At 50.6% G+C, this 67,257-nt stretch overlaps 1 protein-coding gene across 1 annotated transcript; it reads left to right on the top strand.

Annotated features, from left to right (window-relative positions):
• The first annotated feature begins 20,074 nt into the window (after nucleotides 1-20,074).
• CTCFL (CCCTC-binding factor like) lies at nucleotides 20,075-40,853 on the top strand. Its single transcript, XM_087853934.1, has 10 exons — nucleotides 20,075-20,611; nucleotides 21,067-21,292; nucleotides 25,094-25,264; nucleotides 25,575-25,708; nucleotides 28,201-28,321; nucleotides 29,593-29,742; nucleotides 31,613-31,773; nucleotides 34,139-34,321; nucleotides 40,450-40,570; nucleotides 40,780-40,853. The coding sequence occupies exons 1-10, from the start codon at nucleotides 20,075-20,077 to the stop codon at nucleotides 40,851-40,853; spliced, it is 1,878 nt and encodes a 625-aa protein (XP_087710060.1).
• Nucleotides 40,854-67,257: the final 26,404 nt, after the last annotated feature.

A 67,257-nucleotide genomic window follows, 5' to 3' on the forward strand; every position in this document is an offset into this window, starting at 1 on the left:
GAGAGAGTGACAGCCTCCTCTGCTCTCCCCCTCTGTGTTGGCTTTTAGCCTTTCTCCCTCTGGTTTTCCATCTCGCCTGCTCTCCTCTGTTGCTCAGCCCCCGCTGTATTCAGTTGTCACTTCAGTATTAGCCCACTGTCTGCCTGGCAACCGCTATTATGCACTTATTTTATTACTTGGTTTCCTACCCTGATCTTGTGATTCATTTCTAACCTTTACTGACTGTAACGTAACTCCTTTGCTGCTCTTTCTTTCCTCCTCACCAGCCCCCTCAACCTTTAACTTTCAGATGACAGCTTCAGTGAAGGCCTGAAAACAGGCTTATCTGCAGCTCCCAGATGACAGTCTTGTTTTTCACTGAGCAATCAGTTTAATCAAATGAAGTGCTGTTCTTAATGCTTTCAAGTCCTTTTGAATAAGATCGGAAGAGATAAACAGGAATCCAGAAGGAAAATAAGGTGATCAGTTGGTCCCACAAGCACATATCGGACCCAAGACAAAAGTCAAGACACTCCTGCGTTTAGCCTAAACTTGCTCAACGATGCATCCAGAAGGTCACAAATGTAGGGGAACGGTCACCATCCCCATGATCCACACGAGGGGTTTCTAACTATTTTTAGAATCCTATGCAACAGTTTAGGAAGGAAAAAGAATTTTGTTGTTTTGTGGATGCCCCACCCAAAGGAGACCCAAAATATAAACCATCACAGTTGCGTGAGGCAGTGGGTTCTCTTCCTGTGGGTGGCAGCAACAAGGTGACAGGTGGGATTTTCTGGGAGGGGTGCTGAGGAAGAAAGAGGACAGCAAGAGATCCTTGGAAGTCAACGGGTAGCAAGGGCTGGAAAGGAGCACATGAATCATCTTCCCTAACTCCCCAATATTCAGATGAGGAAACAGGTCCCGGGAGGTTGAGAAGCTTGCGTGAAGACTGGAGCCAGGTGTCCTGGCTCCAAAACCCAGACTCTCCCCAGCCAGTCAGCTCCTGGAAGCAGAAATTGTATTGATTTTCTTTCATTCCCGTCTCACCTTTTTGTGATCGTGACGTGCTAAGATACTCGCTCGCTTTGCTTTCTCTCATTTATTTGTCCGTGGGTTGCCTCTCTCCTCCCCGCCCCCTGCCGTGTGTAACAGCTTTGTTGAGATAAAATTCACACACCCTTCATTAAAAGTATACAATTTGGTGGTTTTTACTATAGCCATAGAATTGTGCCACCATCACCCCAATCATTTTTAGAACATTGCATCCCCCAAGAAGAAACCACTTCCCCATTAGCAGTCACTCTCCAGTCCCACCCTCCCCCAGGTCCCTGGCAACCAGCAATCCACTTCCCGTCTCTATGGATTTGCCTATGCTGGAGATACCGCGTCAATGGAATCCTGCAATATGTGGTCTTTCGTGATTGGCTTCTTTCCCTTGGGATCATACTTTCCAGGAGCATTCATGTGGTCACGTTAGCAGGGTGTCATGCTTTTCTATGACCGGATCGTACTCCGTTGTATGGATACGCCACATTGTGTTTATCTATTCCTCTGCTGATGGGCCCTTGGGTAACTTCCATTTGGGGGCTACTAGGGACCATGCTGCTGACTGCTGCCTTTTTATCTTTTAAGGATACTCCATAAACTTAGTAACTGCAGCTGGCCCAGGCTTCTCCTAATCTTGTCTGTCCAGCCCTAAGTCATGATTTGATCAGACACCAAATGTCACGGGGCTGACCGCCCCCCTCCCCGCATCCTCCTTCGCAGACGCCGCTTCTCCCATCTTCAACTTGACATTATCTCTAAATGGCAACGTGTTTTGTGAAATGTCCCTTGTGACATTTCTGTTTTTCTCTACAGCTCCCTTTCTGTACACTCACTTCAAGATCTTTTTAAAATTCTGATATGCCAACCCATCCATTTTCATTTTGCAGATCTGTGAGACCCTGTTGACAGGGTTTTGTATGGAACATTTCTGCTTTCCGTCGTTGGATCCGCTCGCTTCCGAATCCAATCTTCACAACTGTGAGAGGTAGGAAAATCAAAGATGGTGCGAAAATAATGAAGTTGAATATCGAAGACATTCGCATAGCTTGTTAGAGACAAAACCTGAATCTGGCCCGGCTCTGTTGGTGTCTGCTCTGGCAAGTTCTCCAGTAGACCTCACAGTGACAAATTCAATCCACTGGGAACAGAGGGAGGGCAGTACATGTGAAGGAAATTAAAATTTCCTTTTAAAATCATTTCTTTTCCAGGGACGCCTGGGAGGCACAGTCAGTGAAGCATCCGACTCCTGGTTTCAGTACGGGTCATGATCTCAGGATTCTGAGATCGAGCCCCGTGTGGGGCTCAGAGTCTGCTTGAGTTTCTGTCTCTCCCTCTCCCTCTGCCCCTCCCACTCACTCTCTCTCTCTTTCTCTCTCTCTCTCGATCTCTCTCCCTCCAAAATAAATTAATAAATCTTAAAAAAAATTCATTTCTTTTCCAATGAAAAATCAATCGATAAAACAGGACAGAATTAACACTGGGTACCCCGAACTAAATGATGTGAAGCGTCTATAAAGACGGTGTCACGATCCGAACATTGCAGGGCTCAAAAATGTGCCAAACCACGTCAGTGCTGGACCTCTACTAGTAATTCTGACAGACGCTGGGTTCAAGTTTACTTCTTAAGATCTTTTAAGAAAGGCTTTGCTAAGCAAATTAACAGTGTCAACAAGATTTCTGTGGACTGTTGAAGCCACTTAAGAGCCCCTGGCTGTTTCCAAACACATTAAGCAGAGTAGGAATGACATAGCGCTTATCTCTTGGTGGGTATTGTAGCTGGACATAAAATGAGCAAAGGATACAGAGCTCACAGAGTGAAGTTCTGAGTCATTCTTATCTGTTTACTTAATATTTCCCTACAGAGTTTTATTGTCATGGCTTCCTAGGCCAATTCTTGCTTGGTTTGAAAGTAATAAAATATCTTCCTTTAATTGGTAAATAATTTAAAATTTTACTCATGGAGCCGGGCCTTCTCAGACATTAATCCAAATTAGGATGGGACAAACTATTTCAGGCATGATATAGAGATTTACAAACCACTGAGTTCCTCTGGTAAGGAACATTTTAAATTGGACAGTAATGCAGACAAATACAGGCATCGGGGTAATAGAACAAAAAACCGAAGCTTAGACCCATTAAGTTAAACTCTGTCCTTAAAAAAAACATTTTGCGGTAAATATCAAGAGGCCAGACGAAGTGCCGCTGCAATTTAGAATAAGATTATCAGTGGAAAGGAGAGAAAAGAGGTAAGAACCCACGGAATCTCAGTTAATCTTCTGGCAAGCACCCAACTTGGGGATCAATCACTGTCCCCATTTTGCACAGGCATCCGTGCTGCGGCATGGTGAACTCACGTCCCCGAGGTTGCAACGCTAGGACCTATGCTGGGCATCTACCCAAGGAAAAGGACGAGCCCTCCAAAGAGCACATCCGTGCGGAGGTTTGCCGCCATGGGGCGCGGGGGTGTCCCGCTCAGGCTGCAGGGAGGCGGGGACAGCTGTGGTCTCGTCTGTGGTGGCATCCTGCGCGTGAGCGGGGGCAGCGCCGATGGAAGCCGGTGGGGGTTGAAGGTCTGCGGGCATGTCCCTGAGGGCGGACGCTGAGCTTGGGTCCTGGTAGTCGATCCCCCAGGTCCTTGGCTCATCATAGCCATTTTGAATTTGCCAGAAAGTGGAGGACAAGGGAGAGGACGGGAGAACAGGAGAAACGAAGCAAAACAGCGGGCAGGTGGGAGTCGGGACAGGCGTGGGCGACGCAGCATGCCGTGGGGGACCACAGGCTTCTCCGGGCTCTGGCGGAAGTGGTCGCCCAGCCCGGTGCTTTTCAGGCAGGTGACATCTGGCAGTGTCCAGAGACATCTTTGGTTGTCACAGCTGGGTGGTGCCGCTGGCTTCGTGTGGGCAGAGGTCAGGGACGCTGCTAAGCCGTCTGTAAGGTGCAGGACAGCATCCCCCCAAGAGAGTCAGCCAGCCCGAATGTCAGTAGTGCCAGGGTTGGGAAGCTCTGCCCTAGACGGTCTAACTCTCCATTCTGTTTTGTTCTCACTGCTTTTGTGGCTGGTGGTATTCCATAGCTGTTATGATTTCTATCACCACAGCTACTAACGTGCCCGCTAACCCTGGCCACCCTTCAACTGAGCCCTCACCAGGTCCGGGCACCACCGTCACCGTGCTCCGTGCTTTCCACATGGTGTCTCATTCAACCCAACAGCAGGTGTACGAGATAGATCGCATTCTGATCCCAACATCTCGATGAGGACACGGAATCTCAGAAGTAGGAAGCAGCTGACTTCAGGTGGCCGTAGCTGGGCTAGGAATCCCCACACGGGCTCCAGAGTCTGCTCGTCGCCACTGCGTCTGGCTGTCTCATTAAAACCATTCCGGGCTTCTTGCTGGACCCAAACTTGAGCACGTATTCTCCCTGGATCTCCCTTCCACCTGCTCACAAAGGTTCTGGCTCTTCCGGGACCCTTAGTGGAGCTGGGATTCTGCACCAGGTCCGTCCCCCACCCCATCACGGCTGTCCCTGCTCACAGTAGCTGTGAGGACAGCAGACATGGGGTCTGTCCCCCTAGAAAGGGAGCGTTTATTGTAAATAAAGACCTTGGCACCCTGGTCCACACACCAATACCTTCTGAGTCTGGGTGATTCCATGGAATCCTGACAATCAAATTTCTGTACATTCAAGGCTAGACGTCTAGCCCTGAGCCTGCATGACAGCTCTGGGGTGACCCCCCCATCACCCTGTGCCATCAGTCACCCCGGGACGTCAACCCACACAACAAAACGCAGCAATTAACAAAGCCAAATGTCCCACAAACAACTGCAGAGAAAACACAAATGCCAGCTTATGAGTATTCGTGTGTCTACGTTTGACACTTTGGAGGACGGCAACTGTACGGAAAACCTCCCCTCGCAGATGAAAGCCCCATGGTGTCTTCAGGCGCGATGACCTAGAACGAGTCCTTAACGTCTGTCCTGACGATTCCCACTCAGGAGTGTTCCATCAAATGAGATGAACATTTCGAGGCTACTCGGAGCACGGATGTCCTTGAAACCTGCTCCTTTCATCAGTTCTGCTAGCTTAACTTCCACGCCTGGCCCTGTTTGAACTCTGCTCTCAAGCAGCCAAACCCTGCCCAGCACTGTCCCGCATGAGTGGAAGAAGCAGCAAGCTAATTGGTTTTTAAGCTGCTGATTCCCTGCATTCATCACTAAGACACAACACCCAGCTCCTGCTGGCGCGAGGGCCCGTTCGTGCCAAGGCAACGACTCAGCAGTCTTTTGTCTCCGTTGCTTTGACCACTGCTGGTGATTGGAAAATCACCTCAGAATTCATCTTGCAAAAACAACTGAAGTCCAGTCTCATTGCTGAAGGGCGCTCAGTCTATACCTTCCTGGCAGATTGCTGGAGATAGGCCAGAGACAACTCTCGGGAAGAAAGCAGGCCTCGGGCGCTGAAGCAGTAGGACAAAAGGGGTGTAGGTCCACCTTAACCACGGGCCTTCCACCCCGAGTCTCTGAAACGCTGCATGTCAGAGAGGGCCCGTTCGCAAGAGCTAAAGGCAAGCACAGGGATAACTGTGGGGAAGAGTGAGCTGGGCGAGTTAGACTGTTGTCAAGGTCAAGGTCAAGATCATCAGCTGTGCCTTCACTCCAGCTCACCGCAGGAACTCGGGGCTTAAGAGCATGTTGGAATCTGGACTCTTCCAGCTCATTCAGCAGAGGAACGCCAGGCATTGTTCAAGGCTCTGGGGGACCGAGCTGAGTGAGAAGGCCCTGCTCTCCTGGGGTTACATCCCAAAGGGAAACCAACGGTAAACAGGCAAACACAGAAACAAGGATTCAGATGAAAGAGATTTAAAAACACAGGGTGCACGAGAAATCAAGCGTGGGGAGGGAGTGTTCTGGTCAGCAGCTACCCTGGGGAAAGTACAGTTGTGATAACACTTTCCTCCTAGGGAGGAGCCACCACACTTTCCTCCCAGGGAGGAGGCCTCCAAAATGGGCACAGCATGGCACTGACGAGGAAGCACGAGGCCGGAGCGTGGCCACGCTGGGGCCGAGGGAGAGCTGGCGTGAGGTCGAAGCTGCCAGCAGGGGCTGGGGCAGGGAGACGCTGCAAGCCAGGGTGGAACATGCAGTCCGAAAAGAAGGAGCCAACATCTTGGCCTCCTTCTAGATCAAATGTTCAAGGTCAACGCACCCAAGATGAATTTCCCCACACTTCAGCCCAGGCTGTTTAAAATAGTCAAGACTAAATAGGTCCCCAGGAAGCATCTTCATAAATAGTAACCCGACGGGAAAGCAATCACGGCTCCCTCAGACCTGCAGAGGCAGACGGCGGCCAGTCCAGCTGTCACCCTCCACAGAGAGGCCCTTCGCCATCCGCTGTCCCCCAAAGCAGATGGAGGTACAACAGACGTCCCCATCGGCGAGGATCGCAGATTCAACGAAGAAGTCTAAAGCACTGTCCTGGGCTCTCTAGAGGGGACAAAGAGCCATGGGACAAGAATTGAAGGGAGGAAAGGACTTTCTAAAATGTAAATTGGATCGTGTCACCCCCTGGCTTGAACCCCCTATGGCTTCCTAGGGAACCCAAATAGAGCCCAACTCTTGCCTGTGGCCTATGCACGCAGCCCAGCCACCTCCCTGCCCGCTCAAGGGTTCTGACAACCAGGAGGAGGAGGAGGATAGACTCAGAGGGGCCTGGTGGCCCCGGGGCAGACTGGGAAGAAGGCTGCTTCAGAGCTGGGCTCGCCAAGAGACGGGGCACGTGAGCAAACATGCAGGGAGCGCGTGTGCGTGCCTGTGGGTGCGTGTGTGCGTGAGTTGGGGGGAATGGCTACTACGAGGTTGGTTTGCGGGTGCTGAGAAAAATTGGCTACGGGGGAGCCATGGGGCTTGGGCTCTGCACACAGTCCAAATGGTCGAGTCTAAATTCCGTACGGAAGTCCCTCAAGAAACTACCATAGCCTCTCAATCTCCAGTCGAGAGGGCAGCGTCGCCCGCTCTTCCTCCCGAGGGGGGAAAGTGCACGGTGCCTTCGGGTAGCCCCGCGAAGTAGCTGTCGTGCAGCTGCGGGCTCTGGCGGGAGCCCCTGGGCGCCCCGCACTGCCCTGGCTCCAGCCTCCCAGGCCCGCGCCCTTGGACAAGCTGTCCACACCCCCGGCCTCCAGGACGTGATTCCAAGACATGGCTTTGGTGAGCCGAAAAGCACGATACAAACGTTCATTATTGTCATTTCAGAGCTTTCGTTTGAGAAAAACAATGACTCAATGAGTTAATCAAGTGCTTACGACTGCTACCAACGTGCCAGCCACCCAAGTCCTCCTTCTGTGTTTTCTCCTTCTGTGACTGAATACTGAGAACCAGTGGGAAAATGTCCCAGAGTCGGGGGCACCAGCTGGCTTGGGCCAAATCTGGCTCCAGCATCTATTTTGTTTGGTTGACAAGAGGACTTCACATTTCTTCTAATTAGTTCCCACTGTTGAAAACTCAGGAGAATTTACTTATCACTCCAGGTCCCGGCTTCTCTAGAAAAATCAGCCAAGTGTGCACCTGTTCCTGGCTGCAGGTTGCTGGGAGTGCTATCCCCTTGGGGGAGGACATCCATCCCGCCTCCAGTTGTCAAGAGCCAGTGACTTGCTTGGTCAACCCTCTCCCAACATTTAAAAATACATGATTGACCTGTACTGTACCCCTAACCTTGGGGCGCCTCAAGGAAGCAGTTGCTTCCCCGGGGGCACCAAGTAGGGTCCCGGGCCTCTGTGGGTCTCAGCAACCCGAGGTCTTGGTTCGTAGGGCTCTCAGACCCTAGCCCCTGTGCGCCATCCCCGCCCCCTCTGGGTCGGAGGCCGCTCCCGGCACAGAGGGGGGCGGCGCCCCGCTGACTCTGCGAGCCCAGAGGCCTTTGGAGCCTGAGTTACTGGGGCTCCAAATCAGCTACGGTTCAGTAACATCCGCATAGTTCCTGGTTGTGAAGCCGGAGCCCAGGTGGCCTCCTAGCGAGAGGAGACGGGCGGGAGCCTCCGGGGCGTCCTGTGGAAAAGTCCAGGGCCCGTCCCCAGGAGGCTGGGCGCGGCCAGGAGGGGAGCACGAGGGAGCCCCGTGGCGAGGGGATTGTGGGTGTCCTGACTGTGCTGCCGGTTACGCAGGTCTACACGCGGGATGGGAGTGCTCACCTTGTGTGTAATGGTGAAACTCTGAAACACCGGAGCTGTCCCAGCGTCATTTTGCTGCGGCGGATAGCGTGCGGCGGGCACGTGAGAGTCACCCTTGGGAGAGAGAGGGTAAGGGGGACACTTCTTTGCAACAAGCTGTGAATCTACGATTATTTTCAACACAAAAAATTTAAAAACAAAACCAAAATCCTGACGTGGTCTCTGTGTCCGAGCTCCCAGTTCTGGTTCATTCCACGTGTGGATCGTTCCCCCAAACCTGCACATGTGCGCCCTGTGCTCACGCAGGTGTGGAGCCCAGCCTTCTCTGTGACTTCTGCACACATGCGCACACACACACCACACACCACATACACTCACACTCAGCATACACACAGACCACACAAACACACAACACACACCACACACCACACACAACACACACACACACAACACACAACACACTATGCCACACACATACACACACATACCACACACACACACTACACATAACACACACACACCACATACACTCACACTCAGCATACACACAGACCACACACACACAAACACACAACACATACCATACCACACACAACACCCACACATGTACATACACACACACAACACCCACACACACCACATACAACACACACAACACGCACACACTACACATAACACACACACCACGCCCCAAGGTCTGTGTGTGCTCAGAGCTCGCTGGAGGCTGCGAGGAGACACACAGGACTTGTCGTTGACTAAGACAGCCCTGTGAGCGATGTTCGAGCCATTTCGCAGTATTGCCTGGCCATCTCTTTGCCCCCTTCCTTTCTGCTCTTTTCCTTCCATGCCCCACTCCTTCAAAAACAAACAAACAGCAAAAAGCAAAAAGCAAGCAGGTGCATTCTTCCCTTCTGCCCCATGCAGTCCCCTTACAGCGTGGAGGGGGCCGCCCCCCCACCCGCAGGAAGCGTGGCAAGGGGACTGCCCGCGTCAGCACCGTTCTGCTGTCAGGAGCAGTGCGACGGAGCTGCTCCCCACAGAGTCCCCTCCCCTCGGGTCAGAGGCGGTAGCCTGGTCTACAGGGCAGCCTCTGGGAACCCCGGTTTATCCACCAGCCCCCCAGTCATTCATCCAGAGCTCCCAGTCTCCTTTTCAAGCTGCTTGGTCCCTCCCTCCCTCCCTCCTCCCTTCTTCCCACAAGTACTTGGTTGGCCCCTCCCCAGCACAACCCTGAGGACCCCAAAGCAGAGGGGGGACCGTGCACCCTTCAAGAACAGCATCTCCGCGGGCGGCCCACAGACAGGAAGGGCCAAGCCCCCTCTCCTGCGTCTTCTGTCACCCTAAATGGAGAACTTGTTCCAGATGAAAACTGTCCCTTCCCCTTTCCAGAGTCATGGTTCTGACTTTTCATTCTGTAGAAGATGAATCTGGGGACATGTGTCAATCAAAGCCAGAGCTTCTCTGAGCAGGAAAGGTGACCTCCCAACATAACTCTCAGCTCAGTGTGGGGATTCGATTTTACGCTGTTTTATAAACGCCGTTCCTGTATCATTTCTATAAACGGAGAATCTGAAGAAACGTCAGATGCCCATTACGTCAAACAATAGAGACAACCAAACGTAAGGGTAAGCCGAACCCACTACGCATTTATTCTGAACACTCAGCTCCTAGAACCAGGGAAAACTATTGTGTAAAATGATTGCACAACAAGTCGTTCACGTCCATTCATTCGGAAGACATGGGCTGAGCGCCTCACAGGGGGCAGGCATTGATCTAGTCCCGGGGAGGGAGCAAAGAGCAGAAGGTGACACAGGGAGAACCCTTGCCCTAAGGGAGCCTGCCTTCTAGTGACACTTGCTGTTGACCATGAGCGGTCAGTGTGGGAAGGAGGGGCCGGCAGCTTTCAAATGCTGAGGAAGATTAAGTTGACAAGGGACTTTGGGGTTTCGGTTTTCAACAGGGAAGTCAGGAAGGCCTCAGAAAAGGGAGGGTTGAACAACGATCTGCCCTGGCGTGGGGGGGGGGGGTGAAGAACGGTCATCCTACTGTGCAGGGCGAGAACATTCCATGGGAAGAGAACGTCGAGGCGCAGGGGAGGCGACACTCTTCCTTGCCCTCTGAGGGTCTCCAGCGGGGCCTATGAAGCTGCTCTGAGATGGAACAGGAGGCTCGCATGCAGCTTGTTACACGAGCCCGGCCCCCGAGGGGACATGGGGACCTGGCCCGAGCGTCTCCACGCCCAGCTGAGCAAAGTGGAAAAGCCACTATCAAATTTGGGGAGACTGAGGGCAGGCAGAAGTTATTTTAACAAGGCCTGTGTGTAAGGATTTCTCTTGGCCTTGACGAGTCGTCCCTGGTGATAAGAACGTTTCTCTCTTCCTGGTACCTGGAGCCCATCGTCCCTGCGGGGCTTTCACCTCCTGCTTTCAGGCAGAAAGGGGGAGATCAGACTGCCCTACCCGCACCTGCTGTTTTTCAAGTGCCTTCGGCTCCAAAGAATCCTCGTGCCGAAGTCCTGAGGCACCAACCTGCGTGGGGGTGAGGGGCAGCGGGGGCCATGTGGTGGGAGCAGGGTAGAAGAGACGGTGGTGGCCTGAAGCCGGAGAGGAGGAAGCAGGGCGGGGGCCCCAGACCTCCTGGCGCCTGGAGGGGCCTGCATGGGGCCTGGTGGCATTTTGAGCTGAGGTATGCAGCAGCGGAGGCCTGGGTTGGGGTGGGGGCTGGGCAGGAAAGAAGGAGGCCGGTTCTGGGAATATTTTGAGGTACAGCCAACAGGATCTGCTGACATATGCATGCAGGTGTGAGAGAAAGAGGACCCCTAAGGTCTGTGGCTGGAGCATCGAGAAGGATCCCATTAACTGCAATGGCAAGACGAGGTGAAATGGGATTTGGGTGAAGGGGCTCGAGAGTTCTGCTTTGGACAAGTGAGGTTTGCCCATCAGGTGCCTTGACGGGGACAGAGCGAGCAGGCAGATGGGTGAAGGAGTCTCCCATCTGGAGACGGACATTTGGGAGTCATCTTGCACTCGCGGTGCACTGAAAATGGGGAGACACCCCCCCCACCCGGGGGCAGAAGCCGTAGAGAGAAGAAAAGACCAAGGACTGTGCCCTGGGACCCGCCTCTTGCTAAGACGTCAGGAGGAGGTGGGAGCAGCGCAGGAGGCCAAGGGGTAGCCGAGAGACAAGAGGACCAGAGGGGTGGGGTATCCCGGGTACAAGGGGTACCAGTGTCTTGCTACTGCTGGAACACATTGTCACAAACCCAGTGGCCTAGGGCAACACCCGTTTGTTCCCATATGGTTCTGGAGGTCGGAAGTCTAAAATGAGTCAGCAGAGCTGCCCTCCTGGAGGTTCCAGAGCAGTCTGTCTCCTTGCCTCTTCCAGCTTGCAGAGGGGCCGGCCTCCCTTAGCTCGGGGCACCTTCCTCCTCCTAAAAAGCCAGCAGTGCCCGCCCACCTCTCTCGGCTCCCGTCACCATGTGTCCTTCCTCTGGCTCTGTCCCTCCTGCCTTGTTCTTACAAGGATCCTTGTGACGACACGGACCCAGAGATGAGGAACGTCTCCCCATCTCGACATCCTCACCTTCACCACGTCTACCAAGTCCCCTTTGCCCTATAACCTAACATATTCGCACAAGCGAAGGAAGTGTATGAAAGAGGAGTGAGTGGAGCGCCTGGGTGGCTGGGTGGGTGAAGCGTCTGACTCTTGATTTCAGCTCAGGTCATGCTCTCAGGGTCGTGAGATCGAGCCCCATGTTGGACTCAGGGCTGGGCAAGGAGTCTGCTGGAGATTCTCTCTCTCCCTCTCCCCCTGCACCTCCCCACCTCATGTGCACACGGGTGCGTGCTCCCTCTCTCTCTCTCTCTCTCTCTCTTTCTTTCCAAAAAAAAAAAAAAGAGGAGTGAGTGGCCAATAGCATCAAATGCCCTGCAAGGTTGAGTAAGGTGAGTCCTGGGAACCGAGCATGGGCCCATGAGTCCAGAGTCACCTTTGACCTTGGCAAGAGCAAGAAGGGAACAGCTTCTGCAGAAAAGCAGGACATCCCCAAACTGTCCATGGCACCAGACGATGTCAAGCGTCATCCCTCTCAAGTTCTCAACGTATGGGCCTCTGGTTAGCATACAATTGGTGTGATCTAACTATGCCCCTGAATCCAGACCTCTCTCTAATGCTAAACCCATTTGAGAAATTCACAAATGTAATCTCATACCTCTCTAGCTACCTATGCCAGAAGATCAAGGGATGCTTCTTTTTTGAAAGGTCGATTTAATGTCAGAGCCGGCAAAAGAAATCTGGAAAGTGAGGTTCAGAAGGCTTGCAGAATTCCAGGGATGCCAAATAATCTTATTATGTGTAACAATTGCTCCATAAGTGAGTGAAAATAATAATAAAAAGGTTAATATTTATTTTGCATCTACAATATCCCAAGCACTGTGTTATTTTTAGGCACTGGACATGGATTACGGCATTTATTCCTCACGATAATAAAATTAGGAAGGTACTATGATTAGGCTCAAATGACAGAGGAGAAAATTGAGACTCAGAGAGGGTGAGTAACCCATTGAAGGCCACACAGATGGGAAGCCGAGTACCATTTTTATGACCTGGCAGGCTGCCTCCTGGTGCCAAATGGCAGCTTCAAGCTTGGGAGGTAGAGACAAACGGAACACAGTCCATAAACCGTCAGAATTTATCATAGATATTTGATCCTCCAAGACTTTTTTCCAACAACATAAAAGTGTATCACCTTTTCTTTCGCACTCGCTGTATGTACTACTGAAAGAAATTATGCAGAGAAAAGAAAATCCTTCACATTGGCCCCTTCAGCACCCCAGCCCCCAAACTGACCACCGTTCATGGGTTGAAGTACACATACCCAGATTTCTCCCCCAAGATGCCTTTTTCCGACTCCATGTAACCAGACTAAATGTAATAAAGCTTTTATTTATGATCTATTTATCTCCCAAATTCTTCTTCTTGTAAAAGCAGGACAAGGCAGAGATTATAATGATAAAGTTCTGGAGAGTTCCGGAACACCCAGTCCATTTTTGCTTAATAGTCAAATTCCCATGCTTGGACCCTGCCTCTTACCTTCTCATAAACATTCTAAATGGTTTTAAGAATTCTTTCCTGTGCCTCCTTTGTCCCCAAACTCCTCACCCCCGTGGCCAAGTCCATGAGCAATTCTGAATTGCTCAGTAAATAAAAGTACACATTCTCTGTGTTCATACCAAAGTTCAAAGTATAATGATCCGTATAAAAAACAACGTTTACCCAACAGGTTAACTGGCGTGTTTGAAAATGGACACTCCTTTGCAACCCATTGGTTGAAATCAGTGACAGCAATAACGCTTTAGGCAAAAGAGCTGGGCTGTTTACGTACTTTTTTGGTACAAGTTATCTTTATGACACTTGGGGAAGCCAAACTAATCATTAAGAGTGGATTAAATCACAGTTTATGTGCCAGTTGTTATCGGCAGAGCAATATAAATAAATAAATACAGAACCATCAGCCATGCAGAAGGAAAACCTGGTGCTTCCTCTCCAGTCCTGATATTGGACAAAGTTGTGTTAACTTTCAGGTCTTTTCCTTAGGATTGAGCTGATGATAGCAGCCCACACAGCTGGGGCAGGTCCCCCATATCCCAGTAACTGCCTTCTAGTCTGTTCATGTTCAATACTCTTTAGTTTAAAGCAGGCCCCTAGTCTGTCCCGGGAAAGGCCACGTCCAGTGTCCAAGCTGGAAATTCTGGGCACTGGACTACCTTTAGAAAGGCCCTCTGAGCACCCTATTTCCCGACAGGGGAGACCGCTGAGTTAGTTACAGATACCCGCAGCATGAATGAACAACTGTTGCATGGAGTAAAAAGTTACCGGAAGGTTCCTTAAAATGAAGAGGTCAAAGATACCGTTTGGGTAAATATTGCTGTGGGGCAGCAAGAGAAAAGCACCATGACATTTACTTAAGACTCTAGGCTATAAAAACCAGCTTCACCCTTCCTGCACGCTAGAGAGGCATTGATAAGGAATAGTTAAGGGGCGTCTGGGTGCCTCAGTCAGTTAAGCGTCTGACTCTTGATTTCGGCTAGGGACATGATCTCAGGGTCATGAGATGGAGCCCCGTGTTGGGCTCTGCAGTGAGCGTGGAGCCTGCTTAAGATTCTCTCTCTTTCTCCCTCTCCCTCTGCCCATCCCTATTCTCTCTCTCTCTCACTAAAAAAATAAAAATTTTTAAAAATTAAAAAGGAAAAGAATAGTTAAGGGCTATGGACCCCACCATCCAGCTAGGCCACAAGGAGTTGTCAAGGGCCCTCCCTGTCCCAGGCAGTTGGGTACAACGGTCAGCAAAACAAAGATCTCCTGTCTTGGAACTACGTCATAGGTAGATAGACAGACAGATGAAAGATAGATAGATTGATAGATAGATGAAGCGATCAGCCCCCATGTGGCAATAAATAATACACTAAGGAGACAATGACACAGTATTTAAGGTAGAGACGCTCTGAATCACAGTCCCCACCACCTGAGCAGGCCTCTTAGACTTTCTGTTTCTTTCAGCGTGGAAGGGGGATTACGACACTGCCCCTTCTGCAGGCTTTCTGGATGATTCGAGAGATAACACGTCAAGTGCTTAGCATACTCAGCTCACACCCACTCCCTGGTGTGGACTTGCTGACAATTTCAGTCTTCTCGCCCCATTTCACTACTGAACTCCTTTCCCACTTGGGAGTTTCAAACATTTATGCGCTTACTGTGTGCCTCGGACAGATTCTGCACCCAAGTTAGGGGCGCGGGGAACTATTAAGTGGGGAGCCTCGTGACTCTTAACTTTAGAAACTCCGACCAGACGGAAGCCCCTGCTGGTCTACCTCATTCTCTCCTGCCCCGCAGAACACTCGTTTATTTTGAACTTTCTAAATAGTTTTATGTTGGCCATTTATCTATCTCTGTTTAAACCTATCACATTTCTGAGTGGTATCATAGATCCTATCCGTCCCACACACATCCTATGCCTACTGGGTCAAAAGCGTGCCCGGAGGTAATGCTGGTCGCCAAGAGAGCTGAGTAGAAGGTACTAGAACTCTGCTTTCTGCAGCCAAGCACTAACATGGCCTTCCCAGTTGTTCCCCTTTGTGTGGCATGCACCATATCCTTGGCCAGCCCCTTCTCTACTGTGAGCCACACCGGCTGACCAAAGCTGATGGCAAGGAAAGGCCGAGGAACACAACAGCACCCCAAATGCTGAAATGGCAACGCTAGAGGGCTGTGAGAAACTTCAAGCAATGCTGGGAGGCAGAGGGCCCAGGACAAAAGGCATTGTGAGCAACACTGTCGCCTGGAGGAGGCTTAGGACAGGCACCGATGAACCCAGGCTGGCCCATCAGCGCCCTGGGCGTTGTTGGGAGACCAAGCAGCATTTATGCCCAGCGGAGGCCGCTGGGTCTCCTGGCTCTCAGCAGGGCCTCGCCACAGCCGTGGGCACTCAGGGACACCTACGACACGCCAGGCATAGGTCTGGCCCAAGGGTCAGCACACACTCAGCAAAGCTTACATCTAGCGAGGCTCCTTGGGGTCCTCAGGGGGTGGATCAGAATGGAGCAGGGACAGGGAATGGCAGGAAAAAGCTTTGGAAAGAGGGACATGGGAGGGCAGATCAAGGAGGGAACGGAGGCGCGTCTGAGGAGTTTAGGTGTGACTAGAAGGTTGTGGGCCCAAGAGTTAATTGTTTTGTTTTTGTTTTTTTCATTCTAGACTAAATGCAGGCAACCTGCCTTGTATTCTATCTCGATCCCCTAAACGGCAGGGGTCACGAGTCTACCTGGAAGAAACTTCTCCACACACTCAGGGTCCGGTGGGATCACATCTCTCTGGTTTCTAGTCTCCTGTGCCCCACAGGCCTTTTAACAGAAAGCCAATGTCTCCTTCCTGAGGTGTCTCCCCCCAACACGCAAATGTTCTATTATCTAAGAATACAGGGAAGCTTCTGGAGTCCGAAGGGAAGGGTCGGTTCAGAGTCCACAGGGAACAAGGATTGGAAGCAGCACCTGCTCACAGCCAGCTGCGCCTCAAAGATGCCACAACTGCCGAAATGAGGCCCCGACTTTCTAGATTTTTCCAGAGAATTCCAGACATGCCTGCTGCCTTGGGATCAAGGCCGGCCTACACGTGGGCTCCAAATACTGCCATCCACAGGCCCGGCCGGGCTGGCAGCCTGCCACGTGGGCCACCTCACTGCCCTGAGCATGATTTTTCTTCATTGATTTTTCTTCATTGTGACCCACTCGTAAAGGCTCCTCTCCTTTCCCCGCCTGGACACTCTTGAAGGAAGATAACCTTCTGGGGTGTCCCCTCCATCCCCACCTTCTCAAATAGGGCCCCTCAGAGGCTCCAAAGGGACACGTCTTTCAGTGGCAGGCCCCCTAGTGGGTCCCGAGATGGCCCCCTCCCAATGACTCCCGGGAACGTCTGCTAAAAGTAAGGAAAACAAATATAATCCTTAGTGCAACTTCCCACTTCAGGAGCGAAGTTTAGAAAATTGGAGGTTTGTCTCCTCTGCTTTACCTCCAGCCAGTCCCCTTCCTTCATGTCGCTCTTCCGCCTCCAAGCCTACCTCGGTTTCCCCTCTCCACATGCATCCTCCCACCGGCCTTATATCGCCTTTAACAAATTTGTGTTTAATCGGTAGTTGAAAGTTCTAATCACAAATTTATAACATAAATAGCAGCAGAACTTTCTAGCTGCACGGGTGTTAGAGCCATAAATGCAAAATTACCAGAGAAGGCGCTAAATAGGTGGGGATCGTTCAAGCAGAAAAACTCATTTAAGTGATTTGAAAGAAGTTATTAGAACACACCATTTTCCCAGTGACCTTCAAATAGTTGTCTTCTCCATATAGTACACAGAACAGAAACCCCAGACACAGGTCCAAGCGCCTAACGAACAAGTGCATTACTGTGCTACAGGAGTTTCTTTTAAAAAGTGAATTTATGGGGCGCCTGGGTGGCACAACGGTTAAGTGTCTGCCTTCGGCTCAGGGCGTGATCCCGGCGTTACGGGATCGAGCCCCATATCAGGCTCCTCTGCTATGAGCCTGCTTCTTCCTCTCCCACTCCCCCTGCTTGTGTTCCCTCTGTCGCTGGCTGTCTCTCTCTCTGTCAACTAAATAAATAAAATCTTTTAAAAAAATAAATAAATAAATAAAAAGTGAATTTAGTTCTTCTTTGTACCATCGAAAATGAAAAAGAAAAAAAAGCGTCCGAACTATGCACAAGGATGTGAAGTAAAATTCAAAGAACTACAAGAAGCGATGTGGGGAGTAAAGCGGCTGGCAGGTGGAAAGGGCTTTCCCGGACAGAGAGCAAGAAGCCCCCCCCCCCCCCACCCCCGAGCTGGTGCAAGACGTGCTCAGGTCAAAGGAAAGCCGCGGTTCTCCCCAGAGGCTTTGGAAACCCCTCACCGCCTCCTCCTCAAGACTTTTTTCTCCTGAGTTGCTTGGAGGGTTTTGGTTTTGTTTTCCCCCATCATCCAAATAAATTTACTCACAATCAGCAAATAAGAAAATTCCATTACAGTTTTATTAAAATTTTGAAAAAAGTGAAAACGGAATAGAATGATCCCCTGGAATGTTGTAAAACTGTACCTTTAAAAAAAAAAAATCAAGGGCGCCTAGGTGGCTCGGTGGAGCTTCTGCCTTGGGCTCAGGTCATGATCTCACTGCCCTGGGATTGAACCCGGAGTCAGGCTCCCTGCTCAGCGGGGAGTCTGCTTCTCCCTCCGCCCCTCACCCTGCTCATGCTCTCTCTTCCTCTCAAAAATAAATAAAATCTTTTAAAATGATTAAAATTAAAAAAAATTAAAAACTAAATTAAAAAAATCAGCGAACTGCAAATGATTTTTATCGCCCCTTAGCTCCAAACCTGTATTTATTTTCTATCTAGCTGGAGACCCCAACCCAACTTTTTCTGGAGTCCATCAAAATTATTAATTTCCATCACAAAGAATGTATTGAGGAGAAATTCGCACAAGAGGCAGGCCCTCCTGTGCCCAGTCCGGGGGCACGCGGTGCGCTCACGGCTGGCTTCGCCGTGCACCCCCTCTTCTCCGTTTCTTCCTGGCTTCCCCCGGCTGTCTCCCGCCTGCCTTCAGATGTTTGGTAAAGCACTCTATAAGGTCTAAAGATCTGGGTCAGAGTAAGGCGGTACTGCGGCTCCCGGCTCCCACACCAGCGCTCCCTCCGCTCCAGGCTCCCACCACCCCCACCCCAGTGCGCCCTGGCTCTGCTCAGCACCCACGGTCCTTCCTTCTTGCCTACCGCATCTCCCCCCCACGGCCCCTTTCCGCCTCCCCACATCTATCCATTGACTTCCAAGCCCCACTCGTGTCTTGAGCCCTCTGTCCTTCTCTCATGCCCACCAGACTCTCCAGAGCCCCCTACAGGCTCCCTCCTTTACCCCCATCGCCCATCCCCCCACCTGTCCACCCACCCACTCCATCTTCAAAACTCCTTTGAGTTCTCCCTCCCCGGCACTTCCCCCCCTTGCTGGAGCTCCTCCGCCATGTCTCTGGGGCACCCATAGGTGCTCCCTCTACTTCCCCTTCCCATGCATCTCTCGGCAGCCCCTCCGGGTCCCCCTCCACAGCCCCTCCTCGTGCATCCCCCCCCCCAACTCAGCACCCCCTACAGGTGCCTCCACTACTCCCCTCCCCATCCATCTCCCCCCTGCCCCGGGGTCTCTCAGCGCCCCGTGCAGGTCCCGCTCCACTTTCCCTCCTCGTGCATCCCCCCCATCTCAGCGCCCCCTGCAGGTGCCCCACTACTCCGCTTCCCATCTATCTGCCGCTGGGTTTCTCAGCGCCCCCTGCAGGTCCTGCTCCGCTTCCCCTCCCCTGCATTCCCCTCCCCCCATCTCAGCACCCCCCGCAGGTGCCCCTACACTTTCCTCTACATCCATCCCCCAGGTCTCCGTCCATCCCCTGCAGGTGTCCCCCTATTTCCCCTCTGTAGCCATCCCTCCTAGGTCTCAGCTCCCCCTGAGGGTGCCCCTCCCCTTCAGCTCCCCCATCTTCCATTGCCCCCTCTCTTCTGGCTCCGCCCCTTGCACGCTGATCCCCTTCTTTCCCGCCTTGCGCTTGCGCACTGCTGCACTTGACCGTCGCGCCCAGGCGGCCCGCGGGCGGCAGGCAGTGGCAGGCAGCACGCGGCACGAGGCAGCGGCCACCAAGGCAGGGTGGGCTGGGCGCCCAGGCCACGCCTCCCGGGTGAGGGGTCGCCCCAGGGACTAGACTCCAGACCCCTGTAGAACACAGGCTGCTCCCACGTGGGCGGGTGGGGCCCGGGGGAGAGCCCCCCAGCTTGGCGTGGAGGGATGGGGCAGGGAGGGACTGGGAGTGTAGGCGCCTTGAAGCCCAGAGGGTGGGCGTAGCCGGTCTGAAGCCTGCTGGGCTAACTTTGCATGAGCTAGAGGCTCTAGGCCCAAAGCCCGCGTGGCTCAGATGGTGCTCAGTCTGGAATCGTGTAACGGTGGAAAGTCGGCTCAGGCCCCACCTTGCTACTCCTAGTCCTAGCATGCGCGTTTGCTGAAAGCCCACTCAGACCCGAGCTTTCTAGGCCTAGCAGTGTGCACTGGCCCAGACCATGCTGGGGCCCCACCTTGCTAGGCCGTGTATTTGCCAAAATCCTACTCAGGCCCAAACTTACTAGTTCTAGAATCTTCTGGACTAACTCCTGCTTTCGCCTAAACACTGTTTAGGCTCAGCCCCTTCTAGACCTAGGCGGAATCAACTTAGTCCTGACTCCTGGGAGGCCAGGACCTTGTCATGGCTTGATCCAGCCCCACTGTGCCCTACCAAGACTGCTCTCTTGTTTCTCAAACAGGCCACGTCACGATGGCAGGGACTGAGATCTCTGTCCCTTCCGAGCAGTTTACCAAAATCAAAGCACTGGAGCTGATCCCAGAAGTCCTATTAGAGGACGAGGAAGACGGAGCATGCCGAGGGAGGGGGCCCCCAGGCCCCGGAGACGTTCAGGCCCCGTGCCCCTACGGGCCCCTCCAGGCCCAGATGCTGGAGGGAGAGCAGAAGCCGCTGCTCACCACGGAGGAGAGCGAGAAGCACATTCTAACCCTGCAGACGGTGCACTTCTCCGAGGCCGAGGCCGTGGAGGTGCAGGACGTCAGCTGGCTCAGCGTGCAGCCCCAGGAGGGCGTGCAGGTGACGGTCCAGCAGGCGGGTGGCAGGCTGCAGTCTGTGCTGTGGCTGGGCGAGGGGTCCCAGCAGTGCGTCGCCATCAGCATCCAGGAGGAGGCGTACGTGCTGCAGGAGATGGAGGTGATGGAGCTGCAAGTTCTGGAAGGCAGCTTGGCCGTGGCCAGTGAGGAGAGTAAGTGTGCGGTGAGCCTGGCCGAGAGCGCAGGATTGCTGAAGGTACGGCTGGTTTGAGTAAACAGACGCTGTGCGGGGCTGGGGCAGGGGGGCGAGGGGGGGGAACTCAGACTACTTTTTTTTTTTTTAGTTGCTCTTTGTGCACGATTAGGTGGGGACAAGCGAGTTAAAAGTTGCAGTTTAAATCAAACACAGTAAAAAGATTGCCCTGGGAAAATCTTGGGAGCCCTCCTGTTCTTTTCCAAAAGTTCGAAAAGTTACGCCGAGGAACGCTACAAGGAGCATTGTGTTTTTAAAAAACAGTGTTCTGTTTCATTCCCCAAATCCTGGATGCTTAATAATGATGGTGTCGGCATTTTGGGGTCCAATAGATGACCTTCTATGCTTCCGTAATTCTTGTTGTTCTTTATGGGCTCTCTGGTGTCGCCAAGGCAAAGAGTTCAGTGGATTGTCGTTCAGAGATAGTGTTTGTCTGAATGCTCGCTTTTGTTTATTAGCTTGAGAAAGGCCAGGAGGAGGACCAGCTGCTGGCTGAAGGAGGACTCGATCCACAGGTGGGAGAGCAGCTCTTTCTTGTGGAAGCGAAGCCGGGAGATGAAGGGAGAGACGAAATTGTGCTGACCGTTTCAGACTTGCACGTGGAAGAACAAGAAGAGAAACCTGCATGCGTTCAAGGCCATGTTGAGAAAGCCAGCGCTACAAAAAACCCGAAAAAGACGAAGGGTAGGCCAGCTCGTGCAGCCGAGGAGATCGTGCCTACCAGGGGGCTGCCGCTGCTCTTTAGGGGCACGAGAGGGTGGTTGAAATTTTACGTGGTTGACTTGTAGTTGCTTTCAAACTGCCAGGAAATGGGAGAAACTTTAAAGGAATGTTCTGTGTTGTGAATCAAATCCAAAAGAGTCTGTCTTGGACACAGATGTTTTTAAAGCAGAGTAAAAACGCTCCCGCAAAGTGCTGTGTAGGAACAGAGAAGGTGGGCCCTGGTCTACCCCTGGTTTGCAGCCCCGGGGAGTGGGGAGGACTGCGCAGGGCTGATGGAGGCTCGGGCAAGGGCCTCGGGGCCAGAAGGAGGAACCATGTCCAGAAGGCAGCAGAGGCTTGTAGGGCGGGGATGTTCAGGTGAGGGCAGGGAAGAGGACTCAGAAGCCATTAAGACCTGGGATCCCCACTCCAGGCAGCAGCAAGCGGCCTGCGGGGGGAGCTCCAGAAGTATGCGGCCTCTTTCTGAGGGTGGGCAGCTCCGCGGATGGCTGCTCCAAGAGGGAGATGAGGCCAGGCTAGGAAGGACCTTGAAGCTCAGTTGAGTCAGATTACAACTAAGATTGCATCGCGGCAGCCCACGGGGTGAACTTGACCCTCCAAAATGAGTTCTGTAGCTTTTTAGAAAATGCTAGTTTCTCACTTACTTAAAGCAAGAGAGCTTACCGCCCAAATCTCAGTTTCTAGCTCATTTGTACAAAGTCATCTCTGGCCACACGTGGCTGTTTCCTGCCAGCAACAGGTGGCTGGGGCCGGGAGGTGACTGCCTTTTGAAAGTCACACCTCCTGTTTTTCATGCGTGTGGTTCAGGTCGTTCATTGAGGTTCACGGCCTCTGGCTTCAGTGGACGGCGGAGTTTGTAGTCTCTGCTATAATATATATACATTTATATCATGCTTCTCATGTATTTAAAGTGAGAGATCATACCCCCAAATCCCCAATTCCTAGCTCGTTTTATTTTTCATCTATTCACAATCGTGTGCAACTGACCCCACTAATTCCAGGCTCTTTCCATCCCCCAAAGAAAAGTGAGCCACAGGGACGCCTGGGTGGCTCCGTGGGTTAAGCGTCTGGCTTCGGTTCAGGTCAAGATCCCCGAGGTGCTGGGATCGAGCCCTGCATCGGGCTCCCTGCTCCATGGGGAGCCTGCTTCTCCCTCTTCCTCTGCCCCTCCCCCTGGGTTGTACCTACCCCCCCTCAAATCAATAAATAAATTTAAAAAAAAAGAGAGAGAAGTGTACGCACTTAGCGGTCATCCTTGGACACGTCATTTAAAGGGACTCGTACGCATGAACTATGTGGCCTTTGTGTCTGGATTTCTTCACTTAGCGTTGATCAGTGCTTCATTCCTCCATCCCTGAGTGGTCGTGCGTCGGGGGATCCGCGTGCATCCACCCACCCGTCACCATTCGGGCTGTTTCTGCATTGTAGCCGGTGTGAGCAGTGCCGGAGGAGTATTTACGTACAGGGTTTTGTTTGCACGCTTCTTTCCTCTTCTGTCGGACGTGTACGTAGAACCGAATGGAATTGCTGGATCATATGGTCAGTCTATATGTCAGTTTTTGAGGAACTCCCGGCTTCCCCCAGCAGCTGCACCAGCTTACCCCCCCCCCAGCAGTGTGGGAGGGTGGCCCCACGGAGGTTTTGATTTGCATTTCCCTGATGCTAGTAAAGACGTAGGAAGTTGGTGAAAAATTACCGGTAAGATGGTATATTGTCAGGTGCTTATGGGCCATGTGTTTGTCTTCTTTGGAGGAAGGTCTGCTGACATGCTTTGCCCATTTTTCAGTTGGTACCTGTATTCGTCTCCTGGCACTGCCCAACAATACACCACACTTGGGGTGGCATAGACAATAGGAAGGTGTTCTCTCGCGGTCCCGAAGGCTGGGAGTCTGGAATCATGGTGTTGGAAGGCTCTAGGAAGGAATGTGTTCAGGCTTTCTCCTAGCTTCTGGCATTGTCCCAATCACAGCATGTTTTTAGCTCATAGATGTATCACTGTCTCGGCCTCTCTCGTCATGTAAAATTCTCCCTCCCCGTGTGTGTTCTCTACCTGCGTTTCTTCTCCTCTTCTTGTAAGGGCGCCAGTCATACCCACCCTCCTCCAATATGATCATGTAAGCCTGACGGCAGCTGCAAAGACCCTATGTGCAAGTAAGGTCACCGTTAGGATTTCAGTGTATCTTCGGGGGGATCACAATTCAACCCATAAACCTTCTATTTCAAGTTTGCTCTCAAGTTTGCTTCTATGTCAAGTGTTGTATCAGGAAGGCCGTTGGAATTTGTGAAGTGCTTTTTCTGACTCTGTGGAGCTCATGGTGATATTTCCCCTTCCTTTTGTTAATACGCTGTGATGCACTGACTGGTTGTGGTATGTCGAACCATCCTTCCATTCCTGGGATAAATTCCACTTGGTCCCAGTGCACAATCCTTTTAATAAGCTGCCGGGTTTGGTTTACTAGTATTCTATTGGAGACTTTTCCATTTATATTTATAAACGTTATTGGTCTGTAGTTGTCCTGTGGTGTCTTTGGTTTTAGTATCCGAGTAATCCTGGCCTCACGGAATGAATCCTGGCCTCACGGAATGAACTAGGAAGTGTCCTACTTTTCCATGTGTGAACTTTGAAAAGGATTGATGTTAATTCATTAAGCATGTAGGTAGAATTCTCCAGTGAAGCCTTCTGGTCCTGGGGGTTTCTTTGTGGGTAGTTTCTTGATTAATGATTCAATCTCTTTATTTGCTATAGGGCTATCTAGATTTTCTATTTCTCCTTGAACCAGGGTTGGTAGTTTGTGTGTTTCTAGGAATTTTCCATTTCATCTGGGTTATCTGGTTCATTGGCATACAGTTGTTCAAAGTACTGTCTTATAACTGCTCTCGCTCAGTACGGTTCCACATATTTATGAATTTCCCACATTTCCTTCTTTTATTGGTTCCTGATTTCATGTCATGATGGTCAGAGATATATGATTTCTATGCTTTTTTAAAATTTATCGACATTTTTTAAAGATTTTATTTATTTGAGAGAGAGAAAAAGCACAAGCAGGGGACAGCGAGAGGGAGAAACAGACTCCCCACTGAGCAGGGGGTCTAATGTGGGGCTTGATCCCAGGACCGCAGGACCGTGACCAAGCTGAAGGCAGACAGACACTCAACCAACCGAGCCACCCAGGCGCCCCCTTTTTATTGACATTTGTTTTGTGGCCTAACACGTGGATTTTCCTGAAGAATGTTCTGCATGCACCTGCAAAGAACGCCCGTTGTGCTGTTGTTGAGTGGAGTGTTCTGTAGATGTCTGTTATGTCTGTTTGGTTTATAGCGTTAAGTCTTCTGTTTTCTTGCTGATACTCTGTCTAGTTGTGCTCTCCGTTGTTGAAAGTAGAATATTGAAGTCTCCCACTGTTACTGCAGTGCTTCTTTCTACCTTCCCCTCTGTCCATTTTTGCTTCAGGTATTTTGGGGCTCTGTTATTAGGCGTGTATAAGTTTATAATGGTTCTCCCTTTGTGGTGGATTGGGTCTGTTATTGTTGTATAATATCCTTGTTTGTCTCTTGTAACAGATTTTGTCTTAAGTTTGTTTTGTCTATTACTAGAGTTGCCCCAGCTCTATGGGGTACCGTTTGCACGGAATATCTTTTGTTGGGTTACCCCATGACGCTAAAAAAGGGATGTGCCAAGCTACTTTAATGTGTTTCAATGGAATTTGAACATCTCAAGGAAGATTTTTACAAATATGTAAACTCTCTATCTTCTTCCTGCAGAAGTAAAACGAACCTTCCAGTGTGATATGTGCGTGTTCACCTCTTCTAGAATTTCGAGTTTTAATCGTCACATGAAAACTCACACGGCTGAAAAGCCCCATATGTGCCATCTTTGCCTAAAAGCCTTTCGCACCGTCACTCTTCTGCGGAATCATGTCAATACACACACAGGTAAACTGGACGAGAAGGATATTTCCCAGTGAGGATAAGTGTTAAAGTTTATACACGAATGCGAATCTACCTATTTGCACATCAAAATAACATCTTTGGTTTAACGACGTTAGTTTTGTCTTCCATGTTGCCTAAAAACATCAAATGTTATAAAGACTTTTCTCCTATGTGGCTGGGGTATCTGTGATTTAAGGGGCCTCTTCTTAATTTTTAAAGCATTCTTAAACTGAGTCTAATTTATAGGTTATAAATTCCTAGGAGAACTTGTGGTGAAGTCTTGTTTAACAGGATGAACTATGGGATTTTACAGGAACCAGGCCCTACAAGTGTGGTGACTGTGATATGGCGTTTGTCACCAGCGGAGAACTTGTCCGACATAGACGTTATAAACACACTCACGAGAAGCCCTTTAAATGCTCCGTGTGCAAGTATGCCAGCGTGGAAGTAAGTTCACTCAGTACTGAGAGCTTCACGGCGCTCTTATTAAGAAGTTGACGTGACAGTTAAGTTACACTGATAGAATCCCTTACAAAATAGGTTTCGCGAAAGATATTATTCATACAAAATCTATGTAGGAAATAATACTCGTTCTATTTCCTGAATTTAATATAGAAAGTTGGAGGGGCACCTGGATGCCTCAGTCGGTTAAGCATCTCACTCTTGATTTTGGCTCAGGTCACAATCTCAGGGTTGGGAGATGGAGCCCAGCTGGCATGGAGTCTGCTTAAGATTCTCTCTCCCTCTCCCTCTGCCCTCACTCCTCGCTTGCATGCATGTTTGATTTCTCTCTCTCTGTCTCTCTAAAAAAAAAAGAAAATAGAAAATTAATTTTTTTTCTTTGATTACCAATTAGTGAAAGTACAGTAAAAGTGTACAAATTACAAATGAAATCACTTATACTTGAGAGAGATGTTTCTCAAATGTGTTAGTCCTATCTGGTGTTTTCTGGAGCATACTCGTTCTACAAAATCCAGGGGTGTTTGCTCTGACATAGAACACAGAAGCAATCTGAGTTTTCTCTGCAACTTGGGACCTTTCCTCAGTGGCACCTGGTCAGATACAAGGCAACTTGTGTGAAGAATGAGACGTGGTTCATTTCCTCTCTTAAGTGCAGTGAGACCACCTTTCTGAATCATCAGTGATGTGTCATGGTCATTTCACCCAGATGGTTTTATTTATACCTTCTGGCTGGTTCAGCCACACTCCAAATGCAATGACGGCCGCCTGCGTAACTTACGGTGCAAAGTCAGTTCCCTTCAAGGAACAGTTAAGGGCTCCCTCCGCTCTCTGTCAGCGCGCACGCTGGGTGCTGGGTCCGGGCCCAGCGGGGGAGGGATCACACACTCCCACAGAATGGAGTTAAAGGAGAGGGCTGGAGTTTAAATACAGTCATGATGCAACCGCGTTTCGTAAATGAGGGAAGCTCACAGACAGGGTCAGGATTTGGTTCCAAGAATTTTTTCCCACTATTACTATTTTTAAAAATTATTTGTCATCGGAGTTAAAGGTGGTGGCTATGTAAGGAAACGCAGCGAAGGTTTCAAGGTACAAAGCCACCTGAGAATTCTCAGCTCGAGGGGCCCCCTTTTCGGTGCTCTGCAGGTTCTCAGCACACACTTGCCTGGGGGGGGGGAACCCTTCTCAGGGGTGGGCCGTCCGCGCGCAGCCCGAGGAGTGGTCGGCCTCGACGTAGGGACCCTCTGCCACCCAATGCAAGGGCATTGCCCCTTCTGTGCAGTTTCCAAGCCCTGCTCTGCTGCTCTGCTGTAAGGGGGGGGGGTAGCCTAAGCTCTCCCAGCACTGTCCCTTGACATTGGGGCCAGCAGAAATGTATCCAAGCTGTGGGCAGATTACAACACCCCTGAAAGCTTGTGAACACCCCTCGTCCCCTGCTCCCTTCGGAGCAGCAGAGGACGTCTGTACACGGCTGCCTTCCCTGCTCTCTCTGCTCATCAAACGTTTAGTGCCATAGTTGTTAAAACTTTGTTTTGCCTTCTCACATGCTCACAGACATCCACTTCACTTCCGAAAATCTAAGCTAAACTTTTCCATTCGGACCTTGTTTTCCATTCTACGTCTTCTGTTCTTGAATGTTCTCCAGGCTTATGTATGCTTGTTCCATACTGGAAAGCCAGACCAAGCGTAGCCTTCCTGAGATCGCAGGCAGGGCCGACGCCAGCTTTCTGACAACGGTTGCCCCAGGATGGCTGATGGCCCTGTGTTCTGCTAAAGGCAGATAAGAGCCTGCTGTGAAGTGCGTACAGAAAAAGGACAGTTCTAGAGGGTGATCAGACAGGCAAGGAAAAAAAAAAAAAAGATCAAACCAGAGGGAATATGTGGTTTGCCTTTTAATTAATTGCCTGGGATATGTAATTAATCACATTAGCATTTGCTTCCTTTTACTTAAAAGTTTCTTCTTACAAAGAAAGCGCTAACACCTAGAACTTGTCCTTGCTAGAAAGGGAGGCCTGTCTCCACTCCTGCGCCATTTAGGGTCCACAGGGCTTGTAACTGGGAAATGCCTCACGGGGATGTCGTGGTCCGTTAAACACCCCCCGTTCCAAGGCTCCCGCTTTATTCACGCGAACAGAAGTCTTCCCGCCTCTGCGAGCCGATCTAAACTTGCCTTGGAAATGAGAACCAGCTCTTGTCTGGCTCCGAGCAGCTGGATCTGAGGTTCCCTTTGTCAAGGGAAGTCGAGTCTGAGAGTCTCTCGAAATTACTGCTCCTTAGCCACCAAGGAGCTCAGACGCACACATCAAATGAAAACCATCATCCAGGGCGGAAAATAAAAAGTCAGGACGGTTCACGGTGTTCGGGTGTGAAACCCGCGCTGACCTTAACCTGGGAGCAATTTCCAGATCTTTTGTTATGCTGATGAATGGAAGATTCTCAGGCCTTTGACGTGTTGACGGCGCTCGCGCCTCCTTTCCCAGGCCAGTAAGCTGAAGCGCCACGTCCGCTCGCACACGGGGGAGCGCCCCTTCCAGTGCCTTCTGTGCAGCTACGCCAGCAAGGACACCTACAAGTTGAAGCGGCACATGAGGACGCACTCAGGTAACGCGGGAGGAGACCCCTCGGGTCCGTTTCGGGGAAGCCTGGACAGTGTTCCTCGCGGCCCATGGCAAGCTCAGACGTCAAAGCGAGCGTCTTCATCCTTTCTGACGCGGGGCATTTGATCCGCACCTTGGTGTGTACTTAGCCTTGGGCGGGGGGGTCCCACCGGGAGAAGTAGACCGCTGTCCAGGGTCTGGCTCCGTGGGCGAGTCGGGGATTTAAAAGTCCCCTGCTTAACTGACCCCACAATTTTAAGGCAGAATGTGAAGCGCGCTGGCTTTGTAATGCACTTATTTTCTTCTTTATTTATTTTTAATGGACCTGTAGTTGACACACTAGTTTCAGGTGTACCACAGAGAGACGGTCCTGTCCCACGCTTTACACGACGCTCACCGTGACAAGTGTGGTCCCCTTCTGCCACCACACAAGCTGACACGGACGACGTGATTACCAGGGCCCATGTTCCCTGGGCCATGCTGTTCATCCCCACGACTTGTTTATTTTATAACTGAAAGTTCATAACCTCTTAATCCCCTCCATCTGTCGGCCCGTCTCTCAACCCCGCTCTCCTGTGGCAACCCCCAGTTCTCTGTATTTACGAGTCTGTTCTGTTTTGTTACATAGACCCTACATGTGAGGGAAATCCTAGGGTGTCTTTCTCTGCCTGGCTTTCTCACTTAGTGTAACCCCCTCTAGGTCCCCCCGTGTCATTGCAGATGGCAAGATTTCATTCTTTTTTGACGGCTGAGCAATAGTCCATCATATACATAAACACACCCCACCTCTTCTTTATCTGCTCATTTATCGGTGGGTAGTCGGGCTGCTTCCGTATCTCAATTATGGTCAGTAACGTTGCAGTAAACATAGGGGGGCCTATATCTTCCCAAATCACTACTTTTGTTTTCTTCACATAAATACCCAGAAACGGAATTAGTGGGTCATATGGTATTTCCAGCTCCCATTTTATATATTTTTTTTGTATGAAGACTGTGTTTACGTGTATGTCTCGGTTCTTTCACAGCAGGGTGGGAACCGGGTCGCTCACGGACGAGTACCCCCCAGATGGCAGGAGAGCCGCCTGCCTGGGCCACTGTCCACACAGCTGTGCTTGATGTGATGTTGTCTGCGTGTGATGTAGGCATCAGGCTCGAATCGTGGGGCTAAATGTACAAGGAAGGGGTTGAGAAAGGAGCCTCGGCGAGAAAAGAAAAGTTCTCAGCTTGCTGGGCGAAGCCTCCGCGCAGAGGGTCATTTTTGTCTCCGTGTCACAGGTGAGAAGCCGTACGAATGCCACGTGTGCCACGCACGCTTCACCCAGAGTGGCACCATGAAAATACACATCCTGCAGAAGCACAGCGAGAATGTCCCCAAATACCAGTGTCCGCACTGTGCCACCATCATCGCAAGGAAGAGTGACCTGCGTGAGTGTCTGGCTTCATGAACTTCCTTTAATGACAGTATTTGTTGGCTCTTTGGGGGCACAGCCTGGAAACCCGAGGAGCGCTGGGCCTGATGACAGGGAGGCCCCTGGGCTGCAGGACCAGCTCCGGGAGAGGGGTTTTTTCCAGAGGTCCTGTGATGCCATCTAGTGGTGACATTGCAGAAGTGCAATTTCATGGCTTGAGCCCATTCAGTTCCAGGTACACCTGCTAAGCAAACACAGGTATTTTAGCTCCTAAAACACTTCCACAGATACTGTTTTATTCCATATTAGTCCTGTTTTTACAGATGTTGGAGGGGCTTAGAGAGACAGTGTGAACTGCCCCAAGATCCCCCAAACTAGGAGGTGCCAGGGTGCCCAGAGGTGGCCTGGGGATAGGTTCTGACTCTGTTAACGTTCTCATCAGTGATACTCTGCAAACCTTTCTTAGACTCTTGCTGTGATCCTAACACATTCGGGGAGCTGAGGTTACAAAAGGAAGAACCAAAACAGCCCTCCCCTCAGGGAACTCGCTTCGATAAAAGAGGCCAGCCTGTGGCCTGAAATCCTTGCTGTGACATGGCATGACCTTCTCATGGCACGAAGCACCACAGTGAGACCGGAACACATCGTGGGTGACACCGAATGCCAGAGTTAGGAGTTTGGATTTTATCCTGCCCGCAGGGAAAACCAGGCAGTATTTAGCAGCGGGAGCAACCGGGAGTGAATGAGCCTCTTTCCTTTGTGTCGGGGCCCCTGGGCTTCCCATTTTCCATGATCTTACTCCTCTTGCCAAAGCGTGTAACGCTGTGATACTCAGAACACGTTAGCCCAAATGCAAGTCACCGATTCGCCAGGTGGAAGTCTGGAGATGAGATGCGCTGTTTTGGGAACATTTCTGAAAGAGCGAGGGTGTTTTATGAAGCCTTAACTTTTTTTCAAATCTGGAACATTCTGTCAATGTTACTATAGTTACCGACATGTCACAAAACCTAGCCCAGTGGGACTTTGTAGGGCACAAGGGCCACAAGGCTGTTGCCCAGAAAGGAAACAGGACTTTGACAACACGACAAAATGACGTAGGTTACCCCTCATCTCAGTGTAAGATGCTTTGGGAACCGGCCCAGTCTTTCTGCCCCCGTCGGAGAGATCGGGCTCCTCAGTGAATGAGTCGGCACATCGAGGTGTCCCTCCTCCAGTTGTCCGTTGGGGTTTGGCCTCTTCCGCAAAGGACCACAAACCACCATGCGTTAGCCTCGGTTCGGCAGAAATTATTCTAAAGCGTGTCCAGTCAGACCTCACGGCGAGTCCTAGGTCAGTGACGACAGGAAAGAAACAGGGCATTGACTTCTAACAGAACATCTGGACTTTTCTTTTTAAGTTAAGATACAGAGGTTATATCTTTGTTATGAGAAATCACCTTAATATTATCCTAAAAACCCGCCACACCATGGTAAGGTTCTTGAGGTGCTTTGTTCAGTGAACACGCTGGGTCGGACAGGCCCCAGCTGAAACGGCATCTCACCCCGCAGCGAAAGGGTCGTCCGCGGGCCTGTCGGCAGGCCGTGCGTTCCGAGCAGCCCCGCGCAGCACCCAGCAGGGAAGGATTTCATTCGTGGGGAGGCAGCTGGCAATAGCTGGAGGCCTTCTGGTCGTCACACCTGGGGAGAAAACACTGCTCCTCGTGTCTCCTGGGTGGAGGCCAGGGACGCTGCCAAAGTCCCCGCAGCGCCCAGCACGGCTCACCCAGGAAGAAACCAGCGCCAGGGGCTAGTGGTGCCGAGATCAGGGGGCCCTGACACCCAGGGCTCGGGAGAGCAGGGGACAGAAAGAACACCGTTTCAGCGCGAACCGTTCTGTCACTCTTCTAGGCGTCCATCTGCGCAATCTGCACACTTACAAGGCCACAGAGATGAAGTGTCGCTGCTGCCCCGCCGTCTTCCACGAGCGCTACGCCCTCATTCAGCACCAGAAGACGCATAAGAACGAGAAGAGGTTCAAGTGTGACCACTGCGGTTACGCCTGCAAGCAGGTACCACGTTTCAGGCCGTTTGGGGAGGCGGAGGAAGGCCGCGGTGTACGCGAGAAGGGAGGGCTGGCAGGGGATCCTGGTCCCTTTGAGAATACAGGAAAAAGTCATGCTTTCGTGCAAGAGAGTGTTCAGACGAACCAGCAAGCAGCCATGGGCCCACACGTCAAAGCTACGGTTCTTCAAAGTATGGTGGACGGGGGCGCCCGGGTGGTTCACCGTCGGGGAGCCTCCGACCCTTGGTTTCGGCTCAGGTCATGATCTCAGTCGTGGGATCGAGCTTCGAAGTGGGCTCCTCGCTCAGCGAGGAGTCTGCTCTAGGATTCTCTCGCTCCCTCTCCCTCTGCCCTCCCTCCCCGTGCATGCTTTCTTGCTGTCTCTTTCCCCTCTAAAAGAAATAAAACCTAAAAAAAAAAAAAAAAAAGTATGCTTTACAGACCTCTGCACATCCTTGAAACCAGTCAGGGCCGTCAGATCAAGACGATCATGAACTAATTAATGCCAACAGATTATTTGCCCTTTTCACTACGTTGGCGTGGGCCGTGGTGGTGCCAAGGCAGGGGAGGTGCGTCAGAACCAAGCAGAACAGCGGCAGGACGCAGGACGCAGTCTCCACTGTGTTCCTCACCGTCCTGCACTGGCTATAAAGATAAAGGGCAGTTTTACCTAAGACTGGTCCTGATGAGGCCGTGACAGTTACCAGCTTCGTTCACCCTTGACCCTGAATCCTGGAACTGAAGAGGCGCCTCTGCTGTCTTCCGAAGCCCAGCAGTGGGAGGGAGGGAAGCATCTGGCGCGGTTTTCGAGTTCCCAGCTCAACTAGCAACTCTTTCCCGAACCGCTGTTTTCACTTGAAAGAGCAAGTGACAAACTCTGCTGCTTCGTCCCAGACATTTGGCAACACTCTGTGCCCTTTTTTTTTTTTTTTTTTGCAAGTAAATAAAGTGAGTCCGTCACTTCAAGGAAAATGTGTTGCCAAAGATACGATTTCAGCTGTCAAGAGGAAATAAACAATTAGAAATTTGTATTTCCACCACCGTGAGCTTGACAGCTTGCTAACACTTTAAGTCTTTTCTAAGGAGACTGGAGTGATTTTAAGAAAACATGTCTTTACAAAGTGTCATGAAATGTGTCAACAGTGAGAAGGGCTCCGTAACTCAGTAAATTGCAATTTGCCAGACGGCCAATCAGTCCATTATTTTACAAAATCATGCCTATAGGTAAAAGATTCACTCAGAGTGTAAGGTAGGTCACTGAATTGGAATGGAATGGAATGCAAAAAAGACTGTCTTCCCCTCACACCCTTCCTCTCACCCTCCTCCCAGGACAGCATGGCTCAGTCCCTCCCTGGGAGTCAAGGTCCCAGCAGGGCCGCGCTATCTGGGAAGGAGGGCGAGAGGAAAGGCCTGTGGGGAAGAGTGAACCCGTAAGAGAGAGCCTTGGAGAAACACGGTCGGTTCGGTTACGAACAGTAACGTAAAAGTGGGCATGTGTCTTCTCACGTGATTGTAGCATTTTAGGTACTTTTGCTTGACTTTATATATTTGTGTCCTGCTTCTCCAAATTATTTACTCATGTAAATCTTAGTTAAAATTTCTGGTTATTTCTTTGCTAAGAACAGTTATTATTACTTTTATGCTTTTAAATAGATACTAAGATTTGTCCTAATACTTATCAGAAAGCGGGAGGGGAAATATTTAGAGGCATACTGTACTTTCAGCCCCAAATAGCCACTGATTTAAACTCTGACATTAGTTTTTTTAAAAAATTTTTTAAAGATTTATTTATTCTAGAAAGAGAGTAATCTCGAGTGCATGAGTGGGGGACGGGGCAGAGGGAGAGAAGCTCCAGCAGACACCCAGCTGAGTGCAGAGCCTGACGCGGGGCTCCATCCCACGACCCTGAGGTCATAATCTGAGCCAAGACCAAGAGTCGGATGTTCACCAACTGAGCCACCCAGGCGCCCCTCCAACATAGATTAGTGTGCAGGTTGTCTGTCCTTTGTAAACTCAGGTCATGGCAAATAGTTCTAGAAGCAAGGCTGCAAATCCATGAGCTATCTTGGAGGGACAGATAACTATCGTTTGACTCCCCAAGGAATGTTCCGCCGCATGCCCTGAGGGGCTGGGGGCCCCCGCTGGGAGCTTGCTGGTGGCCTGCAGCAGCGACGGTGACAGATGTGGGTCCTGGATGGCCAGTCTGTGTTGCCACTGCAGCTGTGCCATCCTGACAACGTGTGTGCTGTCAGGTCTCTTAATCGCACGCTCATCGTTGGGGAGGGAAGAAAGGTATATACTCAATACTGCCAAAGACTAAAAAACTCCCTGTAAGGAGTTCAGCGGCTTGTTTTCCTCCCCTTCCCTCCTAGGAGCGTCACATGACCGTTCACAGACGCACGCACACCGGGGAGAAGCCGTTCACCTGCCTCGCGTGCAATAAATGTTTCCGACAGAAGCAGCTTCTCGACGTGCACTTCAAGAAGTACCACGATGCGAGTTTCGTGCCGGCTGTGTACGAATGCCCCGCGTGCGGCAAGGGCTTCTCCCGCGGGGTAAGCTTGCCTGCGGCGGGGATCCTCCCCGGAGGTCCTCTCTGCCCCGGCGCGGACGCCCTCGGGGAGTGTAAAGGCAATCAGAGCAGCCCGCCCGGGCTGGAGCAGCCTCGGTCCGCCGCGGGGGAGCGGTTACTAGCTTTTTGGAGTCCCCGAGCTCTTGAAAATCTTGTGAAAGCGTGCTCGCCCCTTCCGTGAAAAGAATTCTGCAGACCCGATCTTGCACATCATTTGAGGGAATCCTCATAGTCCCCAGAACCTGCAAGGACTCCTGCTTTCAGTGGAACATTTTAACCTCGCTCCCCTGAATCAGATTAAGGCTGCTTCACAGAGAGGCCGCAACCTTCGGAACGTCTCGGAGATGTCCTTAGAGCAGCGTTGGTGGTACTCCGCTAAGAAATACGGCTCGTCTTCCATGTTATTTTTGCGGGGCTGTGTTAGCGATCTATTGCTATCTAACAAATTACCTCAAAACTTAGCGTAAACACCACAAACGTTTATTACCGCCCATTTTCTGTGGGGCAGGAATTTGGCAGGGGCTTAGCTGGGTGGTCTGGCTCAGCATCTCTCGGGGGGTCAGTCAGGATATCGTCCACTGGGGGCCACATCTGGCCGGGCTGGAGGCTCCACTCCCTAGATGGCGCCCTCCCATGGCTGTTGGTGGCTTTGGTTCCTCACCACATAGACCTCTCTGTTGGGCAGCTCGAGTGTCCTCGTGACCCAGAGCAAGGGGGAAGCCACTGTGCCCTTTGTCACCTAGTTTTAACAGTGACCCGTTACTTCTCCTCATTAGAAACCAATCATTAGGTCCAGCCCACATTCAAGAGGTGGGGGATGGGGATCCTTTTGAAAGGAAGCGTGTGGAAGAACTTGTGGTCCTTGAAAAACCCCCACAGATGGCGTGCCAGATCCCTAGACAATGTGTGCGCTCCCGGCCAGCCTTGATGAAAGTTTCGAGTTATCTGAAGTTGACTCTTTTCATGGGGAGAAAGCTTAATCTTTTCTCTTTGTGTTTTCCTGGGTAATTCTGGAGTGTTAATACTCTTAAGTTCAAAATTTCAAATACAAGTAGTGGCAGCACTGCAAACACAGTAGGGTTCATGCTGAGTTAACTTTGTAAAGAGTCAGCATTGTAAGAACCTACCCTTTGGGGTGAGGAACCAGCAAACAGAGGAAAGAATGGGTCCGCCTCAGAGAATTCCTCAGAACATATAATCGGAAGTTTTAAAAATTTTTCTTGCGTTCGAGAAAGTTTATTTGAACAGCGTACCTTGGAGATACTGTAGGTGTTAGTTCCACAGTAAAGCACATGTCACGATAAAGTGAGTGAAAGGCATGTTTTGGTTTCCCAGTGCATATAAAAGTACATTTACCCTATGCTACAGTCTGTTAAGCATGCCAGAGCATTCTGTCTAAAAAAAAAAGTATAAACCTTACTGTAAAAATACAGCTAAAAAAATGCTGACCATCATCTGAGCTTTTGGCAAGTTGTAATCACTGATCACAGATCACCACAGCAAATACAGTAAGGATGGAGAAGTTTGAAATACTGTGAGAATTCCCAAAGCATGACCCGGAGATGCGGTGCGAGGTTTCTGGAAACAGCATCAGTAGACTCGCTCGATGCAAGAGTGCTCCAGACCTTCCACTTATAAAAAATGCAGTACGTACAACGTGCAGTAAAGCAGAGTATGGCAAAATGAGGAAAATGAGGTGCTCCTAGATATAAAACCTCTTACAGCTTGACGACGAAAAGACAAATACCCAATGAGAAATGGGCAAAGGATCTAAATAGACATTTCTTCAAACAAGACCTGCAAGTGGCCTGTAAGCACATGAAAAAATGCTTAGCGTCGTTCGTTGCTAGGGAAATGCAAAGAAGAATCAGCGAGAACACCTAGGGCCGGCCGTGAGGGTGGCTGCCGCCCACGAGAGCCATCCGGTCCCACCTGAGGTGGAAAATAAAACCGAGAGACACTTGCGAGGTTCATGGTCCAGGGGCAGGGCTCACGGACACAGTGAGACCCGGTCACGGGCTACAGAACACGCCCCCTGCCCACGCCTCCCGTCCGCATTACCAAAGCCCTGTTTACGGCCGCTCCTTTTCCCCGGGGCGTCAAGTCCAGCAATCAGGAAAACATTACAAGCCATCCCAAAAGGCAAAATCACAATTTGGAGAGACAGAACAGCAAAACCAGGTGTGGTGGGGATGTCGGACTCATCAGGAATTTAAAACAACCCTGATTGACATGCTAAGGGCGCTAATGGATAAAGCAGACAGCACGCGAGACCAGGTGAGCCACGGGAGCAGAGATGGAAATCCTAAGAAAGAGCCACAAAGAACCGCTAGAAAGGAAATGACAAATGCTCTGATGAATGAAATCGAAGAGAAGCTGCATAAATGGAGAAAAATAGTCCATGTTTATGGACAAGAAAACAATGTCAAGACGTCCCTCCTTTACAACTTGATCTACAGGTTCGGAGCAATTCCTATCAAAACCTCCGCCCAGTAGGGGTGCCTTGGTGGCTCTTGATTTCCGCTCCGGTCATGATCTCAGGGTCATGGGAATCTGTGCTCGGCGGGGAGTCTGCTCGAGTCTCTCTCCCTCTCCCTCTGCCCCTCCCACAGCCCCCCCCAAAATTAAATAAATCTAAAAAAAAAAAATCTCGGCACATTATTTTGCCAATACCGACAGAATGACTTCAGAGTATGTGGAGAGGCAAAAAAACAAAACCAAAAAGCCAGAATAGCCAACATAATACTGAGGCAGGAGAGTGAAGTTGGAGGACTGCTGCTACCCATCTTCAAGACTTGCTATAAAGCTAGAGTAATCACGACAGTGTGTGCTGTTGGAAGAACAGACACACACATCAGTGGAATAGAGAGCCCAGGAGTAGGCCCCATACGTACAGTCGTTGATCTCCGACAAAGGAGCAAAGACAGTGCCATGGAGAAAATACTCTTTTCAATGAACGGTGCTGGAAGAACTCGAATCCACGTAAAAAAAAAAAATCTAGAAAGAGACCTTACACCCTTCACTAAAATTAATTCACAGTGGATCACAGACCTAAATGTACAATGCAAAACCATAAAACTCCTGAAGACGACAAGAGAAGATCTAGGGTACGGCGGGGACTTTTCAGAGACAACACCAAAGGCGCGGTCCACGACAGAAATCATCCGTAAGCTGGCCTCCTCTAAAATGCACGACTTCTGACCTGAGTAGACAAGCTACAGTCAGGGAGAAAAGATATGCGAAAGTCGCTTCGGATACAGGCCGGTCATCCAGAATGCAGAATTCCTAGGACGCAGCCGGAAGAAAACGGATAACCTGATTAAGAAACGGGCCAAGGACTTGTGCAGACCCCTCACCAAAGAAGATGTACAGATGGCAAGCCAGCACATGAAACGACGCTCCACATCGTACGTCGTTGGGGAAATACAAATGCACCAAGACACCACCACACACCTACCAAAAATGGCCCAGATCCAGAGCGCCGAGGACCCCAGACGCTCAAGGACGTGGAGCGCCAGGAACGCTCGGGCGTAGCTGGTGGGAATGCAGAATGGCGCAGCCACGTGGGAAGACGGTTTGGAGGTTTCTTGGGAAACCAAACGTGTTCTTACCATGCAACCCAGCACTCATGCTCCTATTCACCCAAAGGGGTAGAAGACTTCCGTCCACACAGAAACTTGCCCCTGGATGTTTGTAGCTGCTTTAGTCCTAATCACCCAAACTTGGAAGCAACCGAGACGTCCTTCAGTAGGGGTTGGATAAGCGGGTCCATCCGTTTACACAATGGACTAGTATTCAGGGCTACAAAGAAATGAGCCACCAAGCCATGAAGACATGGAGGAAACTTAAATGCTTATTACTAAGTGAAAAGGATACACACTGTACGATTCCAACCATAGGACGTTCTGGAAAAGGCAGAACTATGGACACAGTAACCAGATGGGTGGTTTCCAGGGACTGGGGAGGAGGGATGAACGGGCGGAGCACAGAGGGGTTTTAGGGCCGTGAAACTAGTCTGCGTGATACTAGAACGGTGGTGCAGTCATTATACATTTGTCCACACCCACAGAATGAACACCACCAAGAGTGAACCCCAGTGTAAACTGTGGGCTTTGGGTGATGGTGATGTGTCCACGTAGGTTCATCAACTGTAACAAAAGAACCCTCCATTCCAGTGAGGTTGCGGATAATGGGGAAGCTGTGCGTGTGTGGGGGCAGGGGGCACAAGGGAAATCTCTGCCTCCCTCCCAATTAAGCTCTGAACCTAAAATTGCCCTAAAATATGAAGTCTTTAGAAATCGAGAAATACGTGCATATCGGATACTCGAATCCAGTTTAATTTTTAGAAAGCACATCGTTCACAAACTCCCATTCTTTAACACGCAGTGTCTCCCACACCAGAATGTCACAGGGCTGCGGGCACCCTTCCTCCCGTGAAAACCCCCACTCTGGATTCCGAATGCTGGGTCCCTCCTCTCTTGAGAATCAGTCCTCTGACACAGATGTCTGTCATATTGCTCTGCCCCCTGAGCCCTGAACAATCTAAATGTCATATCGATTTACTTAAAATCTTAGCACACGGACTTTTTAAAGGCTGGATGTGGTTTTGGTGGTTTATTAATCCAAAGCCAGCGTCCAGCGTCGTTAGCCGTGAGCTTCATGAATTTGGAGGGAGACTGCGTGTACGTGTGCATGAGTACGTGCTTTGCTTGGCCTCAGAAGGCTTCATTTGTGCATAATCATCATATAAATCAGGGATTGGCAAACCTTCTTCTGTATACGGCCAGGTGGTAATATTTTCAGCTTCACAGACCAGTTTCTGGCCCAGCTACTGGTGTAACACAGAAGCAGCCATAGATGGAGAATTCATAAACAAATAGACATGGCAGTGTTCCAGAAAAATTCTCATATATATATCTATATATAGATATATATTTTTTCTTTTTGAGAGCAAAAGAGAGAGAGCACAAGCAGGGGGAGCGGCAGAGGGAGAGGGAGAAGCAGGCTCCCCATGAAGCAGGGAGCCTGACACGGGGCTCGATCCCAGGACCCCAGGATCATGACTTGAGCCGAAGGCAGATGCTTAACCCACTGAGCCACCCAGGCGCCCCCAGAAAATTTGTTTTTCAAAAACAGTTGACCGACTGGATTTGACCCTTGGGCCATCATTTGTCAATACAAGATGGAAGAAGTTTCAATAACCCGTAACGTCCCCCTCCACTTACACGTGAATCCTTTCCCTTCGACCCATAAAAACCAGGCCAGTCCGGTGGAACACCACACTGAAGCCAAAGTGGAAATTAGGTGGGAGATTTTATGTCCTCAGCAAACTGACTGACATGTCACCAGGATCTTTCCATATGAACTTCCCTAACAGGCAAAGATGCCTGACTTAAGTCATCCTGAGTGTTCCTATGTAAGAATGCAGTAACAGTCTTGCCCGGAAACCTCTGACTTCCCTCTTAATTCTGAGTGTTGTATGTACGTTCAGTAACTCCACGCGTGGTAGTTCGGGAGAGAAGCTGGCGGGGCAGTGACGTTCACACGCTGCATCGATTTTCTTAAAATTGACAATTTCTTGAATTTCTAGTTTAATATCAGGGCCTACTTTGGAGAGTAGATGCATCCTAGAAGAATAAATGTTGTCTTCTCATGGACTTCTATGATAAAAAATATGTATTTAAAATAAGCTCACTTTTGGTTAGATCTAAACACAACAGAGGGGTCCCCTTTTTTAAAAAACCGCCTTTTTGGTACAATATACCAGGCATGGAGGCGCCTGGGTGGCTCAGTCCATGAAGCGTCCCACTCTTGACTTCGGCTCAGGTCGTGATCTCAGGGTCATGGGATCGAGCCCCGCGTCGGGCTCGGCGCTCAGCACGCAGTCTGCTTGTCCCCTCTCTCTGCTCCTCCCCCCACTCGCACGCGCTCTCTCTTCCTCAATCTGTAGTAAATAAATAAATATCGTTTTGAAAAAGGAAAGAGAGAAAGAAGATACCAGGCATGTGTTTCCCCGCTTTCCCGTGCCCGGGTCTTCACCCCTGGAATTCTAAATGACATTCCGTCGGTCCTGCTGACTCCGCCGTGTGCTCTGTGTCTTTTCCCCAACAGACTAACATGCAGAGACACTCGGCCAAGTGTGGCGTGGGGCCAGGAAAGCCAGCTGCCTCGGGGAAAGCGAGAAGAACCAAGAGAAAGCCAGCCGCCCCGAAAGAGGCAGTCCAGGAAGACGGTAACTCTCAACAAATGGGGTTCTAATCTGAGGGTGATTTTCTTGGTTGGTATCGCGTCCTGGGTGCTGAGTGTTACCGTGCAGGAGACACACCGGTGTGGGTCAAAACGCACGGGGGGCAGGTTTTGAGCTTCGTGTTGCCCCCGGGGCGGGCGGGGGGGTCACTGGTGCAGTGGGCGGGATGGCTTCTGCACTTGTCAGCCCTGCAGAGCGCCCCCTGGTGGCGTCCACACCCCCCATCAAGGGGCTCCTGGCAGGACGGGCTTGTGAGGCGGAAGGCTGACCCCTCTCTAAGCTCGCGGGCTGTCGCCTGTACCTGGCAGGTGCCGTGTGCGTGTCCTGGGGCCGCTGCAGCAGTGACCACAAACTAAGTGGCTTTAGAGGAACACAGGCTTACTCTCTCTCTTAGCTCTGGGTCCCAGAAGTCCTAACTCAAGGTGTCAGAAGCACTTGCGCTCCCTCTGAAGGTTCTGGGGAGATGCGCTTCTGCCTTTTCCAGCTGCTGGTGGCTCCAGGCATCTCTTGGCTTGTGGACACATCACTCCAGCCTTCCTCCCTGTCTGTCTCTCCTCTTCTTTCCGAGGACACTTGTCCCTGATGTAGTGTCCCTGGAAAATCCAAGCTGATCTCTTGAGACCTTAACTTAATTATATCTTCAGAGATCCTTGTTCCATATAAGGTTACAGTCTCAGGTTTTGGGGGGTTAGGATGTGGACCTCTCTCTTTTGGGGCCACTGTGGACATCACAGTCTTTATCGTTGGCCTCAGAAGAGCAGACGTGTGTTCCCAGGTTAGAGCAAAAAGGGCCTGTGTCTAGTCTTCCCTGTGAAAGGTTCTGCTCCACGAGGGGACAGACCTAACTCACGGAGGTATTCTGTTACATTCTCCATTCCTGTCCTACGAGAGTCTCAGAACTGAAGAGCTTGACTGGAAACCACACGACCTCACCGCGAAAAAAAAAACAGAAAATATTTGCATGACATCCTCATTCTTAAATTCCCTATATTTTGATCCCAGCCCCAGTCCTTGACTAGTGAATGTTCCCCTGGATAGCAGCCAGCCTTTTCCTCACTTCAGAGTTGCCAGATAAAATAGGGGGTGCCTGGCTAACTTTGAATTTCGGATAAACAATGAGTACTTGTTTAAGGTGGGTATATCCCACACGCTATTTGAGATATACTTGTACTAACCAGTCACCATACTTGGAAAGTGGGTGGTCGGACCAGAGTTCCTCTGAACGGGGCACTACGAGCTGTTCAGACCTTCCTCCACATTCCTGAGTCTTCCAGTCATCCGTCCCCAGCTTCCCGGCTTCTCCAACCACAGGCACAGGTCGGCCTGCCGTGCTTGAGGGGTAAACTCAGAAGAGAAATGAACGTGGGAAATGAATGTGGGAAATGAATGTGAATGAACATGAATATAAGACGACATTTATATCCACAATATGGATAGAAAAATGATGGAGCCAGCCTGGGCCAATTTGCCTTTACGCTGACAATGTCGTAAAATGCCACTTTTCGTGGTTTTACAGAGGAGTCCTACCGCGCCTCCCGTCGGAGGCCTGAGGCCCGTGGGGGCTCTGCCTGGCACCTGCCTCCCCATTCCCACCTCCACATTTCCCCTCCCTCTCCTGCTGGCCTGTGGCTCGCACCCAGCCTGCTCCTGCCTGCCAGCCTGAGACACACTCAGGTGTCCCCCGCATGACCCTCACCCTCCCTGGTCCATGAAACCCCCATCACATTCACGGCAGGCTCCCCCCTACCCCTCCCGGGCCCCTGCACCCACCTGCTGCCCCGTCACACCACTGAGGTCCCTAGAGGCTCCCTGTTACCACGTCCCACCGGCCTCTCCCTGCTCTGCAGCCGTGGCACTGCTGACCGGTCACCCTCTTGACCCTGTGCCCTCCTGCTTGCTGGACATGCGTCCATCCTCCTGGTGTTTTCCCTCACTCCCCGGCCGCCTCCCCTTCTCTCCTTACCCCCGCTGCTCCCACCTCCCTTTGCGTCCACAGCGGCACCACCTGCGCGCCTGTATCACTTCCGCACCTGCGCCCTCTCCCACGCCTGCGTGCGCGACCCTCAGCCTCTCCCGTGGCAGGTCACGGGTGATCTGGGAGCAGCCCCCGTGCAGCATCCCCAGGCTGGGAGCGAGTATTCTGCTGCCTGGTGAGCGTCCCCTCTCTGCAGTCTCCAACTCAGTCCATGTAAAACTGAAGTCTTGACACCTCTCTGCTGTCCCTCCCACCCCCAGCCTCGTCTTCTCCTGCCACCCTGATCCATGCTGGCGTTTGAAGCCATGACACACTGGCAGCGCCCTTGCCCACTTCTCAAGGCCACAGACGTGGGACTGGGTCCACCCTGTCTCCCCAAGATGTCCAGGACCCCATCTCAATGTCTCTCCCCTCTGTCCTCACTACCCACCGCCAGAACCCCTTCCCTGTACACCCAGCACTCTGAAGACTGGGACTTTGGGCGTGGCTCTCCGCATCCCACCCTTGTGGGCACCCAGCCATACTGCTCCCCCCATCTCAGCCAAGCCAGACTCACCCTTTTCTTTGCCTGGAATTCCTGCTGACTCCCCCACAGGTCCCCAAGATCTCACGTGTGGATCCCAGAGATCTCAGCTCTGACCCCCGCCCGGGTCAGCCCCACCTCCCGAACACCCAGGGCTGCGCCCCGGCTCTGCACCTGGTGCTCGCGTCCCATTTATCTGATTCTTTAGTAAGCGCCAGCTCTCACCTGTGCTGAGCTCCCCTCCAAGACGGGCCTGGCCCTCGAGTCCACACCAGGCCTGGTGTCAGCAGGGTTCATTCGTTGCTACTTAATGAAACAAGCAAATAGTGAACACAGCCCTTTATCGGAGAAAATAAACAGGTGAGATCCAACTCAAATCCTGACCGCCGTAAAGAGATCCAGAGGCCAGGCTCCTGGTAGCCACACTCTAACTGGGCGGACCCAAAAATGTCCATTTGAATGTGCGACTTCCCGGCTAATTAGACATCTGCTGGCTCTCTCTTGACACCTAAATGCAGTGTTTTCTTTTAATTGTCTCTTCAAGCCTCTAAAAACCTTTGGCCAAATTCTATCTGAATAAGAGTAGCCTTCACCAGAAGACCGAATGAATGGGGACGGAAAGGTTTTTGAAAGTGTTACCCTTGGCTGGTGACCTGTTGGCAGTGCGTACCAGCTTCCACGCTGGCCACGGGCCTCGGCGGCTGGGTGGCAGCACCTCGCCCGTATCGGCCCTGAGCTTCCTGGACACTGACCCCGAACTCAGTGAAGGGCAGGACCAAAGGGATGAGAAGTGGGTGCGCACGGACACCCTCCCGCTGGCCTTATGCTGCTGTTTGAAACAAAAGCCTCACTTGGAGCAGGTCACGAAGGGCACGCGGAACGCTGCCTGCCCCGAACGCTCGCCTCCCAGAAGGGCAGAAATGGGAAAGCCCTCCTGAGTTTAAAGACAGTGACAAGATTGGGTGTATTAAAACATGTCTCGTATTTTGGATGGTCAGCTGTTGCACCCCAAGCAAAGTGTGCCCACAAACAAGTAACCGGCTTACAGGAGCAAAACTACTTAATTTGCATTTCAAGGGTTTTTACCTGTTTTGTCCACATAATGGTCTGGCTTCTACTTTTCTGTGCTGGCGGGTCAGCTGTAGGTCACCCAGCATTTCGGGGTAGGTGTCTACAAGTCAGAGGTCCTTTGCATATGCAAGACCCAGGTCTTAGTGCTCTCCCCGCACTCCCCCCAAAATGCTTCAGGAAACCACAAGCAAACCTACCTATCTTCAGACAACCTGGAACCGACGGGAGGTGAAGCTCTGGGGAGTGTGGGCCATTTGTCTGCCCTTCTCACGGGCAGACAGGGACGGTCCGGGGGTGTTCTTGGGGAGTAATTTGGGAAATGGGTAGAGGGAGGAATATAATTGGATTTACAGCAATCTGTTCTTTTTTTTTTTTATTTTTTATTTTTTTATAATAATTTTTTATTATGTTATGTTAGTCCCCATACAGTACATCCCTAGTTTTTGATGCAATGTTCCATGATTCATTACTTGCGTATAACACCCAGTGCACCATGCAATACGTGCCCTCCTTACTACCCATCACCGGCCTATCCCAATCCCCCACCCCCCTCGCCTCTGAAGCCCTCAGTTTGTTTCCCAGAGTCCACAGTCTGTTTTTAAACTCCCAAAGTCGTGCTGACAAGAATCCAGCGGAGGGTGGGCGGGGATGGTTATGGATCCTGGCCTGGCCCACGGTGGGCGCCCAGCACAATGCGTGACCCCGAACCGACTCTGCACGGGTTCACGGGCAGTAGGGACAAATGTCCTGCGAGCAGCTGGCCTTTCTCATCCTGACGGCGTCACTCCCTGAGCTCCGATACAAGCCACCATCCAGTTCCGCAGGACCCGCGTTCAGCGTAGCGCGCTGGTTCTCGCGGGGGCGGCCCTGCTTCCCCGCGAACATATGGGAGGCCTGGGAATGGTTTTGGTTGTCGCAAGTGAGGAGGAGCATTCTTCTGGCATCCCGTGGGTGGAGGCCGGGGGTGCTCCAAACACTGTATCATCCAGCCCTAAAAGCGTAGAGAGCTGAGGCTCAGAACCCGTTGAAGCACATAGATGTCATCTGAATTCTTCCATGAATGTCTTATAAATGGAAAAAATCATTTTCTAAAATGTTTGTTATGTTAAACAGCAAGGGATTATTTCCAAAAGGTACGTGCACGGATTTCTTGACTTTATTTTAAATTTGCCCAAACCCTGTGTCTTTTCCCCAAGAAGCGGCCGCTAAGGAGGTGTCCGCCGTGAGGCTGGAGCAGTGCCCGGGAGACGTGGTTCCTGTCCCCTACGGAGGCGTCGCAGCTGAAGAAGTGACCTGTGACGGCTAAGCGACAGAGATTCCAAGTTCCTGTTTGCAGCAGTCAGCTCTCCAGCAAGTTAGAAGTTTGTAGCATCTTCTTTGAAACAACTAAGTTCATGACAATGGAGGCTCTCGATTTTTCCAAAGTTTAGGGTTAGTGCCAGGAATTGTTTGCCTATTTTTTTTCCACTGGATAGTTCAAAACCATGGCAGGTATTTTATAAAAGGCCCAGATCTTGGATTGGAGGATAAAACCTCAAACCTATGAATTCATTCACTAGATACTGGCAGGGGGGCCTGCAATGAATGGGCAGTAATTTGGGGTGGGGGGGGACCTTCGTTATTTCAGCTGTAAGTACAGACTGACTATTTAGTGCTTCAGCCAACAGCCAAAGCTGGGATACCTTATGTTAAATCGTACACACCCTTTATATTTCTTTTTTTTTTTTTTTTTTTTTTTAAAGATTTTATTTATTTATGTGACAGAGAGACAGCCAGAGAGAGAGGGAACACAGCAGGGGGAGTGGGAGAGGAAGAAGCAGGCTCACAGCGGAAGAGCCTGATGTGGGACTCGATCCCGGATGGCCAGGATCACGCCCTGAGCCGAAGGCAGACGCTTTAACGACTGCGCCACCCAGGCGCCCCCACCCTTTATATTTCTAATATGATTTTTTTAAACCTGAAAAACTAATTTTATATTCTTTTTTAATACAAATGAATTTTCCATAAAATTTAAAGTTACCGTAATACTTTTAATTAGTTCGAAATTCAACAAAAAAGATCTTCGTATGGTGAAAAACAAAGCTGAGTAGAAGATGGAAACCTCTAGATTAGACTAGACGGTGACGTGTAATTATTTTACTCTGGTCTACGAGCAAGGTTCACTTTTAGAGTTTGTATTCTTCCTAAATGATGTTTTCTGGCAGGTATGAAATTTCCCTGGTGACATGCCGTTGTCACCTGCTAGGATACAGTTCATCCCCCTTTTGTTTTGCTAAACCTACTTTGTTGATAGTTTTTTAAATAAGGGGCCGAGTGAGGAGAAACATAATGAAATGTGTACTGATAATGAAATGTGTGTTCGTGAAGAAATTGCACTCCGCGTGTCATGCCCTGGAATTGGTATTTCTCCTTTGCCAGTGAAGAGACTTTTTTTTCTCAGCTTCGAGCAGCATATGAAATGCCTCTTTAGTACTTAAAATGAACTGGTAACCATCTTTATAATGATTCATTTTTCATACGTTTCTTCTTAGCTCAGCAGCTGTGTTTGCTCGGAACGCTTCTCCCCCTAGTTTAAAACCATCCATGGGTCCCAAGTTCCGTTTTTTCACCTTTATCGAGAAATAATTGGCAAATACAGTTGTGAGGTATTAAAAACATGCATCACGATGATTTGCTTCGTGGGTACATTGTGTCAGGCCTCCCCCCACCCGGTTAACTAAACCCAAATTCTTAAAATGCTGATCTTCGAAGTCCAAAAGCCCTGTATAAAGTGAACATACTGAAGCACTTTCCAGCCGGAAGGGCATTATCTTCTTTTCGTCAGAGCAAATTCATGGAGTTCACATAATGAGGCTTAAATTGTATAGTTTATTATGCGCTATTGTGACTAAATTTTTGTAACACCTTATTTGTTGTTTAAAGCTGTTTTGCATAACTCAATAAAATGAAATGACTTAAATTTCTGTCTTTGTTTTCTGTGAATGATGGTCCTTAAAAATGTCCCTTTGGCCTGGTGAGGATGTGGAGAAATTGGAATCTTGTGCACTGCGGGTGGGACTGGAAAATGGGGCAGCCACTGTGGAGAGCAGTGGGGTTCATCAAAAAATTAAAAATAGAATTACCATATGATCTGGCAATCTGGTCGTAGGCCCGTAAGAATGGAAAGCAGGGTCTCAGAGAGAGACTAGTGCAGCCGTGGGCATTATTCCCAACAGCCGAAAGGCGGAAGGAACCCATACGCCCAGCAGTGGGTGAGTGGATGGATGTGCAGTCTCCATACTAGAACGTAACTCAGCCTTGAAAAGGAGGGAACGCTGACCCAGGCTACCACAGGGATGAAACCTGAGGACAGGACGCTCAGTGAGATAAGCCAGACACGAAGGGCAAATACCGTATGATTCCACTTACGCGGAGCAGTTAGAATCATCCAATTCATAGCGACAGGAAGTAGCATGCTGGTGACCAGCGGCGGGGGGCGGGAATGGGCAGTCAGCGTGTAATGGGGATAGAGTTGCGGTTTTGCAAGACAGAGCTCTGGAGACCAGTTGCATAACAATGTTAGGTACTCAACAGTACCTGACTGCACACATAGAAATGGCTCAAAGAGCACAGTTTTTGTATATTACTACAATTAAATTGTTTTCATTGGAAAAGAAACACAGTGGAAAACGCAAGCCCAGGGCGTATCTAAACACCATCAAAAACCCTTCAACGGGCTCTCACAGGTCACTTGCGGTGTTTTGCAAGCAGTGCGCCTGGATATCACGTAGGACTAAACGCGCACGTTCAGCTTTGATTCGGTTCTGTGCCCAGACTCCCACCAGACAGACCCCCCCGGACAAAAGGAGAAACTCATTTATTCCTCAAGTGCCCATGAGTGCCCAGGATTTCCACGACAGGAGCAAGGACAATCGTCCCCACAAGAGGGCAGGCATTTCTTTCTTTTCCAACATCAGGACAGACTCGTCCTCTCTTGGAGACCGACAGGAACACGGAGGTGTAACAAAGTCGTGGCGGTCAGCGGGATCGATTTCGCACCGTCCGGAAAGATGAGCCAGAAGCGATCTGTGTTCCAGAGGAGCGGGAGGATTTCTCGCCCTCGAGGTGGCTAAGAAAGGGCCCTTTACAAAACCCGTGAGGGAGGACCCTCTGCTGGGCTCTGCGTTGTAGAAGGCTTTTCGGCGGTTTGGAGATCCAGCAGGAAACCGTTCTGGAATGCACACCTCTTGCACAATTTAACGTCTCTGTTTTGGGGGAAGGGTGTTTCGATTAAGACACTGTTTGACAACAGCATGACTATATAAAGGTCTGACAGATGCTCTTTATTGTTCAAGGTCAGTCGCTGAAAGGCTTGGGGAGCGGGGAGCAGTTCATATTATAAAGTGCCCACCTTTTGAAAATGGCAAGAAACTCTTCTTTTCCAGACGTTGTTTCCTTTAAAATGTTAACGCTTTTTGATAACCATTGAGAAGCTTACCGAACAGCCCCTGTGCACGGATTCTCTCTGACAATCCAGCCTCAATGGGCAGCACTATTAAACACGTCTAGTCGAAGCCTCGGATAATCGACTATTTCCACATGACCCCAGCAACTTACAGCAGTGGACTTTTAATGGAGTGTATCAGACAAAACACGGATTTTAAGTGGCAGCCTCGTTTACGACGCGGCTTTAGTAGCTTTTGTATCATTTCCAAGGCACGACTGTGATTAGGAGCCTTGTTTCAATAAATCCTTGTATGATAGGATACACAGTTTAGGATTTCAGAAGACGCACACGCCAATTCTTCCACGCATCTGCAGAGAGAGTCCTGCACGGGACGCTCACCGTGCTTGTGGGGACCAAAAATCCGGTAAAACAAAACAAAACAAACCCCTTTTAACTGAGCCACCATGGCTGGAAGCCGGCCACAGGAGACCATATAGGAAGGCTGCAAACAGCTCTCGTGGTGCAATATTGCCCATAGGAGCAAGCAAATGAGCTGAAACAGCGTGTTGCTGTCACTTCCTGCTAATGAAACAGGACAGTTTGTAGATGAGTTCAAAGGTCGTTGATTAAAAGACTCGTCCTGATAGTTATGTAATTACGTCCCGAGGCCTGAACTATCAGAACCCGTCAAATGATAACAGAAAAGGTCGTGCTAGACAATAAATTACTTTAAGTCAATCAGCATCGGTCACTATCTTGGTAGAAAAGGCTGTGTTTTCCCGAGACGGCCCTGTTCCTTCACGGCCACCTGGAAACTGGAAACACACACTTGTTTGCGGGGCGAAGCTTAGCTGGTATTTCAAAGCCTGAGAACTTCTTTCCCCCCTAAAAATGAGAGTAAGGGGCTTGCAGCATTGAAATTACATGGGAATACTGACAAAATAATTTTTAAAGAGATGCTAGGATTGTTCTATTTGATAAAAACAAGCATATTGTCAGTTAAATAATTTGTCTTAAGCAGGAAAAAAAAATAGTTTCATTATAGAGGCATGCCAAGGTCCGCTGCTGGGCTAGAAGGATTTAAATACAGCTGCCCCCAGGAGCTCAAAAATTGATTTTAAAGGAAATCCAGGAATAAACAGGCTTGTTCCGTCCCAACCACGGAGCATCATTAAACCGGCCCCCAGTTCTGATGACAGCTCCTTTAAAAAGCTAGTATTTGAAAGTAGGACATTTTTGGAGGAGGTAGAGAAAATTAGACCTCACGGATGGATGTGTCCCACTGAGCAGTGAGACCCCGGGAGCACTTACCCCCAGGACGAACCCTGGAGACCACAGGGTCAGCCCCCCATGACTTCCCCGACAAAGGGGCCACAATGGCTGACCTCGATCTTTTTTGACGTTGTCAGCCTGGCATTTAGAACATGGTCCCCAAAATGTGGATACACGATCCCACATGAATGATCCGTGTTCTGACTACTGAACGTCCAGCCCCTCAGAAGAGCCAGAACTAAACACAAGTAATTTTTTAAGAAACTGAGAAGAGAGACGCCTGGGTGGCGCAGTCGTTAAGCGTCTGCCTTCGGCTCAGGGCGTGATCCCGGCGTTATGGGATCGAGCCCCACATCGGGCTCCTCTGCTATGAGCCTGCTTCTTCCTCTTGCCTGTGTTCCCTCTCTAGCTCTGTCAAATAAATAAATGAAATCTTTAAAAAAAAAAAAAAAGAAAGAAAGAAACTGAGAAGAGCCATATTAACCACGAGGCGCCAGGTTGCAGCCTGATGTGTTTGCTGGAGGAGGTGGGAGTACGGGGTCTCAGCGAGGGGAGGGAGTTGCTAGAGCTGCTGTCCCAGCCCGCAGCAGGAGCCAGGGGGCGGCATGCCCACGTGGTCTTCCAGGGACACCTCCGTCCTCTGCAGGTGCTTCCTGCTCTGGTGGCCGCCAGTACCGAGTGCCCAGGTCCTGCTCAGAGCAGCGTCCCCTGGCATTTGGATAGGTGCTTGTCACTGTGCCGGCCACCTGGTCTGTCCATCTGCCTTGGTGAGCAGGGCTCCTCCCGAAGCATGGCTCTGCATGTGTCTGGACACACGACACACCTGACCTTCATCTGATCCCGTCAACCCTGGGGGGAATTTCCAGTTCCCTCAAGGCCCTCAACAACGGTGGTTTGGGAATCTCAGGGTGTCAGGATGACCTAGAGAGCTTGTGAAAAATACAGACTCCCGGACTGGACCCCCGCAGGCCCACAGAATTAGACTCTTGGGGGAGTGGCACCTGAGAATCAGCATTTTCCATAACCAGGTTTGGGGCGAAGCCAACCCCCGGGGGCGGGGGGGAGGGGAGGGCACCTGCTCTCCAGGCTGGTTTCTTCCCTGTTTTCACAAATGTTGGGAAAACTGAACATGTGTTCAGCAGCCAGGCCCTAAGCATCTCCTTCTAGGTGGTTCTACTCAAAGACAGCGACTCAGCATCTCTCTGGGGACCTGTCCACTGGTTTTCGTTCCAGAAGGAATGGAAGAAGGCAGAGCTCCGGGAGTGACACGTGACCCATGTTGTGGAATTTGCTGGGCCTCCTCCGTGCTTTAGCACTGAGATCACACACTCAGGTGACCGGGGCGCGAATGTGACAGCTGTTTTACAGTGACAGAGCATAGCCCATGGGAAGGGGAGGGAGACGGCCAGAAGATTCGGGCTCTGCTGGCGGCACAGGAGTGACCCTCTCTGGCTGACAGGACACACAAGACACGCTGACCACTGGAAAATGCATTTGTCTGACCTGGCAAGCTGTTTGGGCCTGCGTCAGGTCAATGTTCCACTTTGAGTCATCCTGACCCATTTCAGAATCAGAACAGCTGGGTCTTCTTAAAAAGTATTCCTACCTTTGAGGGGCACCTGGGTGGCCCAGTCGGTGAAGCGTCTGCGTTTGGCTCAGGTCATGATCTCGGGGTTCTGGGATTGAGTCCCCAGTCGGGCTCCCTGCTCAGCGGGGAGTCTCTCTCTCCCTCTGCTCCTCCCCCCTGCTCACATGCTCTCTCTCTCTCCCAAATAAATAAAATCTTAAAAAAAATATTATTCCTACCTTTTATTTCAACAGGTAGGATGACCTCAGCATGGAGGACTGGATGTGTCCAGATAGATACTCATACTTTTCAAATTTTTTTGTTTTAAAAAAAAATTCCATGAAAAACCAGAAATCAGTCATGGGAAGGTGGGGCCTTCAAATGGCGGCCAAATGCAAATTAGTTTACTAATCACACTTTTTATCTAAGTGAAATGGATACCAGAATCCTTCTTCGTGCCATTTTTTTTCTTTTTCGTACATATTTTTTTGAGGTATAACAGCTACGGCATAATTCCCCCTCTGTGTTCAATTCTATGAGTTTTGACAAATGCACAGTCGTGTGACCGACACCACGGTCAAGATTCAGAGCATGTCCGTCACTCCATCTGGCTTTGGTGCCAGCCATACCCTACTTCCCACCCCGGGCAACTACTGATTTCTTTATATCTCCAGTTATCATAGAGAAGGAATCACACACCGTGTATTTGGGTCTGGCTTCTCTTATTCCACAGAATGCCTCTGAGATTCAGCCCTGCTCTTGTGCGGACCACCTGCTCCTTCCTTTTTACTCCTGAGTCATATTCCACTGTACGATGTTCTGCAATTTGCTTATCCCCGCACCAGCTCAAGGACGTGCGAGTTGTTCCCAGTTCGGGAAGATTATGAATGAAGCCAGCATCAACGTTGGTGCATGAGCACGCATTTTCATTTCTCGCGAGGTGAGAATTCAGAGTCCTAAGGTAGATGTATGTCTAAGTTCAAAAGAAACTGTCAAACTTTTTCCCAAATTTCTGCACCATTCCGCACTCCCACCAGCCGGGAGTGAGCATTCCCATTTCTCCACAGCCTTGCTAGCACTTGGTTTTGTCAGGGTTTGCTCTGTTTTGTTTTTAGCCATCCTCCTTGGTAGGTGGCGGTATCCCCTGGTGCCTTTAATTTGCATTTTGCTAAGGGGGCGCCTGGGTGGCTCAGTCATTAAGCATCTGCCTTTGGCTCAGGGCCTGATCCCAGGTCCCTGGGATCGAGCCCCGCATGGGGCTCCATGCTCCACTGAGAGCCTGCTTCTTCCTCTCCCACTGCCCCTGCTTGTGTTCCCTCTCTCACTGGCTGTCAAATAAATAAATAAAATCTTAAAAAAAAAAATTTGCATTTCGCTAAGAACTAGTGACTTTGAAAATCCCCCCAGGGGCTTCTTTGTCATCTGCATATCTTCTTTGGTAAAATGGTCAGATCTTCTAACTCTTTTTAAAAATTGGGTTGTTGGAGAATTATTTATGGACTCTGGACACAAGTTCTTGATCAGACATATATTTTGCAGATATTTTCTCATGGTCCATGTCTAGTCTTTTCATTCTCTTAATGGTGTTTTTAAAAGAGCAGATTTTTTAACAAGTTTTCATGAAATCTAATTTATCTTATCTTTGATGACACATTCCGTTAGTGGCATAGATAATCTCCACGTAGTTCAAAGTCACAGGATATTTTCCTAGGTTTATTTCTAGAAGTCTTGTAAGTTTACTCTTTTGCATTTAAGTCTGTGATCTATGTTGAGTCAAGTTTTCAAGGTGTGGATCAAGGTTCATTTTTTCACTGTGGATGACCAATTGTTCCAGTGCCCCTTATTGAAAAAACTCTCCTTCGTCCATTGAAATCCCCTTGCAGCTGTGCCAAAAGCAAATTGGTCACACATGTGGGGATCTGTTTCTGGACTCCATTCTGTTCCACTGATCCAGCCTTTCCTCAGCACCAGGCTGCCTTGATTACTCTAACGTTAGAGTAAGCATCAAAACAGAAAATGTGAGTCCTCCAACACGGTTCTTCTTTTCCTAAACTGTTTTGGTTATCCGCATTCTTTTGCCTGTCCCTGTAAACTGTCAAATACACTTGTTGATTTGTACAAGAAAATGTTGCTGAGACTTTGTGGAGATACACATTTATAGATCCTTTTGCAAAGAATTTAGCATTTTGACAATGTAGTCCTTCAATCCATGAACACAGTAGATCTCTCTATTTAGTTAGGTTTTTTACGTTTTGCACCATTATTTGTAGTTTTCAGCATGTAGATCTCGCACAGATATTGGATTTATACCAAAGTTTTTCCTGGTTTTTTGTTTTGTTTTTTGATACTATCATAAATTGTACTGTTTCTGAAATTTTGGTTTCTTTTTGTTCGTTGCTAGTACAGAAACATGGAGTTGCGTTTTGCATATTGACCTGGTATCCTGCAACCTTGCTAAACTCACTTACAATCAGTTCTGGTAGTTTGTAGATTCCTTTATGCTTTGTGTATAGATAATCATGCCATCTGCAAATAGAGACAATTTTATATCTCCCTCTCCAATCTGTCTCCGTTTTTATTTTCTTGCCATATTACACAGTCTGGGACCTCCAGTGTGACTCTGGATAGGAGTGGTGAGAATAGACATCTTTGCCTTGCTCCCAATTTAGGGGAAAACTGAGTTTTTTGCCATTAAGTAAGATGTTAGCTATAAGCTTTTTGTAAAAGTCCTTTATTGGGTTGAGGACATTTCTTTCTATTACCAGTTTGCTGAGAATTCATCATGAATGAATGTTGTCAAGTGCTTTTTCTGCATCAATTAAGATGACTATATGCTTTTTCTATATCTGCTGATATGATGGATTACATTGGCTGATTTTCTAATGTTGAACCAGCCTTGCATTTCAGGATAAACCTTACTTGGTCATAATGTATTCTTTTTTATATTTTGCCGGAGTTGATTTGATAATCTTTTGTTGAGCATTTTTTTCATCTATGTTCACGAGCAATATTGGTCATGGTTTTCTTGTAATATCTTTGGTATTAGGGTAATGCTAGCCTTATAAAGTGAATTAGGAAGTGTTCCCTCCTCTCCTGTTTTCCAGAAGAGTTTGTATAGAGTTAGGATTATTTCCTCCTCAATTGATAGTATTTACCAGTGAACGCACCTGACCTGGAGTTTTCTTTATTAGAAAGTGGTAACTGTGAATTCCATTTCTTTGATAACTACGGGATTATTCCGGTTATCTATTCTTTCTTTTTTCCTACCCATCCCCCACCCACCTGCCCTCTGGCCACCACCAGTTTGTTCTCTGTAATTATTTGAGAGTCTGGTGTTTTGGTTTGTCTCTTGTTGGCTTTGTTCATTTGTTTTGTTTCTTAAATTCCACATATGAGTAAAATCACATGGTATTTATCTTTCTCTGTCTGACTTACTTCACTTAACTTTGTACTTTCTAGATCCACCCACACCGTCGCAAATGGCAAGATGTCATTCTTTTAGATGGCTGAGTTTTCTTGCCTGAGTGGGCTTTGGTAATTCATGTCCTCCAGGCATCGGCCCATTTCATCTCAGCTGTCAGATTCTAGGGAATAAAGTTGCTTGTGATATTCCTTTATTATCTTTGTCATGTCTGGAGAGCCTACAGCAATTCCTTCCTTCCTTCCTAACATTGCCAATTCTGTCTTCTCCCTTTCCGCCATGGTCACCTCTGGCTGGAGGTCTATCAATTTTGTTCATATTTCTAAAGAACCAGCTTTTTGTTTCGTTAATTTTCTCTCTTATTTTCCTGATTTTAAGTCCACTGATTGCTGTTCTTATCTTTATCACTTCACTCCTTCCGATTAAATGTGCCACTCTTTTTCTAGTTTCTTAAAGTAGAAGCTTGGGTAATTCATTCGAAACCATTTTTCATTTTCTTACGTAAGCACTTGATGTTACAAAATTCCCTCTCGGTCCTGCTTTACTTGCATTTTCTAAATCTTGATATGCTGTGTTTTTATTTGTAGTCAGTTCAAAATATTTTCTACTTTCCCTTGAGATTCCCACTTGGATCCATGGGTTATTTAGAGGTATGTTTAACTTTCAAATCTTTGGGAATTTCCCAGATATCTTTCTGTTAGCGGTTTCCAGATTTATTACATTATGATCAGAGAACACTTTGATGTCATTTCTCTTCAATCTGTTCGGATTCGTTTTATTGTCCAGAGGAAGGTCCACCTTGGTGAATGTTCAATGTGCACTTGAGAAAAACGTGTATCCTGCTGTTAGGTGGAATGTTCTAAAATGTCAGGTCACGTGGATAGTGTTGCCCAGGTCTTTTATATCCCTACTGATTTTCTGTCTTTTTGTTCTTTCACCAGCTTAGAGGGGAGAGTGCTGAGGTTTTCGACTGTAATCGTGGGTTTGTCTATTTGTCCTTTGGGTGTCTGCTGCACGTGTTTTGAAAAGCCATGCCCTCCTCAACTTGGAACTCTGTGTTATTAAATGCTGTGCCCATGCGCTTGCTAAAGTTGCAAAGTTGCGAGCTGCCAGGAAATGAGTGCTGGAAGCAGAGGCCTTGAACTTTAGGGCCCCTGGGAGGAGCAGACTCTCCTTGATTGCTGGCCGCAGAGCATTTCGGCCCAGCCACACACAGGGCCTTTCAGCCAGTGGGGTGTCGGAGAGCACTGCGCAAAAGAGAACTGATCCCAAGGTGAGGCTCAGGATCTGGAGTAGCAGGGCTCAGGTCCTTACCCCACCCCACGTGACCTCGGGCAAAGCCCTTGACGTCTTGGAGCCTCATTTCCGCAAGTCAGTCGACATGCATAAATTCAATGTCTCAGCTAGATGCTGGGAAAACCAAATGAGATACAGCGTGGTTCTCGACCTGAAGATGCTTCCACTCTCTCCTTCCTGTTCCTCGGGGTTCCTGAAGAACAGACGAGTCCCTGCATGTGTTACCTGGACTCCTTTCTGCTGGTAAGCACTTAACAAGGGCTTTGGGTAGGAGAACCCTCTTGGTGGTGTTTGCCAGATCCCACGGTCCAAGCTACCAGCGTGACTCCCTGGGTGTGGAGTTGGGAAGAGACCCTCAGGCACACACATCAGAGGGCATTTCCACTGCAGAGAGACAACAGAGGTCAATCACCCCAAGGGCATGGAAAATAGTCAAGCCTAGTAAAACAAGCTAGGGAGCGATAAGTTCTGGGTATTTACTAACTTTGCTTTTAATATAATTCATTTAATTATAAACTTATTTAATTGTAATATTGGCCATGTTTAACCACCGATATGCAACACTCCTGATCATTTTCCATCAGACCTTTGCTCACAGAGACCCAATCCCAACTGAGACAAGCCTCGGACAAGCTCCGCCAACAGGGAATGAACTGGTGTGTGAGACAGGAGGTCCCGCAGTAACTCTTCAGCAAAGGGTTTTGGGTTTTCTGTTTCCACCAATGTCAACAGTCGTCTTCCCTGCTAGGAGCCAGCCCAGCCCTGGAGAGCCAGGGACATGCCGTGCTCTGATTGGCCAGCCGTGGCCACGCCCCTCCCTGGGGCCTGGGGGTGGAGTTAGCACCAGGGAACCAGAGCCCTGAGCAAGAGGCTCCCAGAACATCTGGGGGATGAGGGAAGAGGGAGGCAGTGGACGTGTGGTTGTCAGAAACAGTGAGGGGCTCCCACTCGCGGTCTTGGAAGCACTTGGTTCACTGCAATTCCCTAAAGCCTTCGCGCTGAGGCTTTTCATTCAGTCTTGGGATGTTTTTAGACTTTCAGTGCTCAGGGTTTTCAAATTTCAGAAGTAGCACATACTTGTTTTAACAAAGGAAACGGTAAATATAAACCGCTGATAAGAGCACACACAGTTACTCAGCCCCCCAACCTCCAGCGCCACCCCGTCTCCCACGATACTCTCAATCCCATTGTTGGCAGCTTGGCGGGGGGCGGGGGGGGGCGCTCGCACACCCCTCTCCTGGCTCTGCAGCCCGGACACACTCGCACGTGGGGGATTTTGTTGTGCTTTTGCGGAAGTAGCCCCAGACCACACACGGGATTCTGCAGCTTGCTTTCTCTCGCTGCTGGATAAATCTTGGGCTTCCTGACCAGTCTCCAGAGAGAGCCCTGCGAACCTTAGGGACGGCTCTAGCTAGACTGGCAGCTAGACGCCTTTTCATTCATTGCTCCTACTGAGGGCGTGGAAGTGCAAAGACCTCTCGAGATTTCTAAATTTGGTCAGAGTGTAGGAGGCTGTGCAGGGTGCCTGTGCACTAAAAATACCAGCCCTGGTCTGGGGTGGAGGCTGTCCTGGGTGCCGCACATCCAGGATTCAGGACCTCGGCCTCCCCACACCGACACGCTGCCCCCGGGCCACACAGATGGCAGCATGGTGCTGGGCTCGGCGCGGCCAGGCTTCGATTACAAAAGCTGCCCCACACTGAGTTCCTTTCCCCTGGGGGGGTCTCGTTACCGCATCGTTCAATACCACTGCAGGACTTGGACCAGACCTGGGTACCACTGCACTGATATTTACATTTTCAACTCACTTTTAAGAATCAAATAAGCTTATTTTTAAATAAAACCTCACAACACGGCAGTGAATGGAACATCAGCATCGCCTGTCATAAATAGTAATTGTATGTAGACAGTACATAGCATGATAATAAGTAATGGTACCGTTATGGACCTTTCTGAGCATTTGCTATGCGCCAGGAGCGGCTCCAGACTCCGCAATATTCACTCACTCGCTGAGTCGCAATAGTGTGGCTCCCTTCCCCTGTTGTCCCATTTTGTAGAGGCTCAGCACAGAGGCCCTGGAAAGAGACACGTCATCACCAAAACCAAAGGCGAGGACCACCTCAAGCACCCGGGGCAGCTCAGCTACGCTGGACTCTGAATCTGACTTGCTTTCCGCATTGGCTTCCTCCACTCATCTACTCAGCAAGCATTTGCCGAACCCCACCGTGTGCCCAGGCTGGGGAGGGGGGTTGGGGGGACCCTGTCCCTGCCCTGGAGGAGCCCTCCTGCTCAGGAGAAGGTGCATATGGACAGGCACGTGGTGGGTACCTCTGAGCTACAGAGGTGGGAGGGGAGAGGGCATCCTCCAGCCTAGGCTGGGGCGGAGGGGTGATGCCAGGCCAAGTTTCTCAACTTTTAAGGATGACAGGAGATAGGTGAGTGGAGTCAGGGACAGGGAGAGGGGAACAGGGCAATTCAGAGATATTACAAAGTTGGATCGAAGTAGGTTTCATGTCTTCATCGACACCCCTATTGTTAACGTACTAAGAGGACTGGACCTCAGTTTCTTCATCCGTAAAATGGGAATAACGGAGCCAGCCTCCTAGAGTAACATCCATGAGGAGGAACGTGTCACAATCTATAAAGCATTCTGGCAGTTTCTGCCACAAGGTAAATACTCACAATGTCCCTATTCATAATGACAATGATGATTGTTGCTTCTGGCAAGTAATAGTGTTTTCCGTTTACCATAGCAGCGTGGTAAAGATTTTTTTTTAATGTATTGGGTTTTTTTCAAAGTGAGTTAAGAATGGCATGCTAGCAGCAAGTTCAAGCTAATACCCGTATACCCGTGTGTGTTCTCATTTGCACACACTTTGGAATTTTACAAATACACAGCAAAATTCACCTGTACTGTCCACGTGTCCCTTTTCTCTCCCTGAGACTATTTAGAAAGAAGTGGAAATCCAAGACGATTCTTCTAAACTAAGCGCAGTTCATTTTCTTGATGGGGAATTTAAATTCCTCACCAAATGGTAAAAGCAACCCTAATAATAAGCAATATTTCTAAGTAGCACAACTCCCCGCGTGGGGCTTTCTAAGTCTGACCTAGACGGGCACAACATTCATCTTTCACAACCGAAGTTTCTCTTTGCAACGCGATGTGGCTTCGCAAGGACATCTATCAGCGTAACCAAGCCTCAACTAGGAGGCGGTGACTTTTTCCCCTTCTCTCCCCATGTCCAAATGTGCTCAGCATGACGTCAAGGAGGAAGATGGTGCTTTGGAGGAAATTAAAAATCTGGAATTATTGTTTAATCAGGGGACAGAAGAAAGAGCGCAGGCTAAGACCAGGTTGGTCTCAGATTCCTGCGACATCCTCCCATTTGTAAGGAACCCCAAGCTAGTTCCCTCTCTGTAGGACAGGCCATCTCTTGGATTCTTCATCATGCCCGGCACAGACCCTGGTACCTAGGAAGTGCTAAGTGAGTATCTCCTGTCATTATTACTATCTATATAGACTGAGGGTAATCCCACCTTCTGCAAGGCACTTCGAGGGTCACATGGGATAGTCCCGGACGGCATCTGCCCTTTAGAAACAGCCTGAGGAATTGGGCCACAGCTGTGCCTAGACAGCCCCGGTGCTGAGCGGGGCGAGATCGAAGGTCAAAGCCACCTCACACGGATTGTGAAAGGGAAACAGAGGCTCAAGTCAAGAGGGTTGAAGTTGCTGCTTTTAGAACTTTTCTTTACAAGGAGTACAAACCGGGGAGAAACCCATGCCAGCTCCCTGCCCCCCAAGCACCCCATGCCCCTGCACACATCATGCCCAGACAGAGCCTCGGCTGATACGGGACGCCCACCGAGCCCACAGCTAGAGTGCGAGTGGGGACCATGTGCTGCGTCCATGACAGTAATAACCGTGGGATTGCCAACCCATGGCGAATGTTCCAGGCTCTCCCGCATGCAAGCAGTTGGCGCTGATCATCTCATTTAATCAACCATTCCTTGAAGGAAATGCCGTCATTATTCACCTTTTACAAGAGAGGCCAGCAAAGCACAGAGAAGTTAAACACGCTCCAGGCTCCCCAGCTCACAGGTGGAGCCAGGATTTGAACCCGGACAGGGTGACTCCGAAGCCCGGGCCCCCGAGCCCCCATGGCCTGCCTCCCCAGCCATTGCCAGGGCAGAGCTGGGTGCGGAGGTGAGCACCCCACCATCTAGGCCTCAACGAAACGGCCCCCCTTGGCCACTTGGTCCTTAACCTGAGACGCGAGCTGTCCTCTGGGAGAGCCGGGCCAAGGGTGGAGACCAGAGAGGCTCTCTGCCTTGGGCACAAGGTTTCAGGAGGTATGGGGAAGTGCGCGCTAGAAAGAGCGAGCTGGCCTTGGCGAGCTGTGCGTACGGGCAGGCGCTAGCCGGGGAGGCAGGGAACCCCCGAGGCCGGAATAACAGGGACCAGGAACATTCAGAAGTGGGGAGGAAAAGGACACTGGGGCCTACGGCCTGGCCGGTGCCTCCCGGCCCCCGGCTTCCCCCTGACCTCCACCTAACTGGCTACCTGCCACCTGCAGACCGAACACAACCGGGGGCCTAGCTGCCCAATGACAATTTGGTTTCTGGAAACAAAGCCGTTCATTACCTCAGACACCCAGGACCTCATTCCTGTGGTAAGCAGACTGCTGCTTGCCCAGGACGTCAGGCCTCCAGCCATGTGACGCTGGCTTCTGCCAACACCCCGGACGTGCAGGAAACAGGCTCTCCCCCGGAGCCTCCAGAAGGAACTCAGCCCCTCGAGACCGTGGGGCCTTCTGGACTCCGGCTCTGCCAGAGAAGAGCTCCACGCGGCTCCAGCCCCTAGGCGGGTGGCCATTCGTTACAGCAGCACAAGGAAACAGACCCAGTTCTTACTTTATTTCAGTTAAAATGTTGATCGGCCAGTGCCGCTGGCATTGGGAGGTGGGGTGCTGGGTGCTTGGTAGTCCTTTGGTCCCAAACCTGCCTCTGAGTCTGGCTGGGGGTGGGGGGATGACAGGGGAGAGGGGGGCCAGGAAGGCCGCTTCCCTGGGACCCTCAGGACAGGAGGCCTGGTCAGCCTGACACCAAAGACGCACCACGCGTGCCGTTCACCCATTTTCGTTGTGTCTCACAACATACTCTGTGCTGAAAAAGAGCAATTCTCAGACTCACAGAAGAAGATTCTGCCGAAAGACACACTAAAGACCATGTTATCCCACTTCGGTTATTTTGAAGATGAGCACAAGAGGCCCAGAAGGGTCCAGCGGCTCATCTAAGACCACACAGCCCACCGACTTGAACCGCACTGTTACGTCAAGCTCCCACCTGCCGTCACACGGTCCTTTGAACAGATCTGATTGGGCAGAACATAGCAGAAAGTGTGGGTTGTGCCCGGTATCTGTGTTCCTCTCTTGCCCCAGTTATTATTTTGGCTGGTCTCAGGACCACCCCGGATAAAGACACATTTTCCTTGCAGTGAGGTGTGGCCATCGGACACAGCAGTGTGGAAAGTGTTCTTAAAAGGAGCAGAGGACATCACCCTTCTCTCCTCCTTTGTCCTTCTCCCCACCTGGAAAGGAGATTCGATGGCTGGAGCTCAAGCAACAATTTTGGAGCATGAGGATGGCAGAGTCACAAGTTAAAAAAGCCTAAGACCCCAAAAACTTGGTGAAGCCTCTCGAGCCAAAACTAAGTTAACCAATAGAGGGGGGAAATTCAATCAGCAGGTTTTCTAGGAGATAAAAACATGATATTTCACAGACAGCTTTTTAGTAAAGGCCTTCCAGGCCCTACATGCCTACTGCTGACCCTTCTAAATGCCCGCCCTGGGGAGGAGCCTGTTGGGTCCCTTTCCTAAGGTGATGCCCTGTCTGCATGGTCCAGGATGGCTCCACTCGGTGCACCCCTTACCTCTAAGAGTGCTTCCCATTGGCCTATGACAGTCCCATGACCATACCTAAGCCCCCAGGGAGGCTGGGAAGTGTAGGGTATATTCTGGGCAGCCCCTGCTCACAGTCGGGGGTCCATTCCTATGGGGAGAGAGGATGTTAGAGGTTACTAAGGCCCTTGCCACGTGGGGGTTCGACAGCTACAGAGGAAAAATAAATTCAATAAGGAAGTCCCTTCTCGTCCTATAGGCACAGAGCTGTGTTGTCCCTAACTTGATCTCTTCTGCAGAGACAAATACCGAAATCAGGGTTGTCCCAGAAAATCCAGGCTGAGTCCATACTTTCCTGGGCCACGGAGTCAGGCTGCCTGCATTCGGAACGCAACACCGTCACCTCCTTAGCTAGGCAACCGCATCAGTCTCCTCCGGCCACTACAACAAAGTGCCACGACGTCAGTGGCTTACACAACACACAGCTGTCCTTTTTCAGTTCTGGAGGTCAGACATCTGGAATGGGTCTCACTGAGCTGAAAGTCAAGGTGTTGGCAGGGCTGCGTTCCTCCTGGAGGCTCTGGGGTAAAATTTGTTCTCTTGCCTTTCCTGGCATCTAGAGGCCACTTCTCCCATCTTTAAAGCCAGGAAGGGCCCATCTTATCTTTCTCACTCCGACACTGGCCCTCCTGCCTCTCTCTTCCACGTTTAAAAGACTCTTGTGATGACTCCAGGCTCATCCGGATAATCCAGAATAATCTCCCCACTGAAAAGTTAAGCCATTAGCAACCTTACTGCCATCTGCCACTTTCGTTCCACCTGCCACGTAAGGTGACATATCACAGGTTACAGAGACTAGGACGGGGACACGTCTCGGGGGACATTATTCTGCCTCCCGAGGCAACCTCAAGAAAACCACTTCTCTGAGTGTTTCCTCGTGTCTGACTCCCATGGAGACCGTAGGGAAGGGAGCAGCAAAAGCGCCAAACCGGCCACCTGCTGGCTCCGTCTGACCACTGGGCAGGACGGGTCCTCCCCATCTTCTTTCATCCGAATCATTGGCTGATGCTGTTAAACTGGCTACTTTCACGTGAAAATTCACAGTTCCTATTTCTCTTGACCTCACAGAAGGTCCCGCACCCTGGGTCTGCTCCCTAGGACGATGACGCGGACGGCACTGAGCCACAGCTCCCCGCAGGCCCCACCATTCCGGAATGCCTGTCACTTGGTCTTGCTGCTTCCATCACACGGCCTGCCCGGCCCCCACAGGGGGTGCAGTTTGTAACATTTACAAAAACAACAACAACAAAACAAAACAAAAAAACCTCTAAAAAACAAACAAACAAAAGCCCCATCTAATACGTGGAAGGTGTCCAATAAAGGGTATTGGCGACGATGCATTAACACGCGGGCTCTCGAGTTCGGATGTGCATTAGAATTCCTGAGGGAACTTTGAAAACTCTTGGCGTCCAGACCAATCACACCAGAACCTCTGGGGTGGGGCGCGGCTGAGTACTGCTGCAGCTCCCCAGGGACTCCAGCCACGACCGGGGCTGAAAACCAGGGCACCTTCAGACCTACAGTGGCAGTCAGAGCTCAGGCCACCTGCAGCGCTTCTCCAAGCAGCCAGGGAGCAGACCTCCCTCCCTAGCCGTGCCTCTCAGAGAGAAAATGAGGGCAAACGTGAGCCTCTTGAAGCCGTTCACGAAATGCCTGTGGATCTGACAGGGAGCCCTCGCTGCCTGAGGGTCCACTTCCTGCTTCAGATACCTGAAAGCTGGCTGGAAGCTTCTGGAAGCTTCCAACACTCAGGCAGTCCTTCAGAGTGACTGGTGTGGGCTCCTCAGAGCAGTGAGGGGCAGATGCCAGACTCTGCAACTCCCTTCTGTCCTCATCACGGACCCCTGGGTGTTAGAGCCCGGGCATGGGCCCCTGGCACCCCTGGAGGCCCGTTCTGGCTGCTATCCCCGTGATGACAGGTCCTTGCTGCTCCTCCTTTCGGGGATGGGAACCCCCGGCCTGCTACTCCCTTGCCTGCTTTGGGGAGACGCCGATATCTCGAAGTCCCAGACGCAAGATCAGAGTGTGCTTTCATCATCAGTAATGAGAAAGAAGCACACCATTTATGAAGTGGGTTGATTACATCCGCAGACATTTATGGAGCACCTACTGTGTGCAGGGCTCTATTCTAAGTACTAGGGACAAAACAGGCTGCGATCTGGCCCTTGGCAGAACTTAGAGTCTGTTGGCAGGAACAGACCCCAAAGAAAGAAGCAAGAGGCCTGCCTGACGGGGTGGGTGGTGGTTATGGTGCCAGGGAGAATAAAGCCTGGAGGGGGCAGGTGGGGAGAAGAGGCCAGACTGAATATGTTTTTTCACTTTCCAAAAAACATTCTAACGTTAGTTTCACGAAGGAAAAGACTTGAGAGGCAGAGTCCATCTGAAGGGACAGGTGTATAAACAAAAGAGAGAACTCTCAGCTGAGGCTTCTGAAGGGACCTTGCCATTTTACACACCAGGGTCCCCACTGCCCTCCGCCACCCAGCTAGCGTGTGTCCGCGATCCTGCTACCTGAGCCCCCCACCCCCCGCAACAACTAGGCCCCCCACGGGGTTGAGCCCTCCCAGGGCCACAATTCAAATACCTTCCAGGCCGGGCAGGCAACCAGGATGGGCAGCAGAGAGAGGCGGCTGCATTTTCATGTGAACGTTGCCCATTATTCTTACACACCGGCCACAATTTTGTAATTTTTACAAACATTCCCGTTTGCTAGAAAACACTATCTTCATTAGCTTTGCCTGTAGACCTCCGTCTCCCCTCTCAATTGGCTGCTCTGGGTTCCCTCTTGGTCCTCCTCAGAACACGGTGTCTCCCCAAGGCTTCCCGTGACCCAAAATAGCCACAGGCAGGCTATTTTTACAGGACTCTGATGGCACAGGTCTGAGGGGCCAAGCGCCAGGGCGGTGCTGGGGCTGGAATCCTTTATTATCCTTTATCATCCAGCACTGCGTGGACTCGGGGGGGCCTGGAGGCATTCAGAAGCCCAAGAATGTTTCCAGTGGTGACTGCCAGGGCGGGGGGAGTGCAGGCAGTCCTTGGTGGCTGGGAGGAGGACACCCCACGCAGGTGGAGCCCAGCGGGCGGGCGGCTAGAGGGAGGAAGGCAGGTTCCTGCTGCACGTCCACTCAATCTCTTCCTCTCCCGGGGCCCAAGCGAGACATTTCCCTAAACATTTGCATGGCAGTTGCCAGGGTCCTCAGTCAAAATGCATGCAAATCCAAGTGCCGTGCCCCAGAGCTAATCCTTGACGGGCATTGTCTCTGAGATGCCCTGAACTGAATGCCCGGGGGATAGAGAGCTGGTGCGCTTTCATCACCCGACTGCATACTAAGCCCCGGCTTTGTGCAGGCAAAGTGCGAAGTGCGGGGGCCGGGTTACCAGAGAGAGGAGGGCCTGGGCTCCACGGTCACACAGAACATACCCCGCACCCCTCGCAGTAACTGGTGATGTCTGTCAAGTGTGACAGTAAAATTTAAAGCAGGATTGTGCCAGAATATTCTTTGCAGCTCTAGTGATAAGACCCTCAGCCCAGAAATGACCGTCAACAGGGGATGGGGAAACCAAGGGTGCTGTATCATGATAGAATATTCTAGACTGCGGAGAACAGAGCAGGCACCCAGCCACAGGGACGCGGCTCCAAACAGGCCACGAGAGCCTGCTGTGTGCTTCCACACACAGATGCCCCCGAAGCAGGAAAGTCAATGTATGGGGCTGGGAATCAAGACAGCGGGGCTGTGGGTGGGGGGGCGGTGGGGCCGGAGGCGCAGCGGGGCATCCGGGGTCACGTTCCATCTCTAGATTTGGGCGCTGGTTACCCGGGGTGTGTACTTCGTGAAGCCTCACGCTTCCGGTCAGTTAAGATTTGTCCCCTTTTTTCACGCCTCAATAGAAAGTTTACCTGAAATAATAAAGCAGGAAAGGGAGGTGAGTGGGGGAGGGCGGTCCAGGGATAGCTGGAGATAAGACACAGGACGGCTGGTTAAACTTGAATTTCAGGTAAACAAGGAATCGCTTTTTAGCATAAGTACGTCCTGAATATTGCCAGACCCACTAGGCGTGTAAGTGGGACCGTGTCCCCGGAACTGGGCCCCCTCCGTCCCACCTGGCGGCCTCTGGCCGGAGGTTTGCAAACAGCACATCTGTTCCCCAGATAGGCCACACTGGGGTGCTGCCCAGGCCATGGACCCCAGTGCTTTGGGGACCCCCAGGACAGCCCGACTCTGAGCAGAGACCTGGGACTTGTGGGCAGGGAGCAGAAAACCTCAGCCGGAGGCCGCCCCAGAGGACCTCACTGCCTCCCAAAGAAAACATAAAACGGGGATGACAGACGGTATCATCAGAGCCTGATGGATAACGGCCATAGGTCCTTCTGTGCCTCTATTGTGATCAGCAGCATTTATTAGATGCCTGCTGTGTGCCCCACATGCCGATGGGATCCCAGCACCTACCCGGAGTAGCTGTTTGGTAAAAACGTCAGTCGTCAGTCGACTGAATGAATGAGCTGTTGGTTTGTTACCGAACCCTGAACCCTCGCAGGGGCTGTCACGGTCCCCACATGCCACACGGGGGTGGGCTTCAGAACCCTCCCCTCCAGCCTTGGTTTCCTTCTCCGCAAAACAGATAATGACAGCGCCTGGCCCATGAGGCTGGCGTCTCAACCTCACAACAGTCCTTTGGGCTGGATGACTCTGCTGTGGGGACTGGACCGCATGGGATGGGGTGTCGCCTCCTCTCTGGCCTCTACCCACAGACGCCAGCCACGCCCCCCCAAGTTGCAACATCCAATATGTCCCCAGACACCACTAAGCATCCCCGAGGGTCTACAAAGGATGCAGCAGGACACCCACCTCCCCCCGCCCCGCACTTAATAATCATTGTCAAACCGAGCGGGCGAGATGCTGGGGCGAGGATTTGAACTCAGGGCCATCTGACCTCACGCCAGGGCTGGCTTCTAAGGCTCACTGTGCACGCGGACACCCGGGGCCTTGTTGGGTCTGGGGCAGGGGAGAGGTGCCCTTGCCCTTGGTGCCCCCCCCCCCACCGGCGCTGCCCAAGCCTGTGAGGTGCTTCTGGCCCAGAGGGGGCAATAAAGAGGGCACACTAAGCCCCTTCACCTCTTGCGTGCTGGGAAGTGTGCATGATAAAAACGGGCAGGTGGGGTGGGT

The sequence above is a fragment of the Ursus americanus genome, chromosome 22, assembly GCF_024610735.1.
Source record: "Ursus americanus isolate L20-20 chromosome 22, mUrsAme1.1.p, whole genome shotgun sequence".
NCBI classification, from domain to species: domain Eukaryota; kingdom Metazoa; phylum Chordata; class Mammalia; order Carnivora; family Ursidae; genus Ursus; species Ursus americanus.

Excerpts from the sequence above, each read along its gene's own strand:
- CTCFL (XM_087853934.1), top strand. The coding sequence starts at position 20,075 with ATGGCAGGGACTGAGATCTCTGTCCCTTCCGAGCAGTTTACCAAAATC. Across the intron at positions 25,265-25,574 it reads TCATGTCAATACACACACAG|GAACCAGGCCCTACAAGTGT; the intron begins GTAAACTGGACG and ends GGGATTTTACAG. Across the intron at positions 29,743-31,612 it reads CGCAAGGAAGAGTGACCTGC|GCGTCCATCTGCGCAATCTG; the intron begins GTGAGTGTCTGG and ends TCACTCTTCTAG.